General features: G+C 35.7%; 2 protein-coding genes and 1 pseudogene across 2 annotated transcripts; 1 reads left to right on the top strand and 2 right to left on the bottom strand.

The window, feature by feature from the left end:
- Nucleotides 1–12,049: 12,049 nt before the first annotated feature.
- LOC131145709 (rust resistance kinase Lr10-like) lies at nt 12,050–13,255 on the bottom strand (annotated as a pseudogene).
- Nucleotides 13,256–26,094: 12,839 nt separating this feature from the next.
- Nucleotides 26,095–26,970, bottom strand: LOC131145708 (LEAF RUST 10 DISEASE-RESISTANCE LOCUS RECEPTOR-LIKE PROTEIN KINASE-like 1.2). Its single transcript, XM_058094905.1, has one exon. The coding sequence runs from the start codon at nt 26,968–26,970 to the stop codon at nt 26,095–26,097; it is 876 nt and encodes a 291-aa protein (XP_057950888.1).
- A 790-nt stretch (nt 26,971–27,760) lies between these two features.
- On the top strand, nt 27,761–32,896 carry LOC131146415 (uncharacterized). The gene is made up of 3 exons (XM_058096012.1): nt 27,761–28,049; nt 28,441–28,545; nt 32,550–32,896. The coding sequence occupies exons 1-3, from the start codon at nt 27,786–27,788 to the stop codon at nt 32,628–32,630; spliced, it is 450 nt and encodes a 149-aa protein (XP_057951995.1). The 5' UTR covers nt 27,761–27,785; the 3' UTR covers nt 32,631–32,896.
- Nucleotides 32,897–72,089: the final 39,193 nt, after the last annotated feature.

Genomic DNA, 72,089 nt, shown 5'->3' with positions numbered 1-72,089 from the left:
CCAATTCTATATCTTGGCCCACTCAACAATTAAACACACACACATCTCCTTTACATAGCATTTAAAGGGCGGGGGGGGGGGGGGTTGGGGTGTAATTCAAACAAGGTGGGTAGGGTTGGTGGCTACATTTCAACCATGGTAGGCAAGGTTAGTGGAGGGCTGCTGGTCTCTTCTGCAAAATCAACATAAGCTGCTGGGGTTGGTGGCTTTCATCTCCACCTATGGCGCACAGCTAAACAGAGGTGTCTTTGTATCATTATGTAATTGCACGGTTTATTTAGCTAGTTGTTAGAATACTTTTTGGTTGTTACAATCTATTTTTTGCTTTTTCCCTATATAAATAAACAGCATCATGTACAGTTCCTATACACATAAAATTAATACAGTTCAGAGCCCTTTTCTGCAGTAGCTTCTTTCCCTTTTCTTTCTCTGTTATTCTTACATGGTATCAGAGCCATGTTCAGCATAAGAACCTTTTCTTTTAATGGCTACTGAAGCTCCCAACTCATCCAAATCTCCTTTTCTGGATTTCTCCAACCCAACCAACCTTTACCGACTTAAGCATGGAGATAATCTGTCTCTTCCCTTAGTCCCTGACCTTCTCACTTCCGATAACTACACTACTTGGTTGAGAGCCATATATAGAGCTCTTCGTTCCAAAAATAAGCTTGGTTTCACCTTAGATCCTTTTTTGACGCATGGGAGTGATGCAATGACCTCGTGGTTTCCTGGTTGCATAACTCCATAAATCCATCTCTCAAATCTAGCATTGCTTTGGCAGATGATGCTGCTCAGGTTTGGAAAGAACTCCAAAAACGATTCACTTAATCAAATGATCATTGCATTTTTCAACTCAAAAAGGCATTAACAGGTCTCACCTAGGACAATGACTCTGTTTCTGTTTATTTTTGCAATTTGAAGACTCTATGGGATGAGCTTCTTCTATATGATCCCCTTACCTCACTGTAGCTATGGCAAGTTGGCCATTCTTCTTGATTGATATCAAAGGGATTGTGTAATCGAATTTCTTATGGTCCTTAATGATTCATTCAATGCCACCCATGATCAGATTATGATATTGGATCCATCAACTCCCATAAACAAAGTTTGTTCTATGGTTTAACAACGGGAACTGCAGCATCTCATGATACATAATCTCCCTTCTACTGAATCCATGGCACTTGTTGTTAACCAATCTTATTCTTCATATAAACCCTCCCCTAAATCTTCCCAATCATCCAAACGTGACAGACCATTTTGCACCCATTGCAAAATTCAAGGCCACACTCTTGTGTTGCAGTTACGACGTCTTTTCTTCTGTAGAGAATCATGGTAATGTTGATTGATTGTCTTCTTTTTATTAACTCATTCACTTCGGGGAAATACTTGGGCATTAATTCAGAGCATTGCTTAGAAATATTTGATAAACTTTTTGTGCACGCCGGATGTTTGATGCATGGTTTGTATGAGTTGCTGATTGTTTCCTGCCAATATGGTTGATTTTTCTTCTTCTTTTTGTTGGTCCTTCTGCGACGTGATTGATCAGACTAATATCCAATTAATTTATTAAGATTGTGGTTGCCAAAATATAAGATGTGTAGACACCCCATTTTTACCCAGACCCAATATTATTATTATTATTTTTAATATTATTATTATTTTGCCATTATTATTATTATTACTATTATTATTATTTTTTGTTATTATTATTATTATTATTAGTATTTTTATCATCTTTATGTTATTGATTATTATTATTATTATTTATTTTTGTTATTATTATTATTATTATTATTTTGTTATCATTATTATTTTTTATTATTATTAGTATTTTTATTATTATTATTATATTATTATTATTATTATTATTATCATTATTTTATTTTATTATTATGGTATTATTTTTATTATTATTTCTTTAGTATTAGTTTTCTTAGTCTTATTTTTATTTATTATTTAGTATTATTATTATTATTATTATTATTATTATTATTTAGTATTTTAAAAAGATAAAAAAACAAAATAAAAATGGGGCTCTCTAGGGTTTTGGGATTTTTTTTTTTTTTAAAAGGGCCTTATTCACACAGCCAGGGGCGGGCGCAGTACAGGGCAGAGCCAAAAACCAAAAATAAAATCATTTTTTTCTTCGTCTCCCCAGCCTCTCTTCCATCTTTCCTTCATCCTCACCATACCAGTCCCCATACACAACCATAGCCCCGACCATAGCTCCCTCGGATCTGCACACACCAGTTGAGCCCAGCCTTATCTCCGGCCACCACTTTTGGCAGCACTCCACGGCGTCGTTAACTGTCTCTCTTTCTGCTCCATTCCCTGCAACTACTCGAAGCTCCTCCAGGCCAAAACAACAGCACACAGCCACTTCGCTGCCACTGTTGGTTCTCCTCGAAGGTCGCCCTCTCCCACAGCGGCAGTCACACCAAGATCCTCCAACAAACCGGCGAAAACCCCCCGCTCCACAACCACGAACACCATCAACGACCAACCACCTTCACCGCATACAGCAATTCTCCCACAGCAACATCAAAGCCGCGAGCCACCAACAGCCGTGTGACGGCTTCCCTGCTTAGCTCCTAACCGCCACAGCTCTAGCCAATCCGGCATCCTTCCCTGCTACATCCTTCCTGCAACCAAGCCGCCAACAGAACCACCGCACAGCAGCAGCACCGTGGAGATCCGAAGCCACTGCAGCCGTGAAACTCCTACACCAGCAGGCCACCGCCAACAGCAACTCCGGCCAGGCACCACAGCCACAGCCAAGCTCCACGGCCAGCACAGCAACCTCCGCCAGCCTTCTGTCCCTCGCCAGCACAGCAGAACTGCCAGGCCACCTACTCCCGCTTGCTCCGACCAGGCCCACCACTACTCCACGCTTCCCTGTTCAAATCTCCCACGGTAAGTCCCCTGTGTAAGTCCCCTGCTGTATCTGCACACACACACATAAAGCTTAAGTTTTGTTTTTCTTATTATTCTTACATGCTGTGTATACACACACTAACTTTTATCTAGTTAAAATTTCTTATTATGTATTTATATTTTATCACTATACTTGTTAGATATTATCTTTAGTGTTTAATATTTTTGTAATAATATTAAATACTAATTGATTTATTCTTTTTTGGGTGCAAGACTTTTGATCATATTTAAATTTTTATTATTTTTTATGCATATTAAATATTAATTGATTTATTCTTCTTGGGTGCAGGATTTTTGTTCATATTTAAATTTTTACTGTTTTTGTTTATACATATTAAATACTAATTGATTTATTTTTCTTGGGTGCAGGATTTTTGTCCATATTAGATATTTGCTTAATGTTTAAATATTATTATTGAACTTGTGTTATTTAAGTCATATCTCTTTAGGGTATGTTGTAATATTGTTGTTTATTGATATTTTTGTCATGTATATATTTAGGTAATATGGTGATATATTATTTCATATATATTTTATTATTATGGTTTATTAGGTTATAAGATTGTTGTGCATATATGATTTAGGCACATTAGGGGTTATGATATTGTTTCTATTATCATGTATATGTTATACTTTATTATTTTGTATTGTACGTAATATAATGGTCTACCATGTAATATTGTATTATTACCATGTTAACTGTTTAGGATTATATATCGAATTTGATTTGATTTATTACTATAAGTGTAGAAGTTACCAAACTGATTGTTTGCATATTAGTAATAGCTTGAATAGGTTTCCATAAGTTCATTATTTGCTTCCCTTTAATTTGATTTGTTTTATTAATTGATTGCTTATATAAGCGTGTATTGTATCTTTAATGGGGTGTCAATATTAAGGTAAATAAAATATGTATATTACTATTACCATAAATATTGTTATTATTCCTATCATTACTTATTATTATCCTTATCATTTATTACTTACTATTATTATCATATCTATTATTTACTATTATTATTTATTCGTTAATATTACTATTATATTTACTACGTATATTAGTATGGTATTATTATGATACTATTATAGTGTAGCGTCGCAATATTGATATGATATTATTAGTATAAGACTATTATTATAGTAATATGTTTTTATTATTGTCAATATTGTCATCACTTTTAAATAGTACTAATGTTAAATATTTTTAGTATTTTTGTTCCTTATTTATATTATGATATTTATTTTTATTATTTTATAGTATTATTTATTTTTGTGTATGTTTATCCCTATGATTTTAAAGTTAGGGTATTAGCCTTTGGGTTTCACGTACCTTAAGCTCTGAGGGAATATATATGTATATATTACATTTATTTATTTATTTATTTTTCATGTGTATTTATAAACTCATAAAAGGAATAACTTAAAGACTTTTTAAATTAACTTAGGGATAATTTTAAATTAATTAGGTACCGTTCGTAAGAACGGGCGCGTAGGGGGTGTTCGTACCTTCCCCTCGCGTAACCGAACTCCCGACCCCAACTCTGGTAACATAGGCCCACTCTACCCCTAACGGGGTAGTAATCATGTGTTCTAATCACACTAAAAGGTTAGTAGCGACTCCAACATTCCCTATTTTTCCTTAAAAATTAAAATTAATTTTTAATTTTGCCTCCTGGCGCACACGCGCTCCCAGGACGTTGCGACAAGGTATAATGGAAAAGATAATAAATTGGGTTTGATAAATGGTTTCTGTTTTTTAGTTATGGGTCAAGAATCCAGCACCTGTGCCTGTTCATCTTTCTACAATGTAAGGTACACCTGAATCCACGATGAGTGAGCATGGAATTTGAATTTTAGTGCCAAATGGCTCTGTCATTGTGTGATACAGAGAGCATATTAATTCTGTGGTTCAGAATTACCCCAACTTAATGTAGCCAAACTTGATTAATTGATCAAAATAAATACCTTTGAACATCAGTTTGAAGAATTAAAGCAGCATGAACGTGGGATTCCATTTCTTTGTAGAAGATCTATGTGCAAATTACTAGTTCAAATTTATGAACCCTTGAATTCTAACCTCTTAGCGATTAGAGGTAAACACTTGTGGTCAGAAAGCATAAAGTGTGCATGCATTCTGTAGACACTCTATTTTTGTCCTAATCAAATAGAACAAGGGGTTTCTTTTATTATTTTATTATTATTATTATTATTAGTATTTTTATTATCGTTATTATTACTTTCTTATAATTATTTTTATTACTTATTATTATTATCATTAATTTATTATAATTATTTTGGATTATTATTACTATTATTTTTATTATTATTATTATTATTATTATTATTATTATTATTATCTTATTTTGGTTATTATTATTTTTATTATCTTCATCTTTATTAGTAATGTTATCATTATTATTATTATTATTATTACTATTTTTTACTTTTAATATTAGTATTATTACTTCATTTTTATTAGTATAATTATTATTATTATTTTACTGATAGCATCTTTATTATTTTTATTTTTACTATAATTATTATTATTTACTATTAGTAGTATTATTATTATTATTTATTATTATTATTACCTTATTGATGTTATTATTATTATTATCCTTATATTATTACTATACTAATAATAATTATTATTATTTCTATTTTCATTATTACCATAAGAATAAAAGCAAAAAAAAAAAAGAAAAATAAAATCAGAAAAGGAAGTTTTTTTTAGGGTTTTCAATTTTTTTTTTCTATACAGAGGCAGCGGAGCCAAAATAAAAAAAAAAAAAAAAAAACCTAAGCTATCCCCCCTCTCTTCTCCTCTCTTTCTCTTTCGTAGAGAGCCGCCCCCGAGCCTTCCTCTCTGCCTCTCTCTCCCTCAGACTCTTCCTTTCGTTCCCTACTCATCTCCCAAACTCCCTCTGTTCCAGTTCACTTCCTTGCCTCCGTCCAAGCCAGCCCATGGTTGCCCAACTGCGCCCAGCAATAGCATAACCAGAACTCTCCTGCAACCCAGCATCTCAGCCCTCCTCTGTTCTCGTCGTCCCGCTGCTCATCTCCGCCGCTGCACCCATCACGACCGCCTGCAGCAGCAGCAGTGCCGCCCGCCGCTCCCTGCAGGTCCAGCCACACCAGCTCCCCTGTGCACGCCATCGCCGCCTTTCCTCTACTCCTGCCAGCAGCCACCATCGAGCCAAGCCATCATCCCGGCGAGACCCCAGTTGCTGCAATCTCACCCTCTGCTCCGGCTAGTCACTGTCAAGCTCACCCAATAACACCAGCGCCCCCAGTCTCCCAGCCATCATCGTCGTTGCTTCCGGCATCCTTCCCTGCTCTGATTTTCGCCATCCCGTTGTAAGTACCCGGTGAGTTCTTCTGCATGCAAGACACACACACACTGTCTACCTACACTTTTACACACACATTTACATATACAGTGCACATACATAGCATACACAATACACACGCACACGTGTGTTTTATTTTATTTTATCTTCGTTTTATTTATTTATTTAGCTATTTGTTTACCTATTTATCTTTTTGCTTCTTTTTTTATTTTGATTTTTTTTAAATATTTAAAGCTTAAGACTTCATTGTATAGGTATTTATATTAATATATTATTTGTCGTAGTATGTAGTTAATATTCACATGTAGGCTTTTTATTGTATATATGTTAAAATTCTAAATATTGTGTTTATAATTTAATTTTATTGCGGTGATATTTATTTAGATTTCTTGTAATAATTACTGTAAATACTAATTGGTTTTCTCTCATTTTTGTAGGTTTTCTTTTTATTTGTTGGGGCTAGTTTCAATTTTTAAATTTTGAATTGTACATATGTTAAATAGGTAACATTATGGTTGATTGAATATTATTGTTAAAGTTTTAATTTTCTTATTGTCATATATTTATTTAATAAATAGTATATTACTATTGTAGACACCCTATTTTTGCCATAACCAAATAGAACACGGGGTCCCCTCTTAGTATTTTCATTATTATTATTATTACCTTATTATTATTATTATTATTATTTTCCTATATTATTAGTACTTTACTATTATTTTGCTAGTATTTTTATTATCATTATTATTATTATTTTTCATTTTTGTTATTATTACTAGTACTTTTATTATCTTTATTTTATTTTTACTTTACTATCATTATTTTTCATTTATTTTATTGTTTTTGATATATTATTATTATTATTATTATTATTATTATTATTATTATTAGCTTTAGTATCTTATTTTGGCTATTATTATTTTTATTATTTTTTGGTAATGTTATCATTATTATTATTATTATTATTTATTACTTTTAATATTAGTATTATTACTTTATTTTTATTAATATTAATATTATTATTATTATTATTATTATTATTATTTTATCGATAGTATCTTCATTTTTATTTTTTACTATAATTATTTATTATTTACTATTAGTAGTAGTGGTATTATTATTATTATTACCTTATTATCCTTATATTATTACTATAATAATTATTATTATTACTATTTCCATTTTCATTATTACCATAAGAATAAAAGTAAAAAAAAAGAAAAAAGAAAAAGAAAATCAAAAAAGGAAGTTTGTTTTAGGGTTTTGAAATTTTTTTTTTTATATAATGGCAAAGAGGCCAAGCAAAGGGAGGCAGCGGGGGGAGCGCACAACAGCCGGAGGACCAAAGAAAAAGAAAAAAGAAAACCTACCCCTCTTTGTCCCATCTCCATCTCAAGCCTCCACAGTCGCTGCCATAACCAGCAGCTACCACCCAGCCCCTGCAACCACCCTCGCGCCAGCACGGACAGATCACGGCCATCCCTCACGCAGCAGCCGCTCCATCCTCCACAGCCAGACTCGAGCCCTCTTCTCCGGTCTCCTCTGCCCTTGTCATCGCCGGCACGCCTGACAGCTCTGCAGATTCCGGCACCCTGGGCGGCTGCATCACCACCACGACCTCCCTTTCTCTGCATCTCACTTCCAGCAACCTCCAGCTCCCGAGCCACCACTGCTCCGCTGCCTTGCCGCGTGCGCTCCAACAACAACAGAACCGCCAGAGCACCCTAACTCTCCGGCCAACTTCTCCAGTCCCGGCGACACCCACACCAGCCCCCAGGACCTCAGAGCCATCCCACGGTGAGTCCCCTGCCTCCCTATATCTGCGCACACACACACACACACACACACACACACACACACACTATACACGGACATGCACACACTTACACTCACACACACACACACCGAAACACACACCAGCACATATATGTAAAGATGTCTTTTTTTTGTTTATTTACTCATTTATTTATTTAGTTTTATATTATTATTATCACCTTGTTTCATTATTTTTTTTTATTTGTAAATATTAATTGATTTGTTTCCATTATTGAAGGGTTTCTTTGCAGCGGTAAATATTCTATTGCCTTGTATCTAAATGTGGTAATATTTATTGTGTATTTAAGTACATAATATTCCAGTTGTATATCTAGCATTCAGAACTATGGCTGTATTTATTAAAATGTTAATATTCACATGGTAAGGATTATATTGATGGGGCATATAATTTAATGTTTAATATGTATTTTTAGGGTGTGTTCGTTATTCATTGTATTTATTGAGGTAAGGTTTATATTATAAAATTTTATCATGATGGTATTTGTTAATATTCATATTGTAAAATTTATATTGTCTTAATATGTAATATGTATTCTTAGGGTTTGTGTTGCTATCTTGTTGTGGTTCTTATGTGTAAGATATTTTTTATTTTATTCATACTTATATTGTATGTTAACTTTATATTAGATTATTAGTATTTTAGAATTTTGGTCATGTTATATATCATGTTACGATTTTTAGTAGATTAGTTGTAGTACATGTGGTATTTTAGAACTATAGTTGTATGTGCATTTAGTATTCTAGAATATTAGTCATATTAGATATTTAACGACTTAAGATTTATAATTAACATCATACATCTAATTTAATATTTTAGGTAACTTTTAATATAGCATCTTGTGTAATACTATATATTTATTATTATGATATTTTTAGTATGTTAATATATAATGTATTATTTATTATGGTAAGTTTAATATTTTAGGTAATATAATATATTTGGTGTTTTGGTATCATGCTATTTTGGTATATATAGTATTATAGTAATTTATTACATATTATATTATTTGTGGATATTTATTATTATTATCGTGATTATGTGTATTATGGTATGTTTGAGTATTTTTGTTTATAACGTACATGTAGTATTTTAATATTATGATATGCTCATTATCTTAGTCTATATTATATGTTTATATTCTACTATTATTGGTATGTTGGATATTTTAGCTTCTATTATATATGTTGATTAGTACGTATTGTGGTATCCTAATATTCTAATTTTTATTTATTTATTATGTTTAAATTATTATATCTATTATCCAAAACCTCCCAAACTAGTATTTTCATATTTAGGAAAACCCATAAAATTTTTAAAATTTGGGAGCGTATTTTATAAAGTATTTTTGATTTTTAATCCCTATGATTTTATTGCGGGGGGTATTAGCCTTCGGGCTTCACGTACCTTTAAGCTCTGAGGAAATATATATATTTATATATTTATTTATTTATTTATTTTTATGTGTATTTATAAATTCCTAAAAAAGAGTAATTTAAAGACTTATTAGATTAACTTAGGGATAATTTCAAATTAATTAGGTACCGTTCGTAAGAACGGGCGCGTAGGGGGTGCTTGTACCTTCCCCTCGCGTAACCGAACTCTCGAGCCTAATTCTGGTAACATAAACCTATTCTACCCCTAATGGGGTAGTAATCATGTGTTCTAACCACACTAAAAGGTTAGTGGCGACTCCGACATTCCAATTTTTCCTTGAAAATTAAAAAATGATTTTTATTTCGCCGACCCGGGGCACACGCGCTCCCGGGACGTCGCAACAGCTATTTAGGGTTGTAATTATGTTATGTTATTATTTAAGCATGTTTTAAGATTTTTATTAGTTTCCATGTTTAGGGCTCAATTGTTTCCATATGGTTTGTGTACTAATTTTAGAATTGATTTGTTTCCATATTGTATAGTTTACATGTTAATTGTGGGATTGATTTGTTTCTTTACTTTTATTAATTATTTCCATATTGTATATATCATCATTAATCGCATGTTAATATTAAGGCAAATATTGCATTATTTAGGTATGCCTATTATTACTAATATTATTATTGTTATAATTATTATATACATATACATATGTATATTTTTAAATGTGTGTTAATATTGTATGTCCTAGTACGCGGTATTATTAGTGTTATCATTTTTGTACAAGTATATATATAGGTTAAAATAGATAGTATTATTACTATTAGTGTATGTATATATATTTGAATTACGTGTTATCATTACCATATATTAAAGTACATGTTATTTATTATTGTCATACATATATATATATATATATATATATATATATATATACATATGCTAAGGTAGCGTTATTATGACCATGTGATATTATTATTAGTATATAATTATTATATTTTAATTATTTATGTAGTGTCATTGTGGTATCATTGTATGTTATTATTACAGTATAACTTGCAATATTAATATGATATTATTAGTATATGAATATTATTATAGTATTATGTTTTCATTATTGTTACTATTGTTATTGCTTTTTATTATTATTAATATCAAATATTCTTAGTATTTTTGTTTCTCAGGTATATTCAAATTTTGTATTATGTATTATGATATTTACTCTTATTATTTTATTTTACTATTTATTTTCGTGTACGTAAATCCCTATGATTTTAATGCTAGGGTATTAGCTTTCAGGCTTCACGTACCTTTAAGCTCTGAGGGAATATATATGTATATATTATATTTATTTATTTTCCATGTGTATTTATAAATTCATAAAATGAGTAATTTAAAGACTTTTTAAATTAATTTAGGGATAATTCTAAATTAATTAGGTACCGTTAGTAAGAACGGGCGCGTAGGGGGTGCTCGTACGTTCCCCTCGCGTAACCGAACTCCTGACCTCAACTCTGGTAACGTAGAGCCACTCTACCCCTAACGGGGTAATAATCATGTGTTCTAACCACACTAAAAGCTTAGTGGCGACTCCGACATTCCATTATTTTTCCTTGAAAATAAAAATTGATTTTTATTTCGCCGCCCGGGGCACACGCGCTCCCGGGACGTTGCGACACATTGGATAGTTTGTAGTCAAAAATATATTGTTGCTTGACTATACTAATTTAAATGGATGCATGAAAAAAATTTAGACAAGTAGCCATTAGGGGTTCATATTTTAATAGAAATCAACCATAATTAACTTCAACATTGGTTATGTTTGCTATAGTTGTCAATTGTCGTGGATTTACAATGCTTAGAGTGATGTCTCCATGGGATTTAGCTGGGAATATGGAACCAATATATAAAATCATATTGAGCATATTGTCTATGGACAATTAAAGAACTCAAGTGTGAGAGCTTGCAATGTTAAGACATAAATGCGCTAAATTTTTAGATATTGGACTCCATGATAGTGAAGGCTAGCTGAATAAAGTTTCTCAAAATGGATTTATTATGGGTTGGGTAAAAACTAAGAGCAGTGGATCAAGATCAAAACAAATAAAAAATCCTAAGTAGAAAAACTTAGAATGCCTCTAAGACCACACCAAAGGTTTACATTTAAAGGTGCTTGTTGATTTGCATCATTATCACAAAAATAGTGTCAGTTCAGGAATAATACTTGAAAGTACTAAAGTAAAATTATTACTTTTCATTAGCTACAGATAGTTGAAGAATATACAACAAAATAGATTACTCAAACTTTTATGGATGCATATTATCCTTTATTTTAATACTAACAAACAAAAAGTTTGTTCCAAATACATATCCTAATTTAAGATAGTAAGGCACTTTATCCAACTACAAAGTAGAAACATCCTGACATGTTCACACGTTGTTCACTATAGGTGGTGGCTTAATTTTCAGTTGTACCATTTTTATTTAAATCCAAACTGATGGAATCTATAGGATTATCTCATGATATTAGTAACTCAGCTGGCTTTATACAGACTCAACCATTAGTTTTCATCTCTAGTGGAGATAGAAAAGGATTGGGAGGCATTTGCAAGACTTCTAGTGATCCTTCAAGCATCTCAACAACTTTGTGCATTGGAGGGCGATCGCTAGGCTTCATTTGTATGCACCATAGAGCAACAACTAGCATTTTCTTTGTCATTTTCCTCTCTTCCTCTGTAGCATCATCTTCTATGTTTATGTCGTTCCCTTCATGGATTTTTTCATAAGCCCGCAAAGGAAAGTAAACTTGGCTTGAGTGCTCTGCAAATGCATTCAAATTCTTCCTCTTGCTTGCCATTTCTATTAACAACATTTCATAACTATAAACATCAGCTTTATTTGAGATACCTCCAATATTTTTACAGAACAATTCTGGTGCAATGTATCCCATCGTTCCTCTTGCAGCAGTAAGACTTACTATGCTATCATTTGTTGGATACAATTTTGCGAGTCCAAAGTCTGAAATTTTTGGAGTGAGATTCTCGTCGAGAAGAATGTTATGAGGTTTGATATCAAAATGCAAAATCTGCATCTCACATCCTTGGTGTAGATATTCAATCCCACGTGCTATTCCAAGTGCAATTTCATACATTTTATCATAACTCATGGATATATTTCCTCCTTGAAGAAAAATGTGCTTTTCAAGAGACCCATTAGGCATGAAATCGTATACAAGAGCACGCTTAGATCCCTCCACACAAAATCCAACAAGACGCACCACATTGACATGATGAATTCTCCCAATTGTAGCAACTTCATTAATGAAGTCTTGCCCATTATCCTTGGACTTAGTCAATATCTTTATTGCAACATGACTACCACTGCAAAGCCTACCCTTATATATTGAACCATAACCTCCTTCACCTATCTTGTCTTAGAATTTGTTGGTCATCTTCTTAATTTCTGAGTAGGAGTACCTTATTAGCATTAGATTATTTTGACTTTGTAGGAATTCTTCAACATTAGCATACATTGATAAATGCCTCCTCCGAAATTTATAGAGCAAAAACACCAAAACGGAAAGATTTCCGCACAAAATTCGTGCAACAACATATACTCCTGCATTGGAAAACATCCCCATCAGCCCACCCTCCATTGTCCTACCCACCCACCCACAAACAATGTGCATGAAGTCATATACAAGAGCACGCTTAATTATATCAATATCAGTCATGCAAGAGCACGCAATGTCAAATATCATGCTGAAACTTTTTGAACAGGCTGTTGAAATTAATGTGGTAGTGGAGGGCTAGTGAACTTAAAACTTTACATTCATTAAAAAGGTACATGCAAGTACCTCTGTGCTTTCATATTGGAGATTGATTTTGGCCGAGCATATTCGGTGCCTAATGCCTTCCCCCCTTAGCCTCCAAACATAAATTGGAATTTAGAAGTTGCACATAGTTTTCCCATTCCTAAATTAGAAATAGGATGATGGCTCATTTTTTTAAAAAAAATTCTTAGAAATTAAGGATGGTGGCTCATTTTTTTCTAAATGTAAATAAATAAATAATACGAAGTCATTTAATATTTTTGGATGAACATCCACTTCCAGATTAGTGAGCATGGAGATAACTTAAAACTTTAAAATCCTCTTGACAACAACCATGCAAAACATAGCTTTTTGGGAGGGGAAAAAGTTTATACCATGTATAAAATTATATTGAAATTTTTTCAAATCCATCCAAATTCAAATCTAAGGTTCGAAATTCATTCTCCCAAAAACTACCGTAGATTATGGAAGAAGAAAACAATAATTTTTTTTTTTTTAAAAAAAAAAAGGGAAATAGAGTTGGACTGAAAACTCTACTATATTGATAAGGAAATGACCATTATATAGGTTAAAAATAAACGGTTACAAACACAAAAATAGGCACCACTAACATCATGCTAAACAACTCCTAAGCACCACTAACATTATATTAAACAACTCCTAAGCACCACTAACATTATACTAAACAACTCCTAGGCATAACTCCTACAAACTAGGCAGCACTAACATCATGCTAACCAACTCCTACAAACTAGGTAGCACTAACATCATGCTACTAATTTATTCAACAAACCCTCCCTTAAACTGATGTTCCATACATAACATCAGTTTAATAGGACTCAAACTTTGAAGCGCCATCCCTCAGATAAAGTCATTTGAACTGCAAACACTAAGTAGCTCCCTGAGCTTCTGAAATGCTAGAAATTTGAGAGGCTTTGTTTGAATATTAGCAACCTGGTTTTCACTTCTGCAGTAAACCAAATTAATAACTCCATCATTCAAGAGATTCCTCAAGAAATGATACTTCACATCTATATGCTTGCTTCGACCATGTATGTAGTAACAGGGAAAAAAATAAAATTAAAAAAAATATAATAATAAAATAATAAAATAAAATTAATTAATTAAATTAACAAGTAAAATGAATAGTATGATAAGGAAAATATATATATATATATATATATATATATATATGTGTGTGTGTGTGTGTGTGTGTGTATATATATATATATAAGTAAGTTATTATGATATGCATTTAATATAAAGGTTAACGGTATATATATATAGAAGTGGAAAGCTTCTTCTAGAAGCTTACTTGGATTTTTTTTTTTTAAAGTGCTCTCTCTCTCTCTCTCTCTCTCTCTCTCTCTCTCTCTCCTACGACTCTCTCTCTCTTCGATTTCGGGCTAATTTTACGCCGGATCGACAAACCGAAGACACCACGACGCTCCTAGCGAAGTTCTCTACAAGTCTGCCGGAGTGGATCGTCAGGGAAACGAAGTTGGATTTCATCCCAAATCCAAGGTAAGGTTTTATATTCAATATTTGGATTTTTGACAGTTGAAAAAAGTGATATACGCGTAAAAATACTGAACTTTAATACTGAAAATTTTCAGTTCTAAGGTGTTGATCGGGAACGTTGGGAATCATCCCTAAGTTGAGGAAAGACTTTTTAAGTCGAATTTGACTTAGTGGTAGTTATAGAAAATGTTGTACGTACGAAAATACTAAATTTTAATTCTGCAAGTTTTCATTTTCAGGGTGTTGAGTTGAGAACCTTGTGGGTACAGGGAAGATTTTCTCAGGGGCTTTTCAGGAATCAGGTAAGGGAATAAACTAAGTTAGTTTCATTTTGAAAAAAATGTATGTATATATATGTAGCATTTGGTTTCAGGAAAAAATAAATATATTTATATATATGATTTATATTTGGAAAATACTGTTTAAATGATGATATGTTGAATACGTAGAAAATTTGTTTAGTGTGGCATGAGTATAAAAATGTTGTGAAATACTATTTCTTTTTGGGAATGGGGACGATATGGATTTCTATGATGGAAAACCGGAGTACGGGCTAAGATATTTTTATATGTATATGGGATTTGCCGACGTATGGGTCGTGCTATGTGGATGAGATTTGCCAGCGTACAGGCCGTGTTATGTGATTTGCCAGCGTATAGGCTGTGCTATGTGATTTACCAACGTACGAGCCGTGCTATGTGGTTTGCCAGCGTACGGGCTGTGCTATGTGATTTGCCGACGTACGGGCCGAGCTATGATAAAATGTGTAATACCGGTGTATGGGTCGATGATTTTCATGATACACGTATATATGTGAAATGATATGATTGATGTGAAAATAAATGATATGAGATATTTATGTATCACAGTTTTAGTATATGTATATGATATCAGAACCTGATTGGCTTGGTCTAGGCTAGCACTTGCACGGTACCGTTGCTATGTGTCCATGGTCCTCGTGATCATGATATCTGTGTTAGCGCCACTGTACGGAGTGGTGTGAGATTGGATGGTCGATGTGGTTATTTTCAAGAAGTGTGCTATTATCGCCCCTGGTGTACGGACCAGTCTGGGTAGACCTATTGGACCTACAGATTACTGTTTGACTTGGCAGTGGTCGGCCAACCATTGTCAGGTCCCGCCTTCGGGCCACACAACCCAGTCATGTGGGGGTAATACATGACAACAGCCAGCTAACCTACCAAGATTGTTTTATGTTATTATTAGTGTATGAGATGAGATATGTTTATGAGAATGCAGTATATTCTGTTATGTGTTGATATGCATATGTTTTCCCATATTTGATAAACAGTATTGAATATGTTATGTATGATATATGTAGAACACAGAATAATCATGTTGCCACACACTGGTATTAGTTTATTTCCCTTACTGAGACGTGTCTCACCCCTAAATCTGATACATTTTTCAGGAGCCCCTGATAGGAGAGCGGGAAAAGCCCTGCTGATCTAGATTAGTTGTTTGTCCTCTTTGGAAGGGTAAGTTTTTGGTAGGGACAGTTAGGTTTTATGGGGATTGTCCCTAGATTTCATTTTTGAGATGTATATACTGTGAGATAGTAATGGTAGTGACTCTGGTGTAGACACCCCATTTTTACCCAGGCCCAATATATGTGTTACTATTATTATTATTATTATTGTTATTTTATTATTATTGTTATTATTTTATTTATTCTTATTATTATTATTATTAATTTTCACTAATCTTATTATTATTATTATTATTATTATTATTATTATTATTATTATTATTTTCTTTATTATTATTATTATTTTTCATTAGTATTATTAATATTACTTTTTTTTTCTATTTATATTGTTTATTATGATTATTATTATTATTTATTATTTTCATTATTATTGACATTATTTTTAATAATTATTATTATTAGTAGTTTTACCTTTATTATTACTATTATTATTATTATTTTATTTATTTATTTATCTTTGTTATTACTATTATTATTTTATTATTATTATTATTATTACCTTATTATTATTATTATTATTATTATTATTATTATTATTATTATTATTATTATTATTATTATTATTATTATTTTCTTATTACCATAATAGTAGTATATATTATTTCCAAAAAAAAAAGAAAAATACCATAAACCAAAAAGGAAATGTTTTTAGGGTTTTTTTCAAAATTATTTTTATAAGAAGGGGGTCGGCTACACACAAGAGCTGGGGGGGGGGGGGTGCAGCGCACAGCCATAATAAAAAAAAAAAAAGGCTTCTTCTTCTTCTCTCATCCTCACGCTCCAACCCTAGCCTCTCCCATCTCCTTCTCCCCTCTGCTCTCTATCTCTCATGCACAGCCGTAGCAAATCCAGCCACACCCAGCGCCGGTTCCCCCCACCATTCATCTCCAACCCTTCGTAACACACCGACCCACACACCATCGCCGCTCCTCTGCAATTCCGGCGGCCAAGCTTGCAGCAGTTGTCACCGCCACAGCAGCTCTCGTTTCTCTGACAGCAACAACAGTCATCCACCATAGACGCCGGAAGAGTTCCCTTCGTCGTCGTCGCTCAGACGCCGTCGCATCTCGCCACTCGCCGTCGCCTCTCCGTCCGTCACCAACCTCCGGCAATCTCCACCAACAGCCGGACTTCAGCAAGCCAGCGGCCAGCCGCCCACACAACACCAGCAGACAGCCCCTGCAAGCTTCTCTAGCCTCCATCCGAAGCAGCACCGTGACCAGCATTGCCGCAGGAGCAACGACCCAGCAGCCCTTCCCGTCACCGTCACCATCGCTCGTCCCCGTCGCCGTCTCCCGGCTGTACCCCCCTCTGTAAGTCCCTGCACTCAAACACGATGCACACACACACACGCTGAAACACACAGTGAGGTTTTCACCTCCGGCTATACACACTGTACACACACAAACACAGGTGCACGTGTCTTGTAGGTAATTTTATCTTTTATTCTTTTTGTTTCTCATTTATTTATTTATTTGTTTACTTATTTATTTTTTTGTTTCTCTGCTTATTTTGATTTGTTTTAATGTCTAAAGCTTAAGACTTCATAGTATGAGTATGTATATTGATGTATTATTTGTCTGGGTATTTAGTTAATATTCGCATCTAGGTTTTTATTGTATATATGTTAAAACTTTAATATTGTTTCCATGTGTTTCATTTTATTGTGGTGATATTTGTTTAGATTTTTTTTTTGTGGCAGTTATTTCAAATACTAATCGGTTCATTCTCATTATTGTAGGATATGTTTTTTAAAAAATGTGCAGGTAAGAGTTCCATTGTTTAATATTTAAATGTAATAATTTTTGGTTGTTGAATATTATAAAGTGTACCATATTCATGTTATATGTTTAATATTTAAGGTTTATTTATTTATTTATTTTATAGGCCATATTTAAGCAGTATGATTAATATTTAGGGTTTTAGTCTGATTAATATTTAGGGTTTTGGCCGTGTTTATTTGAATAGGTCATATTCATTGTTCTATGTATTTAGGGTTTTCGTTATTATTGCATTCCTTTTATGTTTAATATTTGTATATTTAGGGCCGTGTATTAATTTTGGTGGCCCTACTAAATAGGTACATATTAATTTTAGAAGTAACTTGTTTCCATAAGTTCATTATTTTCTTGCCCTTTTCATTGGTTTCCATATTTTAATCCTAAATTCAACTTGTTTCTTCAATTAATTGTTTACATATGTGTGTATTGTGCATATCCTTAACGGTGTGTTAATATTAAGATAAATATCATATTATTAAAATATGTATATTATTAGTTAATGATATTTAGTATTGTTACTATTAATATTATTATTATCACTATTATTGTCATTTATTATTATTATTATTATTATTATTATTATTATTATTATTATTATTATTATTATTATTATTATTGTATTTATTATTATTACTATTAATATTAGTATTATTATTATTTTTTAACATTATCATTCTTATCATTATTAATAATATTACCACTATTTTTAGTATTTTCTTTATTTGACCTTATACGTACTATGGTATATATTTTTATAAAATATTTTCTTGATTTTCATCCCTATGATTTTAATGCGGGGGTATGAGCCTTCGGGTTTCACGTACCTTAAGCTCTGAGGGAATATATGTATATATTTATTTATTTATTTATTTTTCATAGGTATTTATAAATTCACAAAAAGGAGTAATTTAAAGACTTATTAGATTAACTTAGGGATAATTTCAAATTAATTAGGTACCGTTCGTAAGAACGAGCGCGTAGGGGGTGCTCGTACCTTCCCCTCGCGTAACCGAACTCCCGAGCCTAATTCTGGTAATGTAGACCTATTTTACCCCTAAGGGGGTAGTCATCACGTGTTCTAACCACACTAAAGGTTAGTGGCGACTCCGACATTCCATGTTTTTCCATGAAAATATAAAAATTAATTTTTAGTTCGCGGCCCGGGGCACACGCGCTCCCGGGACGTCGCGACATCTGGTATGTGTTATGCACATTATGATGAGATGTATATGATTTTATACTCTCTGCTGTGTAGGCTTCTGCTGTATGTTTTGTTATATCCCCGGTGCCCACGGGCCCAGGTGGATTGTGACCTGTTGAGCTAGAATATATGATGTGATGATAATTTATTTATATAAAAAAAAAATATGTGAAAAAGGAGCAGGTCGTTACAATGTAGAATAGGATTCTTTGAGAGCTTTATTGCTGAATTGTTGTCACAGTAAATAAAAGTAAGCCCATCTTCTTTAAACTGCAGCTCTTCAAGAATCTTCTTCAACCAAATAGCTTGACAAGCACAAGTTGTTGCTGCAACAAATTCAGCTTTATTGGTTGACAATGTGACGATTGGCTGCTTCTTTGATAACCATGAAACAGCTCCCATTCGCAACATGAAAACATACCCAGATGTGCTTTTACAATCATTAGAATCTCCTGCATAATCTCTATCTATAAAGCCAAACAAATATGAATTTTCTCCCTTTTTGAAGAACAACACAAACTCCTTAGTACCTTGCAAGTACCTGAGAATTCTTTTTGCAACCAAAAGATGAATCTCTGTTGGGCACTCCATGTATCTACTAATGACACTAACAACATGCATTATATCAAGCCTTGTTGCAGTCAAATACATTAAGCTCCCCACAATCTGCTTGTAAAGAGTAGTGTTAACTTTCTTTCCTCCATCATCCCTGTTTAGCTTCAAACCAAACTCAGACGGTGTATTCACAAGATTATAATCCTTCATCTAAAACTAGTCCAAGATTTCTCTCATATACTTCTTTAATTTGGAGAAATAAGAATGCCAGTAGAGGACTGCAACACTTCTATGCCAAGAAAGTAATGCATCAAGTCAAGATCAGACATTTCAAATTCAGCCATCATGGATTTTTTAAAGCTTTCAAACATGGTTGTATTACTTCTAGTATAGATTAGATCATCTACATATAAGCAAACAATGAGCATTTTCCCTCCATCCTCAACTTTCTATACGATTATACCAAACTAGTGGGGCTTGTTTTAATCCATATAGAGCCTTATTTAGTCTATACACTTTATGTTCATTTCCAGATTTCACATAACTAGGACGCTGATCGATAAATATCAGTTCCTTCAAATCTCCATGGAGGAACGCTAACTTCACGTCTAGCTAGAAGATAGGCCATGAGTTCTGAGCAGCTAATGCATTCACCAATTTGATTGTGTCATGCCTTGCAACTGGAGCAAAGACTTCTTTATAATCAACACCGCACTCTTGCTTATAGCCCCTGGCCACCAAGCGTGCCTTGTACGCTTCTAGAAGATCAGATAAATCCCAAGGGTCATTCTTTTCGATGGCTGCAATTTCAGCATCCATAGCCTTCCCCCATTTTGATTCTTTGACAGCATTTTAAAACTCTGTAGGATCACAATCTGAAAATAGAGCAAAATGAGTGATCTAATCTTCAAATTGATCAATTCCAGTTACCTCATAATCTGACATTCATGCTGGCCTCCTTCGAACACGATGAGAACATGATTTAGTTGTTACTTCTGGTGTTGTTGGAGTGACTTCGGGGGCTACAGGAGTTTCATTTTGAGGATTCTCAAATGCATCAGTTGCTGGAGCAAGGTGTTGCCACGGCTGGTTTGCTTCGTCACCATCTTCTCCATCAAAACTAGTTGGAATTGGCTCTCCAACTACATTTTTGCTCCATTCCCAGATTTGATCTTCATCAAAAGCAATGTCTCGACTGATAAGTATTTTCTTATTGTTAGGATTGTAAAGCTTATAAGCTTTTGACTGATCACTAATACCAAGAAAAGTACATTTTTCTCCCTTGTCATCCAGCTTCTTCATATTCTGATTTAGAATATGGGCATATGCAACACACCCAAAAATTCTGAAGTGATCAATAGCTAGTTTCCGTCTGCTCCATGCTTCCTCTAGTGTCTTATTTTGAACAGCAAGTGTGGGACTTCTATTCAATATCTGAATGCTCCAATTAAATGCTTCAAGCCAGAAGCTCTTCGAAATATGGCTCCTTATTAAAATATTTCGCACCATATTTAGAATAGTGCGATTCTTCCTTTCACAAACACCATTTTGTTGGGGTGTATAGGTTGCTATAAGCTGCCTCTTGATTCCATGAGTCTCACAAAAACTTGCAAATTCATGTGAGTTATATTCTCCACCCGATCTGTGCGAAGAATTTTTATGGGACTACCAACTTCTTTTTCAACTAGCGCTTTATAGCTTTTAAAGTCTAGAAAGGCTTCAGACTTCTCCTGTAAAAAATAAACTCAGCTTTTACAACTAAAATCATCAATGAAAGTAAGTATATGTCTCTTACCTCCACTAGAGCATGGAGTTATTGGCCCACAAATGTCGGAATGGACAAGCTCCAGTGCAGCCTTCGCCCTCCACGATTTCTCTTGTGGGAATTGATTACGGTGTTGTTTGCTAACAACACATTCTTCACAAACTTCAGAAGGAGCTGTAATTTGAGGAAGACCTGCATGTCACCATATTCTTTTGTTGTAAAGTCTTCAACCCACCAAAGTTAAGATGCCCATAGAAAAAATGTTATAGCCATTCCTTCTCTCCCAATCTTGCAGAAAATCACGAGTGAGCAGTGTCATGGAGATACAATGGAAACATTTTGTTGGCTATCATATTGACTTTATCAAGCCCAACTTCTCATCTTCAATTCTGCAGACTGCATTTTTGATAGAGATTCCATATCCCTTTTCTTGTAATGAACCAACACGGAGTAAATTTGTTCTCAAATCTGGAACAAAGATGACATTAGAAATAGTTTGAATAAAATTTTTGTTGGTTTGAATTGCTACCTTTCCTTTTCCCATAATAGAGACTGTTGAGCCATCACCAAACTTCACAACATCACGAAAAGCTTCATCCAATTCAGAGAATACAAACTTCTCTCCACTCATATGGTTGTTGCAGCCAGTGTCTAAGTACCACCAGAATTTCTTGTGGGTTTCCTCCTTCACGTGATAAGCCATCAACAAAGACACTTCTTCTTCCTTCTCAAAAAAATTGGACTGCTTTTCCACCATCTCTCCTTAGATTAGTACGACACTCTGACTTGTGGTGGCCAAACTTGTGACACCTGTAGCATTCAACTCTTGATTTGTCTGCTGACTTTGACTTGGAAAGCATTGAATGATTTTTGTTGTTGTCATGGCCTTTTCCTCTCCCTTGAAAATCAGAATCTTCAGATTTATGATTTGAATGTCTACCATCATTGCCACCTCTGCCTTTTCCTCATCCTTGACCCCCTCCTTTTGATGCCGAGGCTTGTAACACTTGCTCCTCCTTGTCTTGCCGATTCATTTTCTACTCATGAACCAACAAAGAACTCTACAATTCATCAATGGACATGCTATCAGTGTCTTTAGATTCCTCAATCGAACAAACAACATAGTTGAATTTTTTTGTCATTGAACGAAGAATCTTCTCAATGATAGTGACATCTGTCATTTGGTCGCCATGGATTCTCATCTTATTTGCGATTGCCATCATCCTCGAGAAGTAATCTGTCACCGATTCTCCAGAATTCAGGTGTAAAGTTTCGAAATCACCTCAAAGTTCTTGTAGCTGTGTCCTTTTTGCCTTTGCTGTCTCCTCATACTTTTTCTTCAGAGTCCTAGATCGGTTTGGAAGTTTCTTTACAAAGAATAGTTTCCAAGATGGAAAGTGGAGGAGGCCAGAAGCTCTTAGTCATTCATTGGTTGCATTTAGCCTTTTAATTTGGCAAATTTTGAGTCTTCAATTCTTAACTAGAGCTACAAGACCCATGTTGTTTGATTTCTCTAATTCAAAAAATTGAAGAATGAAAGCATAGTTCATTGTTTCAAATGGACAAAGTTCATCATCTTTGATTATATGGTTGATTATTTAAAAGGATTCTAGCATGTTTTTAGTATAACAGGTAAAACCTTTGAATGGTAGTGGCATAATGTGTGCTTTTGTTTGGTTTTTTTTTTTTTTTTTGCCATTCTCCTTGTTTCTTTTTATTTGATAGTAACATAACAATCCTAGGTTTTTCCTATAATTATTTTTTTTTTGATAACCCGAGGACTCCAGTCACCATCATGCCACATTGGATACAATGATATGACACCAAACCCGAGGTGTGAAAGTCATCCACCCATTGATACACTCCTGGTAATTCACTAGCGTAAAGCCTCAATGAGGAATCAACCCCGTGACCTTGGGGTCTTCAAAATCACAAATCGTCCTTACCACTTATTTTTCCATAAATATTATGATAAACAATAAATTTTTTGATACTACTAGTTATAAGTGTAACATTAATAATAAAACTTCTAGCTTAATTAGTTGTAGGCTTGCTTTGTGTTTAAGAGTATTCTTAATTGACGTGCATTTAAATTACTGAAAAGTTATACTTACTTCCCCCTCAATGTAACACTTTTATTTACTCACTATTTTGTGCATATTGTATTATGTGTACGGTACAATCATATAAAGTAGTGGGTAAATAAAAATGTGATGTTTGGATGATAAATGTAGTACCGCTATTTTAATTATAAATTTCACTAGTTAATGATTTCAACGAGTTCAGAATCTTACGAATGGTCCAACCTCCAATTATCAAAGCATCTGTTTAAGAAATAGCAAAAGGGAAAAGCTAGAGAGAGAGAGAGAGAGAGAGATCTTAACTACTTACCATGTCGGAAACCAGAGGTAGGATATAGATCTGGATAAGTTGGGAGACCTACATTGTTCAATTATTATAAGCATAAATATTAACCAACTAGAGTAAGATGTAACAAGCAATACTTTGGCATGATAATAAGATTGCTATCCTATGAACATTTGTAATGTGCTGAGCAGGCATCTGAAAAATTATTAGAACCAACCTTTTGGTGGATTGAGGTCCCTTGGGACTAGGCTACAGAGAGGTTGCACATCTCCTATCAAATACCCCTTCCTTTCTACTTCCTCCAAAATTAGGTTTAAACTAAAAACCTTTGACGTGGAAATCTTGAGGAACGCACATACACACATATTTTATACTATTAGAAAATAAATAAATTTTTTAGTCTGAAATATGAAGTAATTAAAGTGTAATTTCTAAGTTAACTTTGATGATTTTATAATTGTTAATCCTAATTTTGAACCCAGACCAAACCGTACAACTCAGTCTAAAGCAGCCTGACTTCCTGGGGGTTCCACCAAGTTGACTTGGTTGCAAAATATCTTCAAACATGTCAATTAGCAAAGTTTGAACAGGGGACCCATAATTTAATTATTAAATGTACTTTGAAAAATTAACCTCAATGTATAGCGAAGGTAATCAGATTGCGAATTACTTGACTCATCAAAGCGAAAGAAGCAATACGAGAAGATATTTTGTAGGTAATATGCAGTCGAGTAAAATTAGAAGTCTCATTCGTATGGATAAGATGAATATTTCAAGTCTTTGTCTTTAATTGTCCTCATTTAGTTCTCATTTGTTTTCTTCTGGTTTTTGTTTCCAAGTATTTGATATCATTTTGCAGGTAATTTGTATATATTTGTGTTTGGTTTGTTTTGATTACATATTGGCATGTTTAGATTGTTTTAATTGAATAATAGTACGGATTATGATAGACTTGTATTGGTTTTGATATTTTGGATGATTTTAATAGTTTATTTGTAAATCACATGTGTCATGTTTGTAATCACGGAATTGTTCCGCCATAAGTGAGGGTTATTAATAAATTTTGGGATTTTCGTTAAAAAAAAAAAAAAAGAAAAAGAAAAATGTATACTTTGAATTTTATATATTTTAAATAAAAATATTTGTATATGTGAATCATATTATATCCCATGCTAACAGGACTAGTTCCATCATTGACTTGACCCACCTGTCTCAATAGTTCAACGAACCCATTATCGGGTTGGTCAGCAGTTTAAATTTTACAACCATGTTGCAAATTGATGCTATATGGCTGTTAATAATAGTTATGTTTGTAGTAATTAGGCAATGTTTTTGGTAACTCTGCTAAATATGGAGAACGACGCCGACTTTAACATATAAAGTCCTAAAAAAAAGTTAAAAAAAAAAAAAAGAAGAGGTTGCTTGGCAAGTTGTAAGTAAAGAAAATGACATGGGAACTGAGGTGGATTCAATTTTTAAGGGATAAGAACTAAATAACAGTTCATGCCATGAATAGAATCAAATAAAGCACTTCAGGAAGACTCTTTTCCTCATGAATGATTTTTTAATCATATAACAGAGCTGTTCCTTTTTCTTTTTCTTTTTTTTGTTAGGTTATAAGCTTATAGTATCTTTTTTATTTTTTTTCCCCACCCCGAATGGCATTCTAAGCTTATAAAATTGGTTTCAGACGTGCTTTGTGCATGTGCACGTTTTCAATCCAGTAATCTTGGTCACCAATATGCATGCTTCATTTGAGCCTTAAGGGTCACCTATGTATACAATGTATGGTTAAAGTTCATATCCTATTACTTGAAGGAAGAAATTCTTACCAATGACCCATTTTCCAAATAGCAGACCGTCTGAATGAAATAAACAAAACAGCAAAGTGGTGAGCTTACAAATTCTAGAGAGAGAGAGAGAGAGAGAGAGAGAGTACTTACGCCACAGAAAATCATACCAGAGACCTATATTATTGAAGCAATAAACATGATCAGAACTTTCTCAACTGAACTGAATATTTAAGTTGTAGAGGAGTATTTATGGATGAAAACGAAGTAATAAATATCACGCACATTTGAAGGGGCGGCTGGAGGTGATCTTGGGATAAACATAGCACCATTTACAGGTAATGGTATTGTTATCACGGAGGCAGTAGCCACCCGTTGCGAAGCACTTCCGGCCGCAGCGAAAGTTATACCATGAAATCCAAAACCCATAAGCCAGCTTGTCATGGATGGCTGCAAAAGAAATATTTTGCTGATGATTATGATCACTGATTAAATCTCCTGCTGTTGGTGGATTCTGAACCCAGGCCACCATTCGGATGCTGCAAGAGTCCACCACATCTGACATGGTCTTTCGTCCAAAGATAGCATAAGAATGGTTGGGGCAGGAATCTCCAGGGGATGAAGAAGAGGTGATGGAATGAGCATTCTCAGCTGTATTGCCCCTACCGCAGAGGGTAATGTCCACGTAGTACTGGACATAAGTTACCGCAGCTGCACAATCCAGAAAAGTTATGGCTTTGTTCCGTCCATCAGTCTCCAGGACATAGGGATCTCCGTAGCTGAAATTCCCGTCACCCAAAGAATGAGAAGGCAAAGAACAGGAGTTGTCTTTCTGCACGCCTGGATCTACCAGCCGCATTGAGTAGTCTGTGTAGTTGATATCCTCCACGTTGTATTGTCCGGAATACAACTGCACTACTGTGCGATTCTGCTCTTGATCACACCACAGTTCATATCTGCTGTCCCCGCAGTTGGGTGGATCCCCTTTCAATCGGAAGGGATGGCTTATGTTGTGAATCTTCCCACAAGAGGAAGGCGGACAGTATGGGTAATGATGACGGTGATTTCCCCTGGTTCTGCAAATTTCAGGGAGCAGGATGAAGAGGAGGAAGAATACTGCAATCTGCAGTGAGAGGCGGGTCCTCGGAAACATACTAGCTAGTGCCAACAGGAAAGCTAGCTAGGTTTGATCCAAGTGGGAATTTGCTCTACTGCTATGCTTCCTTTCTTCTTGATATATCAGCATTATCTTTTCATTTATAAAGGCAAAATCTAACCGCCCTATCCAAGTACTGTAGTTTGTGTATCAACACCTACTGACCACATACGTACGTATATATGTATGTATGTATGTATGTAAACATGTAACAATGTCATCTAAGAAGAACAACATCTTTACCACGTTCTCTGAAAGGCATCATTTGAATAGATAAGTTGGGTTTCACTTCCTTTCGTCATTAGTCCATTCTCTCAATTTCTGTTTGGTTGGTTTAGATATTTTGATTGTAATTTATTTTATTATTATTTTTTTTGATAGGCCTAATTAGATTTGTTTCTTATTTAACTTTATTTGGATTGGTAGTCTTGTTTCAGTTGGTTGTTGGTGTTGTTTTTGGGAGACTCTTAATACTTTTGTTATCTATAAACTCTCAATATTTGTCTTATAAGCATGATATTCTTGCTAAAAGTGAGAATATATTAAAAAAAGAAAAGCGTGTGTATAGTTGATGTAATGAAAACAAAAATGAAGTTTGCCCACCTCAACTGCTTATCAACTTGTCGGACCATTATCTACTACTTAAATTGTTTTTTTTCTCCCCCTTTAATTGTCATCAAATTGTATATGGACATTCCAATCCTGCTTTAAATTCTTCATCCACAAAATTTACCTATGCCTACAAGAACAGAGAACTTTAAGAAGAAGAAGAAGAAGAAGAAGAAGGAGAGAGAGAGAGAGATCTAGGGAAGATGATTGAATCCTCATCCTTGATCTTCTTTTTTACGATGATCTTATGGGCTCTAAATTATTTGGAATCTGGAGCAAGTCAATTGGTTTATGAGTACTGCAAGGTATCAAAGTGCAGGCACCACCACGGCCCAGCCATCCGGTATCCTTTCCGGCTCCAGCACCTCCAGCCAGAGCACTGCAGCTATCCACAAAGAGGCTTCACTCTATCGTGCACTGACCAGGATGACACGGCACTGGACTTGGCATTGCCTCAGCATGAGCATGTAAGGTTGTTAGTAAAGGGAATTGATTATAAATCTCAGGTCATTCGTGTCTCTGACCCAGATGATTGCCTTCCAAGACTACTTCCCACCCTGCTTCCTTACCTCAATTCATCTGCTTCTACCTTCCAAACCCTCAAAAAGTTCTTACGATACAACTACAGTTTATTCAATTGTACGCAACCATCCCCAGATAGAGACTTGGTGGATAACATGATCATCCCTTGTCTTAGCACCTCCAGCAGCAAAGTTCATGCCATCTTTTCTGATGATTATATGGAGTCTGGACAGCCTATAGCATTTTGCAACAAAATTGGCAGTATCTCACTACCTCAATTTATTCCTAATATAAATTTCAAAAAGCTTGATCTTCAACTCAGCTGGAATAAACCAGATTGCAGAAATTGTGAAGCAAAGGGCGAGAGATGCAGACTCAACAACATCAAAGAACCTCGAGTTGAATGTTATGAAGTCCCTGAATCTCCTCGCAAACTCAAAGGTGCATATACATTACTCTCTAAACATGTATGTTAAAACTTTCCCTCGTTCTTAGTTCTGTGAGAGAATGACTGGAATTGTCATCACCAATTTTCATTTACCTAGCATTAAATGAGTGCTATTTAAACAAACATGATAGTTGTTAGGGCATAGCAATATCGTTCCCAATGTTGAGTGGCAATGCAGTTCTGGAATTTGACCGCCCATTTGCCTATTTTAATTTGCAAGTGCATCCGCCAAGCTAGTGGTTACCGGTGCATATATCTATACACCCTCTTTTCTTCCGTTTGTTCTCTTCCCATAATGCATTGCTTTTAATTGATTGTGCTCAACGTGCAGGTGTAAGCCTAGTATTGTTTCTTCTTGTATTGATATCAATTGGACTCTATCGTTTCTGTAGCACAAATAAAGCAGAAAGAGAACATCAAGCCAAGATTGAGAAGTTTTTGGAGGATTACAGAACTCTTAAGCCCACACGATACTCATATGCTGACATTAAAAGGATCACTAATCAATTTAAGGACAAGTTGGGTCAAGGAGGTTATGGAACAGTGTTCAAGGGAAAGCTTTCCAGTGAAATCTTTGTTGCCGTAAAGATCCTTAACATCACAAAATGAAATGGTGAAGAGTTCCTAAATGAAGTGGGAACCATGGGAAGAATCCATGTCAATGTGGTTCGCCTTGTTGGCTTTTGTGCCGATGGATTTAGAAGAGCTCTTGTATACGAGTTCTTACCACATGAGTCACTAGAGAAGTTCATATTTTCAGGAAACCTTAAAAATTCACTTGGTTGGAATAAGTTTAAAGACATTGCACTTGGCATTAGCAAAGGAATTGAATATTTGCATGAAGGGTGCGACCAAAGAATCCTTCACTTCGATATAAAGCCCCAAAATGTGTTGCTAGACCAAAACTTCAATCCAAAGATCTCTGATTTTGGCTTGGCTAAGCTATGCTCCAAGGAACAAAGTATTATATCTATGACTACTAATAGCCCTAGAGGGACTATGGGCTATATAGCCCCAAAGTTTTCTCTAGGAACTTTGGAATGTCTATAGTTTTGGAATGTTGTTGCTTGATATGGTTGACGGGAGGAGAACTATTAGTGTGTCAGGAGAGAGCAGCAGCCAATGTTACTTCCCAGAATGGATTTACAATCGTTTGGAACGGCAAGAAGCTATAGGAAGTGGGATTGACAATGACTGGGATGCAAATATTGTAAAACAGCTAACAATTGTAGGTCTCTGGTGCATTCAGTGGTATCCAACAAATCGACCGTCAATGAAAGAAGTTGTTCAAATGCTAGAAGGAGAAGGAGAAAGTTTGACCATGTCGTCGAATGCTTTTGCTTCTACAAACACAATGACATGGAACTAGTTCCTATTTGTCAATCAGAGTTAGAAAATTAACCCCATGTGGTCATGTAAAAAAAAAATCAATGTGTATGACCAATATATTGAAGCATTCTATGCACTTGAAAGTATCTCCATTCTTTAGGAGTTACACTTGTTGTGCCGGACAGCCCACTTGTGCCAAACACCAATATTACAACTATTGTTATTAAATATATAATCAAAACTAAATTACACTACAAAAAACAAGGTTATTAGTGATGGTCTCAAACCGTCCCTAATAACCCAAAACCACCACTAATAAGTACGTATTAGTGACGGTTTGATCAGTATTAGTGATAGTTTGAAATTAGTCGCTAGATCTGCGATTACTAAGACTTATTAGTGACGAATACAGAAATTGTCACTAATACTGCACTTTTAGTGACGGTTTTGTGCCGTCACTAAAAGCCTAAAACCATCACTATAAAATTTACATGTTTTCAGCTCAAAATCGTCATTAAAGCTAAGTATTAGTGACGGTTTAATAACCGTCACTAATAGGCCGCTATTAGTGACGGTCACTAAATCATCACTAATACTCCAGGGACAAGCTTTTAGTGACGATTCTCAAACTATCACTAATAATGGCCTATTAAATGTAATGACCCGAATAAAATGGTATTCAAATAATGAAGAGAGGGAAATGGAGACCGGAAACAGAAGGAGGTCGTCGATGACATTGAACTTTGGAAGGACTAAAGGAAATGCGGTCAGTAGGGTTTCGTTGACGAATACAAGGGATTCGTCGACAAAGGCTTTAAAGATTTCGTCGACCAACACAGGGCTTCGTCGATGAGAAAATACCGAGAGGGGTTCTGAGGCATCCTAAATTTCGTTGACGAATACAGGGCCTCGTCGACGAAATTTGTGAAGGACTCATCGACGAAGGTCGGGCTCGTCGACGAAATCCGCTGTTCTATATATATGAAAATCCGGATTTTAAAGCTTCTTTAAGAAGCTAACTTTTTCCCTTTCTCTCCCCTTCGGTCCTCTCTCCTTCTTTCTTCGATTTTGAGTTAGATCTTCACCGGATCGACAATCCGAAGTCACCATGATACTCTTGGCGGAGTTCTCTCCGAATCTGCTAGAGCGGATCGTGGGAGAAAGTTAGTTAGAAATCATCCCCGAGTTGAGGTAAGGCTTTTTAAGCCATATTTGGTCTTGCGCTAGTTATAAGAAATGTTGTGCACATGAAAATACTGAAGTTTAAGCCCTCAAGTGTTAAACTTGAATGCTTTTAGGTAAAAACTTTCAACTCAATATTTGGGTTTTTTTCGTAGTTGAGGAAAATATTGTATTCTTCGAAATATTGAACTTTAATTCTGAGATTTTTCATTTTCAAGGTGTTGAGTTAGAAACCCTGCAGGTGCGGGGCAGTTTTATTGAGGGCTTTCCAGGAATCAGGTAAGGGGATAAACTAAACTAGTACTGTTTTGGAAAATGCTTATATATATATAGTTATCATTTGATTTATGGAAAATGTACATGATTATATTTATATGTCTCATATTTGCAAAATACTGTGAAAATGATCGTATGTTGAATATGTGGAAAATTTACTGTGTGGCATGAGTAAAAATGTTGTGAAATACTGTTTTTCTGGGAATGTAGAGAATATGAATTTTATGATGGAAAACCGGCGTACGGGCCGAGATGTTTTTGTATATATATATATATATATATGTGTGTGTGTGTGTGTGTGTGTGTGTGTGTGTGTGGATATGTTTGCCGGCGTAAGGGCCGTGCTATGTGATTTTCTGGCGTATGGGACGTGCTATGTGATTTGCCGGCGTATGAGCCATGCTATGTGATTCGCCGGCGTTCGGGCCGTGCTATGTGATTTTCCAGCATACGGGCTGTGCTATGTGTAGCTGGCGTACGGGCCGAGTTAGGATAAAATGTGTAATACCGGCGTACGGGCCGATGATTTTCATGATATACGTATATATGTGAAATGACATGATTGATGTGAGAATAAATGATATGAGATATTTATGTACCACGGTTTCAATATATGTATATGATATCAGAACTTGGTTGGCTTAGTCTAGGCCAGTACTTGCACAGTACCGTTGCTATGTGTCCATGGTTCTCGTGATCATGATATCTGTGTTAATGCCGTTGTACGGAGTGGTGTGAGATTGGATGGTCGATGTGGTTATGTTCAAGAAGTGTGCTGTTATCGCCCCTGGTGTACGGACCAGTCTGGGTAGACCCATGAGACCTATAGATTAGACTATTGACTTGGCAGTGGTCGGCCAACCACTGTCAGGTCCCGCCTTCGGGCCACACAACCCAGTCATATGGGGGTAATACATGACAACAGCCAGCTAACCTACCAGGATTGTTTTATGATATTATTATTATGATATAAGATGAGATATGTTATAAAAATGCAGTATGTTCTGCCATGTTGATATATATATATATATATATATATATATATATATATATATATATATATATGTTTTCCCCATATTTGATGAAACAGTACTAAATGTGTCATATATGATATATGTTAGACACGAATTACTCATGTTGCCACACACTAGTATTAGTTTATTTCCCTTATTGAGAGGTGTCTCACCCCTAAATTTCATTGACTTTTCAGGAGCCCCAAATAGGAGAGCAGGAAAAGCCCCGCAGAGTTAGTGTTGTTTATCTGCCCTCTGCGAAGGGTAAGTCTTGGTAGGGACACTTAGATTTTGGTAAGAATTGTCCCTAGATTTATTTTTGGGATGTATATACTGAGAGTTAGTGGTTATAGTACTCTGGTATGTATCGGGCACATTATGATGAGATGTATTTAATTTTATACTTTCTGTTGCGTAGGCTTCTGTTGTATGTTCTGTTCTATTCCTGGTACCCACGGGTCCAGGTGGATGGCGACCTACTGAACTGGATTGTGGGATATGTAGTATTGATTTTATGATATGATGATATTATTTAAAAAAAAAAATGTGTAGAAAATGAGCAGGTCGTGACACTATTAGTGACAGTTATTAAACCGTTACTAATACTTGGGCTTTTAGAGATGATTTGGAGCAAAGAAAATGTAGCTTTTGTAGTGACAGTCTTAGGCCTTTAGTGACGATTTAAAACCCATCACTAATACTTGTTCCTGCTATTATTAGTAACGATTTTTCAAACCATCACTAATACTTTGAAATAATTTTTTTTCTTTTTGAAAATTCTTGTAAAAACTTGTAATTACATTTTAATATACATAAAATAAAACCAAAATTACTAAAACATTCATAAATTATTCAAAATTAAAATACAAATTGTTCAAAATTCAAATAGATACAAATACAAATTCAAATTAAAATATACAAATTAATTATATTCAGATAACAAGAAATACAGGAAAAATCAAAAGTTGCGTGCATCCGACTGTAGTGCCTAGCATCGTCTTAGTGTTGCAACAGGCGCAAACCCTACAAAATGATAATTATACAAAAAATTAGTATACAATGTTTGAACGTATATGTATATACTATAATTAAAAATGATTTGATAACAAAATGATTGGACATTCAGACATAGTTAGAAAAAATGATACAATTATAAATAACTAAGTTCGATCAATCGGAATTCACCCCACTCAGTTCGGACCTCGTATGCTCGAATTGTAATCTATGTGCTTAAAATGAATTAAGTTTACTAAGTTTGTTTATAATCTAACTTTGCTTTAAAGTGGGGAAAAAACTCTCAGGAATGAGTTTTTGGGTACCGTCAGCTCCAACATGACCAGGCCAATGTAACGGACGTGTCAGTACTGACGCCATTCAGTTTGGACCTTGTATGTCCGAATTGGACACCTGAGTGCTTAAAATGATCTAAGTTTACTATGTTTGTAACTTTGCTTATAAGTGGGAAAAAAGCTCCCGATGGCAGATTTGGAGAGAACTTCCCCAGGAGCATCTTGGTGACTTCGGATTGTGGATCCGGCGTAAATTTGGCCCGAAATCGACGAAATAAAGAGGGAGAACCGAAGAGAAGAGAGAGAGATGACAAATTTCTTAATTTGTAAGTAAAATTCGGATTTTCCCATATTTATAGGACAGGGGATTTGGTCGACGAGCCACATCATTCGTTGACGAATCCTTCAGTAATTTCATCGACGAAATTCAGTTGGCCTAAAAACCCCTCTCGGTATTTCTTCGTCAATGAATCCCTGTATTCGTCGATGAATTTGCTTAAGCCTTCGTCGACGAAGCCCTGAGGATCCCTCTTTTTGTTTTTCCTTCCAAAATGCAATGTCGTCGACGAATGCTGAATGCCTCCTTCTGTTTCCAGTTTCCATTTCCCTTCCTTTTTTTATTTAAATCTCATTATTATTCGGGTCATTACAACCACAGTTTATACAAATATACGATTTTCCAACAAAAACAGAGATGATACCCAAGACCCCAATTTTTCCCAAAAATTGTAACTCGAAAATGATGTATTTTCACCCTATAGATTTTCCCAAATAAGTAGCCAAAACATACATACAATCATAAACTACAGGTCTACTGATTTCGATTTCAAAAATAACTGATATAAATAGAATCTCCTTACCTTTAACCCGAAAACCAAAACACGAACTCTACGGCTCCAAAACTACAAATCAAGTTCCCAAAACCTAAACAACAAAGAACAATACTTCCTTACAATCCTATTATCTACATATCTACCGAAACGAAAACAGAATCAGAGCCTTACCTTGGTTTTGGGTTAAAACCCAAAAATCTTCGAAACGAATTTTTGATCCACTATAAACATAGAGATTCTCCTCCTAATCCACATAGTAACATTGGATCGTTGATTCCGGCAAGAGACGGCCCAAAATCTTAGAGAGAGAGAGAGAGAGAGAGAGAGAGAGAGAGAGAGAGAGAGAGAGGGGGGGATTTTGGTTTCTTCTTCATTAAGCAAGTGATTTAGATATTTATAACTTGGTTGACCCGGCCAGACTCATCGACAAGACGATGTCCTTGTCGACGGGCCGCAGAAGAAAGTTCGTCGATGCCAAGGTGGACTCGTCAATGAGCCTGAGATTTTAGGATTTCCAAAATCCCTCGGTTTCTCCCCATCGACAGGTTATTAAATCTCGTCACCGAGCTGCTCAAGAGACTTCGTTGATGAGAAAAGAAGCCTTGTCGATGAGCCCTACTAATTTTTACCTTTTTAATTTTCCTTCTCTTTTCTTATTTATTTAATACAGCTATCTCGACTCGGTTTCTTACAACCTCCCCTCCTTACAAAAATTTTGTCCTCGAAATTTCTAATCTTTCATTTACCAACTCAACAACATACCTAAATGCATCCCGATTCTAGAAATAGCCAGTGGCTACCCACATAGTAGCCTCGTCCCAAATACATACATACCCTCACTTATGGCAGAGGAATACCGTGGTTACATACATACCATCTCAGAAGCTCACAATATTACAAAACTCTCCTAGATTACATACCATCATTACTACAATAATAGAATATTACATACATACCCATACCGATCCTGCTACCAAAGCCATTATTCAAAACAACTGTGGATATTTTCGGCATATTTTCATTTCCAATTCCCAAGAAGCTTCCTCAACCACGTGATTCCGCCACAGCACTTTCACCAATGGTATTTCCTTGGTATGCATCTTCTGAACATTCTGGTCCACAATTTGAACGGGTATCTCCTTATACGCCAAAGCATCCTCAATCTCTAAGGATTCGTAAAAAATCACATATGATGGATCCGATCTGTACCTTCTCAACATGGATACGTGGAAAACATTCTGGATCCAAGAGAGCGTTAGAGGTAATGCAATCCTATAGGCTACTGGACCCACTCGTTCAAATATCTCGAATGACCCAATATACCTCGGGCTCATCTTGCCCTTCTTTTCGAATCTCATCACCCCTTTCATTGGAGCGATTCTCAAAAATATCATACCCCCTACCTCGAATTCCAACTCACAACGGCGAACATTCGTGTAACTCTTCTGTCGAATTTAAGCCAATTTAATCTTATCCCTGATCAAACCAACCTTCTTAGAAGCCCCAATACCTGTCGTTCACCGATCTCATCCCAATACAGAGGAGACCGACACCTCCGACCATACAATGCCATCATGATACTAGCCTTAAAGTTGTTGTTATAGGAAAACTCCACCAATGGTAGAAACTGAATCCAACTGCCACCGAAGTCTAATACGCAATCCTGTAACATATCCTCCAAGATATGTATCGTCCTCTCTAATTGTCCCTCAATCTGGGGGTGGAATGTTGTACTGAAAGTAAGCTTCATCCCTAGTGCTTCTTGTAAGCTCTTCTAGAATCAAGAAGTGAACCTCGGGTCTCGATCTGAAATAATGGACATCGGTACGCCGTGCATTCTAACTATCTCATGCACGTACAAATCGGCTAACCTACTCAAAGAGTAGTTAACCCTCATCGGTATAAAGTGAGCATATTTGGTTAGCCTGTAAATGATCACCAAGATAGCATTCTACACGTGAAGCACTGGTGGCATCCGGTGACAAAGTCCATGGAAATATGCTTCCATTTCCACTCTGGAATACTCAAAGGCTGCAATGGCCTTGCCGACCTCTGATGTTCAGCTTTCACCTGCTGACATGTCAGACATTGCTCCACAAATCGGGCAATCTCCCGTTTCATGCCACTTCACCAGAAGGATTCGCGCAAATCCCGATACATCTTTGTACTACCCCAGATGTACCATATACAAAAAACAATTCGCCTCTTCCAGGATCTTCCTCTTTATACCCTCGTCGTTTGGAACGCACAACTTGGTCCCAAACCTCAATACACCTCCCTTGGAGATGTTAAAATCTGCAGCATCCTTGCTGCACTTTCTCCACGATCTCAACTAACTCCATATCACTAGCCTACGTAGCTTTGACCCTCTCAAATAACGTCGGCTGGATCACCAGCTAGCGATGAAAGCCTGATGATTACCATCCACCAACTCCATGCCAAGACTCTCCAGATCCTATATAATATGATGCTGACCTAACCACTGCAGATACTGACACGTGCTTTGACTTTTGACTCAACACATCAGCTACCACATTAGCCTTCCCCGAGTGATAACTAATAGTGCAATCGTAGTTCTTGATTAGTTCAAGCCACCTTCTCTGCCTCATGTTCAACTCCTTTTGTGTGAAAAAGTATTTGAGGCTCTTGTGATCCGTGAAGATCTCACATTGTTCACCGTATAAGTAGTGTCTCCAAATGTTCAACGCATATAGTACTGCCGCCAACTCCAGCTCATGTGTGGGGTAAGTCTTCTCGAACTCCTTGAGTTGCCTAGAAGCATAAACAATTACTTTCCCCTGTTGCATCAGCACATACCCCAAACTTTTTAGCAACGCTTCGCTGTAAATCATAAAACCACTGTCCCCAGATGGGATGGTTAAAACTGGAGCAATGACCAATCGGTGTTTCAACTCTTGGAAACTCTGCTCACACTCGTCGCTCCATTCAAATCTCATTCCCTTCCTCGTCAACTGTGTCAAAGGGCCAGATAACTTAGAGAATCCCTCCACTAACCGCCGGTAATACCCAGCCAGTCCTAGGAAACTCTGAAGATCCTGCACACTCGTCAGTTTCACCTAGTCAACCATTGCTTCTATCTTTCCTGGATCAACTCAGATACCACCTCCCGACACGACATGGCCAAGAAATGTGACCCGCTTAAACTAAAACTCACATTTCTTCAACTTGGCATACGACTTATTTTCCATTAGTACCTGAAGTACCAACCTCAGATGGTTTTCATGTTCTTCCGAACTCTTAGAATATACCAAAATATCTTCGATAAACACCACTACAAACTAATCTAGGTATTCATGGAAAACCATGTTCATTAGGTCCATAAATAATGCCAGGGCGTTAGTCAACCCAAAAGGCATGACTAGAAACTCGTAGTGACTGTATCTGGTTTGTAAAGCATTCTTTGCAACATGCTCTGTTCTAACTCTCACCTGATGATACCCTAACCGTCAATCGATCTTTGAAAAAACCTGCGTTCCCTGCAATTGGTCAAACAGATCATCTATACAAGGCAACGGGTATCGGTTCTTCACTATTACCTTGTTGATCTCATGGTAATCAATGCACATTCGCATCAACCCGTCCTTCTTCTTCACAAACAATATTGGAGCTCCCCAGGGTGAAACACTCGGTTTGATAAAGCCTTTATCCAGTAGTTCCTGCAATTGCTTCTTCAACTCTCTAAGTTCAACTGGAGCCATCCAGTATGGAGTTTTAAAAATCGGTGCCTTGTCTGGTAGCAATTCAATAGTGAATTCCACCTCACAATTAGGAGGTAAACCGAGTAAGTCTTTCGGGAATACATCTGAAAATTCGTTAACCACTCGAATATCTTCAAGTTTCAAATCATCCCGCGGTGGTTCCTTCACACAAGATAGGTACCCCTGACAACTGTCCAAAAGTAACCTTCTCGCCTATATAGCTGATAAAATTTGTGGCATGGAACACGCACACGATCCCACGAACTCATACTTCTGCTCCCCAAGAGGTATGAACACTACTACCTTCCTACGACAATCAATCACCGCATAACTAGAGAATAACCAATCCATCCCTAGTATGATGTCAAATCCACACATGTCGTACACTATTAGGTTCATCGGTACCAGCCTTCCCTAAAAAACCACTGGGTAGTTTCCTAACATCTTACTACAGATCGTCACACTGCCAGTCGTTGTAGCCACAGACAACCACTCATCCATCACTTGGGTTTCAACCCCACACAGTTTCACAAAACTTGTAGATATAAAAGAATGGGTTGCTCCCGAATCAAATAAAACAATAGATCTATTTGAAAGCAATAACATGGTACTTGTCACCACATTTCTAGCATTCTCAGCATCAGCTGGAGTAAGCGAGTACACCCTTGTCGGGCCGTGTTTGCCTGATAGTTTCCCCGAGGCACCTGATTACTTCCTCGGTTCTGACTCAGTGCAGGCATATTGCTCCTCTGTGTCTAACAGTTTCGGAATATGTAGCCCGATTTGCCACAGTTGTAGCAGTTACCTCAGAACGGCTGGCATTCACCATCATGCCATTTACGGCACTTGGTGCATTGCGCGAGAGATGGATCCCCCTAAGGACCCTACCGTTCGGTGTTCTAGCGACAACCCCAAACCATAGTTCTTCTTCTTCCATGGTCCCTGCCGAGAACAAGCCTGAGAACTAGAAGCTACAGGCCTCTTCTTTTGTTCTTGTACTACCTGGCCCCTCTAGAGGTCAGCCTCAACTATGGTGGCTTTATCCACCATAACAAAGAACTTTCGAATCTGCAGCATACCCATAAGCCTGCGGATGTCCTTCCTCGGACCCTTCTCAAACCTCCGAGTCTTCTCATACTCGTTCAAGACCAAACACGGTGCGAAACAAGATAGCTCAATATATCGAGAAGCATATCTCTACCATCAAGGTTCCCTAAGTCAGGTTCAAGAACTCATCGGCCTTCGCATCACGAGTGAAAGCCGGGAAGTATCTCTTCAAAAATACCTTCTTGAAGTGGCTTTAAGTCATACTAGATGGACTAGCTTTCTGCTTCTCAAGAAGACTCACAGCCGTCCACCATCTTTCAGCTTCTCCTGCCAGCTGAAAAGTAGAATAGAGAACCTTCTGCTAGTCAGTGCAGTGCAGAACTTCCAATATCTTCTCAGTCTTCTACACCTAGTTTTCAGCTACTATCAAATCGAGTCCTCCAGTAAACGTCGGAGGGTGCATATAGGTGAACCTCTCTTTGGTACAACCCGTAGCAGTAGGAGAATGCTCAAGTCTCCTAACACTTCACTCGATGTCCTGCATGATCAGCCTTGTCAAACCATGAGTCATAGAAGGAGACCCATCACTTGCAGTCCCCTCAAAACCACTATCCAAGTTGTTATCCTTGGACTCCATTTTGAAAAAAAAAAGAAGAAGAAGATAGGAATCAGTTAGAATTCCTATATCATACACAGTTAACACAATCATTGAAAGCTAATCATGTTAACTACAACTCTCACGGGTTCAGGTCTATCGTACCACACTAACATGAAACCATAAATGATTTGTCGTGATTTTCCTAAAATCGTCATTCTAGGAAAAACACAAAACACCGCCAATGAGTCCCCGTCTAGCTACAAGACAACCCTTGACCTACTTTACCCATTTCCTATATCCTATACTCTGGTATGTACACATATTCACGCCTAACCAAGTCTACAAGACCTAACAACCTGGTTAGCTTTGATACCAAGTTGTCACGCCCCGAACCCGTGGATGGGTCTCAGGCGTGAATTTAGTAACCTAACCTGTCTCTGTATCAATTAAAAAACACATGATACTATACTGAGAGGGTTCAACCTCGGGGGGGTGCACGTATACCATATGCACATTCACATACACATACATACACAGTGGAAATGTTCTTTCTAATACATACAACGTACCATACCAGAGTCTATACATAGCCAGAGTCTACGCTCCAACATACAGTACGTATCTCGGGTGTCTATAAAACCCAACAATGACAACTCGATTACAAGATTTGTACTTATACAAGTACTATACACATTTAACCGACAACCATGCTCCCGTTACACTAGGACACTAGTGACAACTACTCGAAGGACCTGAAAAAAATATTTGTATAATTGGGGTAAGACACCTCTCAGTAAGGAAGAAATGGGTTATATCGATGTGTGGCATACAAGTGTTATTTCAATATAAAACATAACACGATACAGTTCAAGTATTTTCACAATCCAGTTCCAATACATACGATACAAAACATACGGTCAGTGTCATCACACTCTTCGACCAAAACCGGCCGCATTACACAGAGCACCCGATAACCTAGCATTAGCCGAAGCCCCACAACAATATCGTTGCTAATACGGTGTCAACTCACACCCATCGGTGACCAACTGAAAAAAATAGATGATATTTCACACCCTCGGATATAAAGCCGGACACTCTCGCCTATGGTATTTAGCCGAGACATGGCATTTGCCCACGGTAATTAGCCGAGACGTAGCAAATTTCACAAAACCTGGAACAATTTTGGAACTCATGTTTCTATACCTCTCAGCTTACGGTAATTAGTCATCACGTTTGTTTTCACACACTTGGAACATTTTACATACAACAGTTCATTCCACACTTATTTGGGTATACAACAAAACATATCGTTTTCAATTCGAGAATACAGTTTGATAAAAATACAGGTACGGTGATCTATATACCACAATTTATACAAATATACGATTTTCCAACATAAATAAAGATGATACCCGAGACCCCAATTTTTCCCAAAAACTGTAACCCGAAAATCATGTATTTTCACCCGATAGATTTTCCCAAATAAGTAGCCAAAACATACATACAATTGTAAACTACAGGTTTACCGATTTCGATTTCAAAAATATTTGATATAAACAGAATCCCTTTACCTTTAACCCAAAAACCAAAACACGAACTTTACGGCTCCAAAACTACGAATTGAGTTCCCAAAACCTAACCAACAAAGAACAATACTTCCTTACAATCATATTCTCTACATATATACCAAAACGAAAATGGATTCAGAGCCTTACCTCGGTTTTGGGTCAAAACCTGAAAATCTTCGAAACGAAATTCCAATCTGTTATAAACATACAGATTCTCCTCCTGATCCACATAGCAACGTTGGATCATTGATTCCGGCAACAGATGACTCGAAATCCTAGAGAGAGAGAGAGAGAGAGAGAGAGAGAGAGGATTTTGGTTTCTTCTTTATTAAGCAAGTGATTTAGATATTTATAACTTGGTTGACCCGACCAGACTCATCGACGAGATGGCGTCCTCGTTGACGAGTCGTAGAAGGAAGTTCGTCGACACCAAGGTCGTCTTGTCGACGAGCTGCAAAAGAAAATTCGTCGATGCCAAGGTGGACTCGTCAACGAGCCTGAGATTTCAGGATTTCCCAAAATCCCTCGGTATCTCCTCGTCGACAGGCTACTGAATCTCGTCGCCGCTACACAAGAGACTTTGTCGAAAAAAAAAAGAAGCCTTGTCGATGAGCCTTGCTGATTTTTACCTTTTGAATTTTCCTTCTCTTTTCTTATTTATTTAATACACCTATCTCGGGTCGGGTTCTTACAGCTTAGTCAACATTTTGACTTTTTAGCCACAGAGTGTTCAGTCGACCAAACTAGTTATTACCAGAAGGGTTCGGTCGACCAGGCCTATTCAAAAACATAATTTTGACCTTAAATTTTATTTCTATTTTTATAAATGTGACATTTTAGCCAAAGAGATTTTTCATTTATATGCATGGGTCCTAAGGTCAATCAAAGGTCTCTCTTAAGCTTATGTAGCCATCATGCGTGTAATGAATTAAATTATTACAGAACATATTACAAACCTAAAAATTATAAGCTAAATGCAATTTCAATAAAATGTCTTCTTCTCAATATTTTGCTCTTCACTTCATGGAGTACGCCAGGTGTATGTGCATTAAGATCCGTCTTGGCCCCCATTTTTCCTGTCTCTTATGTTTGATCTCAAATATGGACCTCTTCATATGCTAAACACACACATAAATTCATTGTATTTCGTAGGCATCAAAATAGAGATCAGACTCAAATAGTCAACAATACGGATGCAGTAACTTCTGTTGCCCTAACTCTTTCATGGTTCAATAGTAAGATGATTGTAGGGTCATGTTAGAATGCGAAAGTAATATTTATCCATTGTCATCTTATAGGAAAAAAGAAGAATATTTTTAAATAGGAAGGTTTTGGTTTTTTGGAAGGATTTTATTTTTTTTTTAAAAACCATCAGGATTGATAAATTGATGATTTAGAAAGAAAAAACAAATGTTATTGAGAGGGAAGCACTCAATTTTATCAAAAATGTTGAGACTAAATTACTAATGAATCAATAATTTTTTTTGTCCAATTGCTTAAAACACATAAAATACACAAGTAGGAATTTCAATATTCCGTAGATTAAGTAAGATCTAATGAATTTATAAATAATTAGGCCTTTACCTCAACTCTTTTTGTAGTTAGTTGATATCTTCTAGAGGCATATAATGATGAACATAGCAAAGTAGCTCAAGCCAAGTATGCATTGTCAATTTGAAAATGTCAATTTATAGATATAAGGTACAAATAGAATCAGCCAAAGTTAGGGAAGAAAACAAAAGGGTATCTACCATGATATTGCCTTTAGCCTTTTAGGAATAGTTTATTTATTTATTTATTTAAAAAAGGAAGTATTTAATTTTTTTATGTTTGGTTATTAAGTAAAGCAAATAAAAAATATATATATCAAATTAATTTTGAGAAAATTTTTTATTTTCACATTCTTAACATCTTTTTTCTCAATTTTTAATCATATTAGCACAACTTTTCATTATTAATGATATAAGATATAGAAAGACAATAGAAGGAAAAACAAATTTTCTTTTCTTTTCTTTTCTTTTTCCGAGTAAAATCATTGATTGAAACTAGCCCAATTGTTAATCTTCCCATTGTGCGCATTGGCGTTAATTTTAATTATTTTCGATACTTCAAATAAAATGATACGATTTGCAATTTGCAAGTAAAAATCATGCAGTTTTAACATATCCTAAAATGAAAATGATGGTCAATGAATAAAAATTTTAGTTTACATGTAATCGATTTTAATATTTTTAAAATTTTTATTATTTTAATATTATTCAATGTAGTGAGAAAATAAGAGCCTAATCAGTTGAGAAAATTAGTTTTCAGTTTTTCATTTTTAGTTTTTCAAAAAATTATAAAAATTTTAACTTTATTTCTTAGTTTTTTCAAGATTGGTATTAAAAACGAAGAAGGTAAAGGATAAGTTTTGTTGCAAAATAATTTATTTTGATATGAATAAATTTAAATACAATTTGATGTTATATTTTGTCTAAATGCACTCAAATACAAATTCAAAAATCCATATTCCATTCTCCCAAATGTAAGGTAATAAATCAAAAAACCTAGAAAATTATAACTATAACTTTTCTATATTTTTATATAAATTTATAAAACTAGGAGTTAACGTCATATTATTTTAAAAATTAGAAATAAAAAATAAAACCATTTAGAAAAGGCAAATGGTGCCAACACTCTTTCTCGTCTTTTTCTTTTTTCTATACAACAACAACAACAAAACCAAGCCTTAGTCCCACTAAGTGGGGTCGGCTATATGAATCTTTTTCCGCCAATTTATGCGATCATGGACCATTTCTTTTGATAGATTCAAAAATATTAAATCCTTACTCACTATCTCCTCTCAAGTTATTTTAAGTCTACCCTAACCCCTTCTACTGCCCCCCACAGTAACTAAGTCACTCTTCCTCATAGGTGCATTATAAGGCCTACATTGCAAGTGTCCATACCATCTGAGTCGTCTCTCCCTTATCTTATCTTCTATAGGAGCTACACCTAACTTACCACGAATATGTTCATTCCTTAATTTATCTTTCAATGTTATACCACTCATCCATCTAAGCACCTTCATCTCGGCAACTTTTACTTTTTGGATATTATGTTTCTTCGTCGCCCAACATTCTGATCCATATAGCATAACTGGTCTTATAGCTGTTCTATAAAACTTCCCTTTCAATTTTAAGGGTATTCTACGATCACATAGAACACTTGAAGCACTTTTCCACTTTACCCAACCTAATTTAACTCTATGCATTACATCATCTTCAATTTCTCCTTCAACTTGCATAATAGATCCAAGGTATCGAAATCTACAAGTGTTATTTATTTCTTCATCATCAAGTTTAACTTTGTCTCCAATATTCCTCCTATCTTTACTAAAATTACATTTCATATATTCTGTTTTATTTCTACTTATCTTAAAGCCTCTAGATTCCAAAGTTTCTCTCCATAATTCTAACTCAGCCTCTACTCCATCCCTAGTTTCGTCAATTAATACAATATCATCTGCAAACAACATACACCATGGAACCTCCTTTTGAATACTCTTAGTTAATTGGTCCATCACTAAAGCAAAAAGATAAGGACTCAAAGCAGATCCTTGATGTACACCTATGGTAATTGGAAATTCTCTAGTTTCTCCATCTATAGTCTTTACACTAGTCATTACTCCATCGTACATATCCTTAATGACATCAGTATACCTACAACATACACCTTTTTTTTCTAAAACCCACCATAGAACTTCCCTAGGTATCCTATCATATGCTTTTCAAGGTCAATAAATATCATATGCAAGTCCCTCTTCTTTTCCCTAAACTTTTCCATTAATCTTCTTAAAAGATAAATAGCTTCTGTGGTAGATCTCCCAAGCATAAAACCAAATTGATTTTCTGAAATCTTCGTTTCTAACCTTAATCTTTGTTCAACTACTCTTTCCCATAGTTTCATCGTATGACTCATAAGTTTAATTCCACGATAGTTATTACAATTTTGAATATCTTTTTTATTTTTGTATATAGGTATTAAAGTACTTTTTCTCCATTCATCTGGCATTTTCTTAGTTTTTACAATTGTATTAAATAAATTAGTTAACCATATAATTCCGTTATCACCCAAGCATTTCCAAACTTTAATTGGGATGTTATCTGGTCCCATAGCTTTCCCATTTGTCATCTTTTTTGGTGCAAACTTAACTTCGTTAACTCTAATTTTGCAAATAAATCTTATATTTTTAGTCTTTTCCTCATTTGACAATTCTAAATTTAAGTCTTCTATTTGGTTTTCATTAAACAACTTACTAAAGTAACTTCCCTATCTTTCTTTAATATCTTCGTCCTTAACCAAGACAATATCATCCTGACTTTTTATACATTTTACATTTTCTAAGTCCTTGTTCTTCCTTTTTCTAGCTTTAGCAAGTTTAAATATATCTCTTTCCCCTTCTTTTGTACCTAATTTATCATACAAACTATTAAATGATCTATGTTTAGCTTCACTAACGGCCTTTTTTGCATCTTTTCTTGCCTCCTTATATTTTTCGAAGTTATCTCTGTTTCTACATTTTTGCCACGTTTTATACCAAATTCTTTTTGTCTTTATGATTTTTTGTACATCTTTATCCCACCACCAACTTTCTTTGCTATTTGAGAATCTTCCTCTTGATTCGCCTGAAATCTCTTTTACTATCTTTTTAATAGAGTTAGCTAATCTATTCCAAAGAGTATTTGAATCTATCCTATCCTCTAAGGTCCAATCCCCATCTTTGATCATTTTATCTTTAAATTTTATTATATTTTCTCCTTTTAGGTTCCACCATCTAGTTCTCCTACACTGGTTTATTTTATTATTTTTCTTTCATTTTTTAATGCATATATCTAATACTAAGACTCTATGTTGTGTGGTTAGACTTTCACCTGGAATAACTTTACAATCCTTACATGATAAACGATCTACCCTCCTAGTTAAAAAAAAATCTATTTAACTTCTATTTTGTCCGCAAAGTCTAAGATCATCTCCCCAGACTCATTTTTGTCTCCATATCCATATCCTCTATGTATCCTTTCATAATTTTTATTATCTCTTCCAACGTGTCCATTCAGATCTCCTCCTATAAATATCTTCGCAGTCTCTAGTATGCCTTGTATAATACTATCCATATATTCCCAAAATTGTCTCTTAAGATTTTCTGCTAAGCCAACTCTTTTTCTTTTTTTCTATCTTTAACAAATTTTGTAAATCCAAAAAACTAGCTAACTCTCGCACCACTTTGGATGCTATAGTGCGGCACAAAACCTGACGAATGAAAGTCGTCCGCCTATTGACGTAGCCCTGATAATTCACACATTATTATCTCTTAAATCAAATTTTAAACTCATGACATAATTGTTTAAACAAAAGTTTATGTAGAGGAAAATTAGAAAAACAAAACTAGAAGGGAACTCATTTACCTTACAGCTCATTTGATTCGACGGAATAACTATTTATTGAAATAAAATAAAATATGGTCTAACTTTTGAGAGTTGAGAGAACAGTTATTCCTTATATATTTCTAGTTATTTTATTTAATATGCAATAAGAAAGTAATAGACATTTTATGATGAAATTTGAAAATAATTATTTCTTATCTATTAATCAACCTATTAAAATTAATCTATTTTTGACAAAATACATTCCACAAATCAAGTGTGACCTTATATTTTTTATCTATACTAAATATTATTAAAAAATTAAAAAAAAATCTGATTTGGCTAAAATTTTGTCCATTTCATGCCTTCTCGCATTTTACGACTTATTCTTTTTTCGCCAAGGATAGATTTCTTTTAATATTTTTTTAATTTTTAATTGGATCCAAAATCCTAATTACGAAAATATTTTTACTCTACATTCGAAAACTTAAAATCTAAATTTATATAAATTTAAATAAAATATAACACAGAATTATATTAAATCTCACTTAAATTTTATAAATCAAAATTGAAAACATAAAATTCACATTTTAGGTATTAAAAAATTTCATAGATGAGCGGGCGGTCCACATCCGCTGGGTTTTACGAGGACGGGAAATTCATAGTTGGTTTTGAAACGGCGATGATTTTTTAATGCTGGAGCAGAGAGAGCGTTGAACGGCCGGCTACCAGAAGTAAATGCAGTTCTGTGTAATTGGGTTAAATGTGAGCACTGTGCGGAAACTTTTGAACGCTGCGGTTCATTCCCAAATCACAATCAAGTGGACGTGGGTGTCATTGAGAAGGGTGACAAGTCGACCAAAATCTGAAAAGAGAAGGTTATGTTAATTAAAATTGTGACCGTTGTACTCGGTGGTCGTGCCTATTCATGGCATTACAATTCTTTTTTATTTAATTTAAATTTTATTTATTTATTTATTTTTATTTTTTTTTGAATATCACCGGGTGCCCACAACCGTCAACGACTTCCGTTTAAAATTGTGACCGTTGTACTCGGTGATCGTGCCTATTCATGGCATTACAATTCTTTTTTATTTAATTCAGATTTTATTTATTTATTTATTTATTTTTGACTCGTGTTATAAGTGTTGACATCTCATTTTTTAGGTGTTCGGAACTTATATAATACAAATGGGTTAAAATTTATTAATACAAGAAAATATAGAGAAAATGAAAATGCAGGAAAAATTGAAGTTTTACATTAAAAATTTTAAAAAAAACATAAAAGGAAAATGAAGTAGAAAATCCAATAGGGTGGTATTTTTAAACTTGCAAGCATAAGAGGAAAAAAAAAAATTAGACATGTGAAAATTTTCATAAGTAACATGTGGGTGAAATTATGGTTTAATGTAAGTATAAATTAATCAATTCAATTTAATTTTGATTGATTAGTTAAATTCTGGTTGATCAAATCAGAATTGATCGAATTGATCCCCCAAGCCTATAAATCAGGGGATTTAGAAAGGTAAGAGATAAAAATTGAGATCAAGAGAGAGAAAAGAAAAGAATTATTTGTTGAGAATTTTGAGAAGGAATTGTGAGAATCATAAAGAAGAACCAGAGAGCTTGAGGTTCAAAAGAAAAGCAAAGGAACGAAAAGGTATTGAATTTTAGAAGTTTTGTAGAAAAGGATTCTAGAGGTTCGGGCAAAAGGAGGAGAAGATTGCAAAGTGAAGAATTCAAGAACAGAGGTAGGTACTTGTTAATTTTGTGCTTAATTTTTAATTTAATTTCTGACAATGTTGAATTTTGATTTTATAATTAGGGTCTAAATTCAAACAGAATATGAATCAATAATTTTCTCAAAATATACCAAACATAATTCAGAAATTTGACCCCCACTTTAGAATATTTAGACCCGAGTGTTGACCTAGATTCGACCCGAACGTTGACCCTGATCGATTACCCTAGATCCTAATATCCATATTCGATTACCTTAGATCCAAATACTCATACACGAATACTCCTAGATCCAACCCAAAAGACCTTGGTCAACTTGACCCAGGTCCAATCCAATAATCTGGGTCCGACCCAGTCAATTAACTCCCCCAACCCAATAGCTCACAACCTATTTAGGCCTAACCAAAATTGATTAAATCCAATTCCCCAAACTGAGCTTAGTCCGGCCCAATTAATGCAACCCAATTGTTCCTAGCCTTCGACCTAAAACCAAATTAAGCCTATAATTAGTCCAAGCTCATAATCCCAATTAATTGAACCTAGCCCAAAACTAAACCTAACCCAGGTTAGATTAACTTGAGCCCTATCTTGTTTGTCTTACAAGAAAACTTGAAAAAAATTTCCCAAGAAAATCCAAGCAAACCAAAAGTGAAAAGAGAAAGAAAAAAAATATATAGAAAAAGGAATCATAGAACTTATCCTTAGGGTGTTTAACCCGAACTCAAATTTGAAAGCAAAGAGTCCAAAGCTTTTTGCTCATGCTTTCTTTCAATCAAAACCTTCAAAATGAGAAAAGAAAGTATAAAAATAGAGAGAAGAAAGTTAGATTGGAAGAAAGGGAAAGAAAATACATAGAGAAGAAAGAAAGATCGACGGAAAAAAGAAAGAGAGTGTGAGGTACAGAGAGAGAGGTTCATGCAAAAAGAAGAAAAAGAGAGAAAACATAGAGAAAGAGAGAGAGAGGAGAGAAATCGAGGATGCAGAGAGAGATTTATGCGAGAGAAGTGGAGCGAGGGGGAGAAAAGGGAGAAAGAGAGAGAAAAAACAGAAGTTGAGGGAAAGAAGAAAAGAAAAGAGAGAGTGAAAAAAAATTAGGGTTTTTATACATACAAATGGACACATATCATCATATGGATGACGATACATGGCATGCTTAGGACCATGTGTTTGAGAGCAATGTAACACAATCATAACCGTCCAATTTATGTTTTCTCTAGACGGTCGGATTGCTACCACGTCAGTGATTCGTGTCAAAACTCTCGGGATCAATTAGGACTTGCCATGTGGCAGGTGATGCCATGCTGACATCACTCTACTGCATCAAATTTTATTTTTAAAAAATTAATAAAAAAATATAATAAGCAGTGCCACATTTCGCCACCGCTAGCTGACACATGGTCACTCTTCCTATAGTGTCCGAAATTTTATGCTTTGATACCAACTGTCGTGATCCGAAAATTTGCTTTGATACCACAATTGTCACACCCTGAAAATATACAAGTGTCTTTGATATCATAATTGTAACGACTCAAACCCAGTGGGGTCCAGGGGTGACTCTCCATAAATTAATTCAATGCATGCAGCAGAAATAACTTAAACCTCAAATACCATACTAGAGGTACTAAAACCATCACAGTTACATCGTTTGCATAGGTACATCCAGATAACCTTATTACATCTTCAGGAAAAGAAAACATATATAAATAACTCAGTATCACACAATACTTACACTAAACTATAATAACTAACACCCCACCCCAAAGCTTGCTAGGCTTGATTTCCTATATGCCCTAAAATGTGAAATATTTATTGGGTGAGTCACTTCTCAATAATACAGAATAGATTATTACCAGTGTGTGTGACAAAAATGAGTTTTTATGTAAGCAAAATACATCCATCAATTTAACTTTAAATAAAAATGGCATTTGTAAAATGTAACTCACACCTGTATAGTAAAAAAAATATACTTATTTCCTTCAGATAATAACTCCGGCTCAATAATAGCCCCAATTACATAAATCTATAAATATGTATAAAAGAACCTCTCATTTTGGATTAACAACATATTTAACCCTCATGACGGGTTGTGCGGTCCGAAGACTGTACTTAACCTTGGTTGGCCTACTAAGACAAAATCAAAATAACTTGTCTATAAGTCCGATTTGCCTACCGCTTCCCGGTTCGGACTCCAGGAGGGTACACAACCTTTGTTTGGTCAAATCGACTTTTCGTCCACCAACACTCTCAGAACAGTGTGGCTGCACTTATTCTCATTTGTAGCTATGGTACCAAGCATCCACTAGTCCATCAAGGTTCTTAGAACATATAATGAAATTTACATTATATAACATATAGCTTGATCTCAATTCTCAACATATAATTCGCAATAATCTCTCCCCATCATTCTCAACAATAAATTTCTCAACATTCAATTTCTCAACACATAATTCATAATAGTTTTCCAAAATTTTCTAACCATCCACATGACCTATATTAAACTATCAAATTCACAATATCCGCATTATTCCCAACAATTTCTGAAATTAGTATAATATCACAACTTTTGCCATATAATACCATAAAAATATGAACAGGTTTAAATATGCAATATAATAAATTATTCTCATGCCATACAATTTGAATGTTATATCATAATCTAGTAAACTAACTAGAGAAAGTATGTCATAATATACTCGATATAATTTGCTAAAAATAAGGGTATGATCATCTCTACGGTTTTAATTTAACTTAGAAATATATATAATAGGGAACAGGAGATGATCACCCTACACAATTTCATTTTTCCTAAATACATATATAATTAATCCAAAATCATAAATTTCATACGCTTGATTCATTTAGAAAATCCAATATAATATTTCTGTGTCCAAATACTCAAGTTGTAACGACCTAACCCTTTATACGGACCCAGGTTGCCAACCTACGTGCATAATAACCTGTACCTAATAGAAATACATGAATAAGCCGCCCTAAACAGGGACATATGGGTGTAAATCATACAAAACTGGGATATAAATGTTGTAGAAAAACATAAATATCCATAGGGATTTATACTAGGTCTATACCAGAGTCTACCAACTGTATTCTTACATTCACAAACATCCAACTTAATACATAAATCAGTGTTTACAACCTCCAAAAACATACTTGTAACTAAGTCTATTACATAATCGAATACTTACACAACTAAACCAAAAACCACCCTCCCAGTCGCTCTAGCAACTAGAACCGACGTCTTGAAGGACCTGAAAATAGAGGTTGTATGTAACGACCCAAAAAAAAATTATTAATTAAAAAAATTTATTATTATTAATTAATTAATTATTATTAAGAAAATTAATTAAATTAAGAAATTTGAGGATTTTGGATATATATATATATATATATATATATATATATAAAAGTATATATAAAAGTTTAAAGTATGGATAAAGGAAAGAAAAAAAAAAGAAAAGGAAAACTTAAAGGCTAAGTTTCTGGAGAAGCAGGAAGAGGAGAAGAAAGAAGAAGAAAAAAAGATTCATGCACAGAACAGGAAGGGAAAGAAAAAAAAAAAAAAAATTCTCTTAGCTCACGTTCTCCACTCCTCTTCTTTCTATGATTTCGTGGCGGATTCTCGCCCAATTGAAAATCCGAAAATACCACCAAACTCCATTCTCCGCAACAGACATATCTACTGAAGTGGATTTGTCATAGGAGTAACGTGGGCATATCTCCTGGGATAAGCCAAATTCTCATTATTGTCACAATTTTTCCTAAATTTTAAGTCAAATGGGCGATCGGACACCATGAGAATCTAGGAATGATTCTCTACAAATTTAGCAGAGCGGATTTCTCGTGGGATTGCTATAGGAATAGCCTCAAAACTAGGATAAATTGGTTATTTAGAAATTAATTGATATTTAATTATTATAAATTAGGAAATTTTAAAATAATATTTTATTGGGGTTGATATGATTGAATCAGGGTTTGGGTGAGCGCCGTGGGTATAAGTTTGGGAGCCCTGCAGGTGTGGTTCAGGGAATCAGGTAAAGGGGAATAAAATTATATAAGTATTTTTTTTTAAGGTAAACCGGTTATTTACGAGTGTATGAAATTTATTATTTATCTATATTATTTTTACAACCGTCTAAGTACTGGAAAATGATGATTTTGTTTAAGATTTATATTTGGGATAATTGCATAGGATATTAAATTCGTGTGACATGGGAACAATTTTTCCTAATAAATTGAATATGAAATACTGTGATATTTGAGTTTGCATATGGGGATGTTTGGAATGATTATGACATGATGAATGAATTGCTATGTTGGACTCATGTGTGGAAATGTATTGATCTGTTGGATTACTGTGTGAAAATGTGGATATGTTAGATTCTTGTGTGGAAATGCATTGATGCGTCTGTGTGAACTAACTGGGTTGGTTATTCCTATGTATCTCAATATAACGTTGACATGAGGAGGTTGTTATATTGCCTAGATGTAAATCATGATGTGACGTTGGCAGGTCGAGGAGTTCGTCATATTGTCATTTATATGGGGTAGGACATTGGCAGGTTGAGGATCTTGTTCTATTGATGTACGACGGGTAGGTCATAGGGATTGGATACAGGTGAATAGTGGTGCCTGTGTGGGCCACGTGTTGCGGAAGCTGGAGTGGTGCTTATGTGGGCCACGTTATATCCTGTGTGGATAATGGTGCCTGTGTGGGCCATGTTATGTACCCTGTGTGGGTAGTGGTGCCTGTGTGGGCCACGTGTAGATAAGAAGTACGTAGGTGCCTGTGTGGGCCACGTATTGACATGTACGCAGTTGCCCAGTGCGGGCCACGTGCTGAGGACATTGGAAGATGAAGTATAAGATGCATGATTCCTATGTGAATGTGTTGTGCGCATGTGGATTTTATTATAGCATAACAATAATGGTATAGCATATTATGAATGCATGTGTGTGCATGCGGTGAGGTAAACATACCACCGAGGGCTTGTTGAGAAAGGCGAGTGTTCTGCTAGGTAGTTTCTTGGTATCAGTGCAAAGGGATGCTACTTGTATGGACGGGTAGACATCTCGATCCTTGGAAACCTTTGCCTTTAAAATAATGAAGATGTGTATACTGGCGGTGAGGTAATTCTTCACCTAAGGGCTCACTAAGTAAGGTGAGTGCTTTGGTAGGTAGTTTTTTAGTACCAGAGTATAGGGAAGCTACTTATATGGGCGGGTAATCTTCCTTATCCTTGGGGGACTTTCGCCTGCATAAAAATTATGTACTTGTGCATATTATATGAGTGTATGATATTAGACGTCGGGGATGTTATTAATGGTACATTTTCTCAGTTGTTATTGATATTATGTGAGAAATAGTTTATTTTGATATGTAACTATTAAAACTCATTTGTCACACACTGTTATAATTTATTCCACCCTTACTGAGAAGTGTCTCACCCTAGTGGATTAACAATTTTTCAAGTTCTTCTGGAGACTGGGTTTGAAGGCCTAGGTTGGGACTGTTTGTTGTAGTTTCTTTTTGGGGTATTGTGAGATATTGGTATATATACATATATATATTGGTACTGGGTTATGTTTTAAATGCTGGTTTTGGATATGGATATCTGGATGTTGTAATGTTCGTTTTTGGGCTGTTATATAGAACTCTAGTATTTATTTGAGGTTATTTTATTTATGTTCTGCTGCGTACATGTTAATTATGGTATCAAATACAGGTGATTGAAACACGTGGCACCTGGGCCCCACATGGCGGGTTTGGGGCGTCACATTGTATAACGGGGTGAGACACTTCTCAGTAAAGAAGAAAGTATTACAATCAGTGTGTGACCACATGTGAGTATTTCAATTTAAAACTTATATTCATATATATAAAACAAAGGTTTTCAATACTGAAGCACAACACATCTATCTATATAAACAAAACCGTTTTTCCATATTAGCTTTTAAATCATGTATATGAATATAGAACGACCAACAACTTGGTATCACAAATAATGCCTATTTTATACCGTGGCACAGGTTGTGCACTGATATCTCTAACAATGCCCTGTTAGTGTAGGTACTATCATGTATCTCATATATAGTCCGACTACCTCCCCTGGTCCATTATTCACCAGTGATTACAAAGTTCTGCAAGCCAACCATCTCTGTACCCACACCGCTTAGCGTGTGTGGTTGCACTGTACCCACTGGAAATGGAATCCGAGCCTCTTGGTATCGGGACTATAAACCCCTTTACCCCGAAGTATTTCAACTCTAGTTCGATAGTATCTTTCAACTCCTTAGTCGGTAGTATCTTTCAACCCGTTAGGTGGTAGTATCTTTCAACTCCAATAGTCGCAAGCTGTGGTTCCACTTATCATATATACAATTTATAACAAAACATGATAACCTGTGCAATTCCAATATTTTCACAAACTCATATACCCATATCTGGTATAAACCAGCACACACCCTCTCGGTTTACCCTTTTTACATAATTAGCACGGTATATAACCGGCTCCTATTTTTCAACATTTTCTAGTATAATAATTTGGAACTCCGTTCCCATAATCCATATCAATAATATCAAATGTTCACAAGTTCATTTTCATCAACATGTCACACTAATTTAAACAAAAATCCACTATATAGTATATAATACAATAAACACCATTTACATTAAAAAAAAAGGATTCAGGCATCTCCTACATACATAATAATACAAATAAATGTAAAAAACCTGGTGAAATTTAGTAAAATAGCAGTTAGATCAATCATATGAATGTAAACTATCTTTTTAGCTGTTTAGTTTTACAAAATAATTGTTGTAAGCAATTTCCCCTTACCTTAAACCTGAAACTAAAACACGAACGAATCAATCAAAAACAATGATTCGGGGTTCCCAAAACCTAAAACCGAAAAACAATACTTCAATATAACTTCCTATACTACCGATCTACCAAACCGAAATCAAATTCAGACCCTTACTTCGATTTTAGGAAAAATCCCAAAATTCCACAAACGAAGATCCGTTCCACAATAAACGTAGAGATTCTCCTTCTGATCCACGTGGTACACAATCCTAGAGAGAGAGAGAGAGAGAGAGAGAGAGAGAGCGAATAAGAGTTTATAAAATAAAACTTAACTTAGCCTTTAAATAATCAAAATAAATACCTCCTCCAAGATATTTATATATTAAGTATCTCAAAATATCTCCTTTCAAAATATCTTCTCCAAAATATCTCCTCCAAAATATCTCTTTATTTATTTATTATCATTTATTTATTATTCATTATTTATTTATTTATTTATTATTCATTATTTATTTATTTATTATTTATTATTTATTTATTATTTTTGGGTCAGGTTACTACAATCTCCCCTCCTTAGAGGAATTTTGTCCCCGAAATTTACCAACCGATACCAAGCATACTCTATTTTACGTCAGAGACCTACAGAAGAGTCGGCAGCCACCCACAAAGTAGCTCTGCCCCGAATTTATTATCTACCCTCGCTTATGGCGGAGGAATACCGTGGCTACAATGTGATTTTTCGAAAGATTACATACACACACACACACAGAAAACTCTCCAGAAGACCATACCACCTATACTACTATACATAACTACATACCATCAGAAAATAATTGTGGGTACTTCCGGCGTATCTCTGACTCTAACTCCCATGAAGCTTCCTCCACTGCATGGTTACGCCATAATACATTCACTAGCTGTATTTCCCTAGTCCGTAACTACTGATTTAACGACTCGAAGAATAATGATATTTAAATAATAAAAGGAAAGGAAATGGAAACCAGAAATAGAAGGAGGCAGTCGACTTCGTTCGTCGACAACATTGCATTTTGGAAAGGATAAATCCCAGGAATCTTTCAACTCCTCGTTGACGAATATAGGGGTTCGTCGACGAATTTTGTATTGGGCTCGTCAATAAGAAAATACCGAGAGGATGATTTTGGGGCTTCTAAATATCATCGACGAAGGGGAGAGTTCGTCGACGAATTTTGTATTGACCTCGTCGACGAGATGGCGTGGCTCATCGACGAAGGCCTGTGTATAAATATGCTAAAATTGGGTTTTTCTGCATAAAATTCGCGAGAAACCCCTTCTCTCTATAGATTTTCGGTTTCTCCTCCTTCTTTCTTCGATTTCGGGCCAGATTTTCGCTAGTTCGAGGATCTGAAGCCACCACGACACTCCTAGGAAAGTTCTCTACAAATCTGCTGGAGCGGATCGTCGGTGGGGCTAAAGTGGAAACCATCCCAAATCCAAGGTAAGACTTTTTACTCAATATTTGGATTTTTGGCAGTTGTAGGAAGTGTTATATGTTTAGAAATACTGAACTTTTGTTCTAGGGAATGTTGTTTCCAGGGTGTTGAGTTAGGAACCCTACGGGTGTGAGACTGATTTTGTTAGGGGCTTTTCAAGAATCAGGTAAGGGGATAAACTAAGTTAGTCCTTTTTGACGAGATGTATGTATATATATATATATAGCATTTGATTTTTGGAAAATAAACATGTATATATATATATTTGGGAAAACACTATTAAAATGATGATACGTTGAATATGTGAAAAACTTGTTAGTGTGGCATGAGTATAAATGTTATGAAATACTGTTTTCTTGGAAATGTGATTATGATACGGATTTTTATAATGGAAAATTGGCGTATAGGCCAAGATTTTTATATATATTTGCTGGCGTAAGGGCCGTGCTATGTGTATGACTTGCCAGTGTACAGGCTGTGCTATGATTTGCCGGTATACGGGCCGAGCTATGTGTTGAGCTATGGATATGTTTGCCGGCGTACGGGCCGAGCTATGGATGTGATTTGCCAGCGTATGGGTTGTGCTATGATTTGCCGATGTACGAGTCGAGCTATGATAAAATGTGTAATACTGGCGTACGGGTCGATGATTTATCATGATATATGTAAAAATGCAAAATAATATGATTGATCTGATAATTAATGATATAAGATATCCATGTATCACAGTTTCAGTATATGTTATATGATATCAGAACCTGGTTGGCTTAGTCTAGGCTAGCACTTACACGGTACCGTTGCTATGTGTCTATGGTCTTCATGATCATAATATTTGTGTTAACGACGTTGTACGAAGTGGTGTGAGATTGGATGGTCAATGTGGTTTATAAGAAGTGTGTGAGCGCCCCTAGTGTACGGACCAGGTCTGGCAGACCCATCAGACTTACAGATTGTACTTTTGACTTGCCAGTGGTCGGCCAACCACTATCAGGTCTCACCTTCAGGCCACACAACTCAGTCATGTGAGGGTAATACATGACAACAGCCAACTAACCTACCAGGAATGTTTTGTATTATTATTATATGAGATGAAATATATTTATGAGAATGCAGTATGTTCTGCCATGTTTTGATGATATATATGTTTCCCAGATTTGACAAAACAGTTTACTGAATATGTTCTGTATGGTATATGTATAACACGAAATACTCATGTTGCCACACACTAGTATTAGTTTATTTCCCTTACTGAGAAGTGTCTCACCCCAAAATTTTATAAACTTTTTAGGAGCCCCAGATAGGAGAGCAGGAAAAGCCCCACTGATCTAGAGCTGTAGATCTGCCATTCTAGAAGGATAAGTATTTTGATAGGGTCGGATGTATTTAGTGGAATTGGCCCTAAGATATTTTTTTTTGGGTTGAGTGTTGTATATAGGGGGGTACAAAAATTACCAAAAAATCGAAAATCAGACCGAAACTGAGCCGAAACCATAAACGGTTGAGTTTTTTGATTTTCGATTTCGATTTCGGTTGCGATTTTCAAAAATAAAAAGGTTCGATTTCGGTTTCGGTTTCGATTTTATGTTGAAACCGAACCGAAAAAAACTGAAAAACCGATATATATATATATATATATATATATAATATAACTAGTAAAAATATAGCATGCAATATAGCCATATAGCCACTATAGAAAAAAAAATCCTCAATAAATTTTTAAGAACTTTATGAAATATAAAGGTTAGTTTTGTTAAAAGTGTCCAACATATTTTATTTTGTTAAAATTATGAGTCCCTATATTCAACAACTTTATGAAAAATAAAGGTTTTTTTTTTTTGTAAAAAAAAATCGATTTAAAACCAAAAAATCGCAACCGAATCGCCAAATTTTTGATTTTCAATTAAAGCATAATTTTGATTCGGTTTCGATTTTGGTTTGGAAATCCCAAAACCAAAAATTTTGGTTCGATTTTCGGTTCTGGAAAAAATCGAACCGAACCGAACCGTGTACACCCCTAGTTGTATATGTGATTGTAGTAACTCTGGTATTGTGATGTATGGTATAATAAGATGGATATGATCATGTATTTCTTGCTGCTTAGGCTTCTGCTATATGTTCTGATATCCTTGGTACCCACGGATCTAGGTGGATCATGATCTGCTGAGATTTATGCTGTTGATTTTATATTAAAAAGAAAAAAGAAACATGGAAATTAAGCAGGTCGCCACAGCTGAACTTTCCGATCTAATATCAGCACTGGTATCTCCTCATATAATAAAGCATCATTGATCTCTAGAGGTTCATAACTCAGCACGTGCAAAGGATTCGACACATACTTCCTCAGCACCGAGATGTGAAACACGTCATGGACTCTAGATAGTGTTGGAGGTAAAGCCACTCGATAAGCAACCAAACCTATCCTTTCCAGGACTTCAAAAGGCTCGACATATCGAGGACTTAGCTTCCCCTTCTTTCCGAACCTCATCACCCTTTTCATCAGAGCGATCCTTAGAAACACCATATCTCCTACCTCAAATTCCAGATCTCGTCGACAAGTATCAGCATAACTCTTTTGCCGACTCTAAGCTACCTTAATTCTCTCCTTGATCAACTCAACCTTTGCAGAGGCTTGCTGAACCAGTTTCGGACCCAATATCTGCCGCTCACCAACCTGATCCTAAAATAACGGAGATCGACACCGGCGACTATACAATGCCTCATAAGGTGTCATCTCAATGCTAGTCTAGTAACTGTTATTATATGAAAACTTGACAAGCAGTAGATACTGTATCCAACTATCACCAAAGTCTAGTACACAAGCCCGCAACATATCCTTTAACGTCTGAATAGTCCTCTCAAACTGTCCATCCGTCTGAGGGTGGAAAGACGTACTGAACATCAGTTGTGATCCTAAGGCATCCTGTAGTCTTTTCCAGAATTGAGACGTAAAATGCGGATCTCGATCTGAAACTATAGAAATAGGAACATCGTGGAGTCGTACAATCTCCTGCACGTATAACTCTGCCATCCTATTCAGAGAATAGTTGATTCTGATTAGAATGAAATGTGCAGTCTTTGTTTGCCAATCTACCACAACCCATATAGCATTCTGCCCATGCAACGCCGCAGGTAATCTCGTCACAAAATCCATCGAAATGTGCTCCCACTTCCACTCGGGGATGGCAAGTGGCTGAAGTGATCCTGTTGGCCTCTGGTGCTCTGCTTTGACTCGCTGACAAGTCAGACACTGCTATACAAAATGGACAATCTCTTTTTTCATGTTGGACCACTAGAAGGACTCCCTCATATTTTGGTACATTTTCGTACTACCAGGATGTACGGTGTAGAGCGAAAGGTGTGCCTATTCCAGAATGACCCGTTTAATTACGGAATTATTCGGTACACAAAACCTGTGGCGAAATCTCAATATCCCATCACTAGAGACACTAAAATCCAACTTCAACCCACTCTAAACTCCTTCCATAAGCTCAACTAATTCTAGATCCTCCTTCAGCACCACACGGATCCTCTCCTATAAGGTCGGCTGCACCTCTAAGCTGGCAAGAACAACCTGATGATTCCCTTACACCACCTCCCAGCACAACCTTTCCAGGTCTATACAAATCTAATGTTGAACCCCCCACTGCTGATACCGACACATCCACAGACTTTCGATTCAGAGCATCAGCTACCACGTTAGCCTTTCCTAGTTGATAGCTAATAGTGCAGTCGTAGTCTTTTATCAACTCAAGCCACCTGCGTTGTCTCATGTTCGGTTCTTTCTGGGTGAAGAAGTACTACATACTTTTATGATTAGTAAAAATCTCGCACTTTTCACTATACAAGTAATGCCTCCAGATTTTTTATGCAAACACCACCACTGCTAATTCCATATCATGTGTTGGGTAGTTCTTCTCGTACTTTTTAAGTTGATGAGAAGTGTAAGCAATTACTCTATCCTACTATATTAGAACACAGCCAAGACCTTTTTTAGAGGCGTCACTGTAGATAACAAATCCATCATCCCCAGATGGAATGGTCAGGACTGGAGCAGTAACCAGTCGCCATTTCAGCTCTTAGAAATTCAGCTCGCACTCGTCAGTCCAATCGTACCTCACGTTCTTCCTCGTGAGTCTCATCAAAGGACCTGCTAAACTGGAGAACCTTTCTACAAAACGTCTGTAGTAACCTGCAAGGCTTAGAAAACTTTTGACCTCTTGAACATTTTTTGGTCTTGCCCAGTTCACTACATCCTCAATCTTACTTGGGTCCACTGATATACCTTCTTTGGACACGACGTGCCCTAGAAATGCAATCTGTTCCAGCTAGAACTCACACTTCTTTAGTTTAGCATACAACCTCTTATCCCTAAACATTTGCAATACCAACTTCAAATGAACTTCATGCTCTACAGCGCTCCTAGAATACACTAGGATGTCATCAATAAATACCACGGTGAACTGGTCTAAATATTCATGAAAGACCTTTTTCATCAGATCCATAAATGCTGCAGGTGCATTAGTCAAACCAAAAGGCATAACCATAAATTCATAATGACCATACCGGGTTCGAAATGCTATCTTCAAAATGTCCCTCTGCTTTCACCTTCAACTGGTGATACCCAGATCGTCGATCAATTTTAGAGAAGATCTGCATGCCCTGAAGCTGGTCAAACAAATCATCAATCCTAGGTAGTGGATATTTGTACTGTTACCTTGTTAAGTTCTCTGTAATCGATACACATTCTCATCGACCCATCCTTCTTTTTCACAAATAACACCGGTGCTCCCCAAGGAGAAATACTAGGTCGAATGTACCCCTTGTCTAGTAGCTTCTGCAGTTGTTCTTTCAACTCTCTTAATTCAACTAGAGCCATGCGATACAGAGCTTTTGAAATTGGCGCCGTATCTGTAGCTAACTTTATAGAGAATTCCACTTCACGGTCTGGAGGTAATCTTGACAAGTCCTTTGGAAACACGTTAGGGAACTCGTGCACTACTGCAATCGTCTCTAGCTTATGTTCCTTAATCGGCGTGTCTTTCACAAACGCCAAATACCCTTGGCAACCCTTCAGGAGTAACCTCCTAGCTTGAAAAGTTGAAAGGATCCGTGGTGCATAATGCACACACGATCCTAGGAACTTAAATTCCCTCTACTCTGGCGGTCTAAATATCACCTCCCTCCTATGGCAATCGATACTGGCATAACTGGTGAATAGCTAATCCATCCCTAGGATGATATCAAAGCCATACATATCAAATGCCACAAGGTCAACTGGTAGTACCCTTCCTTGAATTTCAATGGGGAAGTCACAGACTATCTTGCTACACCCGACTACTAATCCTGATGGCGTAGCCACTACTAGTTCATTATCTAATAGTTGAACCTCTAATCCACACAGTTTAACAAATTATAGGGAAATAAAAGAATGCATTGCCCCAGAATCAAATAGTATGACAGCTTTATGAGAAAGCATGCAAATGATACCCGTGACTACATCACCAGCATTCTCTGCATCGCCAGGTGTCAGAGAATACACCCTAGCCTGGGCTGTACCCCTTTGTTAACCACCATGTTGCGCCTGAGTATTTCTTCTGTGTGACTGTTGCAAGGTTCCACTGTTTCCTGGCAGGCAACAATCTCTCACCGTATGTCCCTGCCTACCACATTGCATACAAGCCCCCGTAGTCAGCCAACACTAACCAGCGTGCTTCCTACCACAAAAAGAGCAACCATGGGAAGCTACGGTGTTTTGAAATGTACCACCACTATTTCTCTTCTAGTTACTCTGCCTTGCCCCAGACGAAGAACTAGGAGGCGCTGGCCTCTTCTTCAGGACCTGAACCTCCACGTCCTCCAGCAGGCTCTCCTCTGCCACAATGGCTTTGTCAACCAATGTAGCAAAGTCTTGCAACTGCAAGATTGCTGTCTATCTACGGATCTCCTTCCTCAAACCCATCTGAAACTTCTAGGCCTTCCTTGCTTCATCCGATATCATGAATGGAGCGAATCGGGATTGCTCTTGGAATTTGGCAGTGTACTACTGCACCGACAGTGACTCCTGAGACAGGTTCATAAATTCCTCCATCTTCACGTTTCTGACCATGGTCGAAAAGTACTGTTCAAAGAATAGATCTCTGAAATGGCAGGTTCATAAATTCCTCCATCTTTGCATTTCTGACCATGGCCGAAAAGTACCGTTCAAAGAATAGATCTCTGAAATGGGACCACGTCATCGCTACTAGTATCAGTCGATATTCCTCCATCTTCTTCACTGACACCCACCATCTCTCTGCCTCCCCTGACAACTTGAACGTTGCAAAGGTTACTTTCTGCTTCTCCGTGCAGTTTAAAACATCCAAGATTTTCTCGATCTCCTGAATCCAATTTTTAGCAAGAACTGGATCTGCACTTCCTACGAACACCGAAAGCTTCAACTTGGTAAACTGATCAATGGAGCATCCCATATCAGATGTGAGACGGTCCTACCCCCTACTCGTTCGCACCACCTAAGCCATAAGCTACTGTGCAAAATCCCATAATACACTCGTAGAGTCATTGTCAGCCTCATGGCCAGCACCCTCACTACTACTGCCTCCTATGTTGGCATTAATGTTCATGGATTCCATCTTGAAAGGCAAAAAAATGAAAATTCATTCTAAGGGTAAAAGCCTAAATATTGGCTAATACTATTTTACTATAGACTTAGTACCCTAAAATCATATTTTCAATATTGACGTACTCTATTAATTTAACATCATCATTCTAACTCAAATCTTGCCATTCTGCTTGGAAACAACACCATCAATAGATTGCCATGATTTTCTGAACCCTTTGAATGATCCGTAAAAACATAGAAGTCTACCAAGGGAATTCCATCTCCAGGCATACAAAACAAAACCCGAAGTCTTATCCATGTCTTATACGCTGGTATATTCTAGACTACAAAACTAGAAAATTCTTAATAATGAACATATCCCTAACCAGGCAGCATGATTTAAATCACACTTTCGACTGGTTAAGGGCTCTGATACCAACTGTAATGACCTGACCCTTTATACGGACCCAGGTTGCCAACCTACATACATAATAACCTGTACTAGATAGACATACATGAACAACCCGTCCTAAACAGGGACATACAGGTGTAAATCATACAAAACTGGGATATAAATGTCGCGGAAAAACATAAATATCCATCGGGATTTATACTAGGTATATACCAGAGTCTACCAACTGTATTCTTAAATTCACAAACATCCAACATAATACATAAATTAGTGTTTACAACCTCCAAAAAGATGCTTCTAATCAAGTTTATTACATAATCAAATACTTACACAACTAAACCAAAAACCACCCTCCCAATCGCTCTAGCAACTAGAACCAACATCCTAAAGGACCTAAAAATGAAGGTTGTATAATGGGGTGAAACACTTCTCAGTAAGGAAGAAAATATTACAATCAGTGTGTGACCACATGTGAGTATTTCAATTTAAAATATATATTCATATATATAAAACAAAGGTTTTCAATATTGAAGCACAACATATATATCAATATAAATAATACCATTTTTCCATATTAGCTTTTAAATCATGTATATGAATATAGAACGAGCAACAGCTTGGTATCACAAATAATGCTTATTTTACCCCGTGGCACAGGTTGTGCATTGATATGTCTAACAATGCCCTATTAGTGTAGGTACTGTCATGTATCTCATATATAGTCCGACTACCTCCCCTGGTCCATTATTCACCAGTGATTACAAAGTTCTGCAAGCCAACCATCTCTGTACCCACACCGCTTAGCGTGTGTGGTTGCACTGTACCCACTGGAAATGGAATCCGAGCCTCTTGGTATCGGGACTATAAACCCCTTTACCCCGAAGTATTTCAACTCCAGTTCGGTAGTATCTTTCAACCCGTTAGGTGGTAGTATCTTTCAACTCCAATAGCCGCAAGTTGTGGTTCCACTTATCATATATACAATTTATAACAAAACATGATAACCTGTGCAATTCCAATATTTTCACAAACTCATATACCCATATCTAGTATAAACTGGCACACACCCTCTCGGTTTACCCTTTTTGCATAATTAGCACGGTATATAACCGGCACCTATTTTTCAACATTTTCCAGTATAATAATTTGGAACTCCGTTCCCATAATCCATATCAATAATATCAAATGTTCACAAGTTCATTTTCATCAACATGTCACACTAATTTAAACAAAAATCCGCTATATAGTATATAATACAATAAACACCATTTAAATAAAAAAAAAAAAAAGGGATTCAGGCATCTCCTACATACATAATAATACAAATAAAGAAGTTTTGAAACATTTGGAGACCATACGCCAAAACCCGTATTTTTACCAAAACTGTAAAATCACGAACCCGACATTTCAACGTTGTGAAATTTAGTAAAATAGCAGTCAAATTAATCATATGAATGTAAACTATCTTTTTAGCAGTTTAGTTTTACGAAATAACTGTTGTAAGCAATTTCCTCTTGCCTTAAACTTGAAACCAAAACAAGAACGAATCAATCAAAAACAATGATTCGGGGTTCCCAAAACCTAAAACCGAAAAACAATACTTCAATATAACTTCTTATACTACCGATTTACCGAACCGAAATCGAATTCAGACCCTTACTTCGATTTTAGGAAAAATCCCGAAATTCCACAAACAAATATCCGTTCCACAATAAACGTAGAGATTCTCCTTCTGATCCACGTGGTAATGACAGATCGTGGATTCCAGCAACGGATGGCACAAAATCCTAGAGAGAGAGAGAGAGAGAGAGAGAGAGAGAGAGAATGAGAGTTTATAAAATAAAACCTAACTTAGCCTTTAAGTGATCAAAATAAATATTTTCTCCAAAATATTTATATATAAACTCAAAATATCTCCTCTCAAAATATCTTCTCCAAAATATCACCTTTTAAAATATCTTCTCCAACATATCTCCTCCAAAATATCTCTTTATTTATTTATTTATTATCATTTATTATTTATTATTCATTATTTATTTATTTATTATTGATTATTGATTATTTATTTATTATTTTTGGGTCGGGTTACTACACAAGTTTAATCGGCTTAATTCCAAAATAAATTGATATAATCTATTCCCCTTACCTTATCCCCAGAGTGGTGCCTACGACGTCCAAACAACGAAATCTCTCCGGTTAAAATGTTGAGGAGCAGAACTGGGATCCGAGAATGATGTTCGTTTTTCAATTCGTCCGAGAAATAGTAAAGAAATTGAGAGAGAGAGAGAGAGAGAGAGAGAGAGAGAGAGAGAGAGAGAGGGAACTTGTTGTAATTGACTCTTCCGTTTCAGCAGATGACATTACTTTGTATGTCCTCAACAATCTCGGCCCTGAGCACTATGAGATTGCAATGCCTATTCGAGCACGTGAGACTTATCTTACATTTGAGGAGTTTTATGATATGGTGGTTGGCCACGAAAATTACTTACAACATGTTGACGCGTCCAATGTTGTCTTGGTTGCCGCTACAAACTCCACTCAATGCTGCACTTCCGCTTCCACTTTCAACTGCAACCAACATTCCAGCCCTGGTTCCTATGGTTAGTGTCGCTGCAACTCTAGTTGCAATAATCGCAAGGAGCAGTCTGGTAAGCCCTAGATCGTTTGTCATCTGTGTGACAAAGTCAGCCACTCAGCCAAGACTTGTTACTAGACTTTAGGAGTGAAATCTGTTAATTATTCCACTACAAATGCGTCCACTGATTAAAAGTGGGTTTTGGATTCTACTGCTTCTCACAACATCACCTCCGATCTTGCCAATCTCTTTATTCACTCAGAGTATGAGGGCATGGATGAGGTCATCATTGGTGATGGCTCAAGTTTTCGAGTCACTCATGTTGGCTCTATATCTCTTCCCTCTTCCTCGAAGCCTTTTAAATTGACTAATACTTTTTGTGTTCCTAATATTCACAAAAACCTAATCTCTATTCATAATTTTACTCATAGCAATGATGTCTATCTTGAGTTTCACCCATTTTATTTTCTTGCAAAGGATCAGAGCACAAGGGCGATTCTACTTCGCTGTAAATGTCAGGATGATGTCTATTTGTTAGGATCAGATGCTTACCACTCTACTAAAAGCATTTGCTGTTAAGAAGGCAACACTTTATTTCCTTAAACGCTTGGTAGCGCAAAGCCCTGCACTAAGTGGCAGGCGCCCATGAGGGGCTGCACCATTTTTTAGTGGGACTCATCGTATATTTCTGGTGCCAATGGGCTGGAATGCCAAGCACTGTCGAGCTAGGGCCCACTACTACGATCCCTTGCAACAAGGTTAACTATTGACTCCCCATAAAGCCAACAATATCCAATGCCGATGGCGTCTTCTGCTAAAGTGTTTTCTGTTTTAGCACTTGTTGGTGAATGAACAACAGCTAACACTTGGGATAGACGACTTAGGCATCTGTCTAATAAATTAGTTGATTTTGTTAATTGTACCTTTTCTCTACTAGTTGTAGTGTCTAGTGTCTCTTCATCTTCCATTTGTAATGTTTGTCAATGCAGCAAAAGTCACAAGTTGCCTTTTTCTTCCACTTCTCTTGTTAGCACTCATCCACTTGAATATATTTATACTGATGTCTAGAGGCCTAAAAATTCCACTTTGCTTGATGGGTTTCATTTTTATATCCTGTTTGTTGATAACTTCACTAAATATTGTTGGCTGTTTCCCATCTGATGAAAACGTGATGTTTGAAACATTTTTTGTCAATTGAAAGGACTACTTGAAAAACAATTTGGTTTTCACATCAAACATTTATACTCCAATAATGGGGGTGAATTTCAAGCTCTTCGTCATTTTCTCTCCTCTAATTCCATTAGTTGGCTTACCACTGCACCTAATACAATTGAACAAAATGGTACAAGTGAACGCCAGCATCGGCACATTGTCGAAACCGGCCTCACCCTATTGAGTCAAGTAAGTCTTCCTCTTTCTTATTGGTCCTCCACATTTCAGGCAGAGATTTATTTAATAAATCGTATGCCCACTCATATTTTGAAAAATAAAAGTCCTTTCGAATGTTTGTTTGGTCGTCGCCCTGATTACAAAAAGTTACTTATTTTTTGTTATCAATGTTACCCATGGCTCAAACCTTATGCCATCGGTAAACTTCACCCAAAATCTATGCCTTGTCTCTTTCTCGGCTACTTAAGTTCTCAGAGTGCCTATAGGTGTATGGACCTTGTTACCTCTCGCATTTACGTGTCTAGGCATGTGGTTTTTGATGAATGCGTTTTTTCCTTTTCTTCCTCTGCCTATGTTGTTGTGCCTTCTCAGTAGTTTCAAGTGCTATGACAAAGACTTTGCCATTCCAGCGGTGCCATCCATTGGACGGATACCCTCCTCTCCTACCACTGTGACAGATAGTGCCCCTGCAGCTCCGGCTTCATTATCTTCCCCTACACCTTCTTCGCCAGAAGTAATCCCTTTATCGGATCCACCACACCTGCATCTTTGGTCCGGTCCACCCACACTTATGGTATGACTACCCGATCTATGAATAATATTCATAAACCCAAACAACTTTATCTTGCCACTCGACACCCTCTTCCTCAACCTGTTGAGCCAACATGTGCTTCTTAGGCCTTGAAAGATCCCAATTGCCGGCATGCTATGTTTGAAGAGTACACTGCATTGATTAAAGATGTAGATTTGAAGAGTACACGGTAGGGAAAAGAATTGCTCTTGCTACGACGGTGTACTTTATTTGGCACTTTAGGAATAGATGTAGATTTGAAAATCATGTAATCTCCCCTATAGAATTGGTTAATGTGATAAAAAAAATATGTTTATAGGACTGTTTTTGCTAAATTTGATATGTATCTTGTTTGATTGGCTTGTAATGAGGTTTTGGAGTGCTATAGCAAGTATCTAGGATTGGCCATATCTGGTCCCCGATTATGTTCGATTTTGATGTATATTGTTTGGCCTTGGGAATGCCCAGTGTATTTGTAAGTATACTTTTGATCAATATATTTTACCCCATTTTGATATAAAAAAAAAAAAACATGGTACATGGGAGCTAGTTCCACTAAGCTCTATGATCAAACCCTATTGTGTAAAACCTCCAAATATGTACGACGGAATATATATATATATATATATTTGTGTAAAGAATCAAACACACAATGCAACAATCTAAATGGTGAATACAGAACAATTCCACAATCATAGCAAATAAATAAAGTAATAACAATAACAATGGCACTAGAAATTACATGGTTCGGCAATGCCTATATCCACGGGAGCAAACGACAAGGATTCACTATCTTCTTGTCTAAGTTACAAGAACAATACAAGAATTCTCTCAATAATACTCTTAACCACACTTGACTCACCATATACAACATATACTATGTATATATAAGCCTCTTCGAAGGTCCCCCCCCCCCCCCCCAAAAACTCAACCGTATTAACGTCCAAATATTCAAAATTTGAAATCAGCACTAGGCATCCCGAGCCATATCGTTGACGATTTGAGGCAATATGTAAATTGCATGAAATCTGTTGTCTTGCTGTATTGCTGCACCCTGATTTCCTTCATACTTTCCTTTAGTATGTGAGACACAATTCACAACATTTATTTTTCTTGAACTCGAATAATGTAATTAGACTCTTTATAGCCCATTACATTCTATAAAGAGGTTGGGATCATTGAAATGAAGAGTATTACCACATAAACACTCGTTGATAAGATCAACATAGGTGGGACCATTATCATGTGACATAACAATGCACAATTTGAAAAGATCATTCATCAAACTTATTTTAATAATAATATTATCATCTTCACATAGCTTAATAATTTGAATAATTGGTGACGACTCTTTTTTTCCTTCCACATTCTTATTGTCTTTTTCTACACACTTTCTCCTACTTTTTTTTTTTTTTTTTCCTTTCCAACTCTTCTTCTCTTTCTTTGGATTATTTTTCTTAATTTTCCTCTCTCTCTCTCTCTCTCTCTCTCTCTCTCTCTCTCTCTCTCTCTCTCTCTCTCTCATCTTCTTCCCCCTGATCGAGGATGAGTGCGACGCGGGTCTTGTAAAACATGTTTTGAGTAATTTTAAATAATTTTATATTTTGTAAGATAAATTCAGATTGGATGCTATAATAATAAAAATAAACAGTGGCATAAAATTTTGGCCAAAGAATGTGTGCCCATGTGAGTAGGACTCATGATGCATTGCATGGGAAATGAGCTTTAATCAATTTTCAACATTTTTTTTTTCACTTGATCAAAGCAAGGTATGGCCTTGTTACACGCATGCTTCGAGGCAACTTCTGTCCCACAACACCTTTGTAATTTTCTTTTCAAAAGTATAAACTTTCCATGTTGACTTTTGACGAAAAATAGATCTTGGAAAAGTAAAATAATGTATATCAAACTTTAACACACGCCTGTACGTGTAGCCCGACAACACGTGAAGAGATAAACACACGATAAATAATATCTATTATAAAGAACACCATAAATTTTTTTAAATACTACAGAATAAATGCCGACGAGAAGACTAAAACTCAGAACCTACTGAAAATCAGTTCTAATACCATATCAGATTATCACTTTACTTAAAAGTTTAAACTGTTAGGTTGTGAACCTATAATGTATATCAAACTTTAACATTTTTATTCTCAAAAGTTATGAAAAAACAAACTAGGAATGAAAACTTAAAATTAGAAATCAACAACATAATTGGTTAATATTTATATAATTTAAAAAAATTATGTATTTCTGACGTGAATCAAATAACAATTTAAAATATGATTAATATAATAAAAGTATAAAAATAATAGGAATTAAAACATTATAATTAAAATAAACTAATAATTGTTTTACTCAGTTATTATATTGCATAAATCACTTTACACAAAGTAGATGATCATCAAAACATGCATTGCAAAATAATTTTTAATGGATTCTATTATTTTTTTTATTTTATTTTTTGAAAATTTATGAATAGTTTTATTTCATTTATATTTTGAATTCATATGATTATTTGATTTTAATTTTAAATAAAAATTGTGTATAAAAAATGATTTAATCTTCAATAATTAGATCTGAATATTAAGGTATTATTACAATAAGTTGACAAAACATTTAAAAATCATAAATTTTGAATTTTTTTTGGAAGGCAACTGAAAATCGATAATAAAGATAGAAAAATAATAATATAAAATAAACATATTTTCATAATTCAATTTTTCACCGTGTAAGAATTAAAAAAACAAAAAACAAAATATACAAAATAGATTTTAATTTATATATATATATATATATCCTATTTATGGTAAATAAAAATCAAATACTTTTTTTATAAGTAATGTCTTTAAGTCTTTTAGTCACTCAAGTTACTAGACTAAAATAAGGAAGCCGTCACTCTATCTTTTTCCACTTAAATACCAATTTTTAGTATCAATTGAAAAATCGTAATCCCAAATCTTTAACTTTGTGGCATCTACTAGAAAAACTTTGAGTTCAGCAACTAAGACTTGAAACCATGAACATAAATTTGCATAAATTTGAACAAAATGTATTATAAAATTATATAAACTCTATGTTTGACTGTAGACACTTTAAATTTGAACTTGTATGAATTTGAAATACTATCTTAATATCCTTCCACAACACTAAATTATCGACATTAAAAAGATAAAAGGAATGGCGTGAGTTATACAACACTTTTTCATCATTGAATTACACATATAATAAACGGGATTAGACATACACTGTCATGTGTATCCATTACCTAGCATAGAAGAAATAAAAGAAAATAGAAAGTAACATGAAAAGAGCACATGCAAAGCACAAAAGACTTCAAGATAGAGTGGAAAAAGATAGAGTGACGTGGACCGTAAAACGGACGCGTGGATACCCGATGCGTATTCCAGAAAAAGGTGACATATATGCATAGATGCCAAGGCATCATATGCGAACAAGCACCAGCTAAGAAAAGCCAATTCGAAACTCCTTTTCTAATTGCTTTGGAAAGCTTCTCATGTTGCCTTTCCATTCAGAACTGAGATGGCCCAACAGAGTCTAAAAGCCTAAGAAATACTAAAGCGCATAGCTCCAAATCTTGCTTTTTGGCGATTGATTATTATTCCTGAATCCTGACCCAACCAAAAGCAAATCTTTTTGTTGACAGCCCATGCATGAGCTACTGTATCTGTATTCC

Source organism: Malania oleifera, chromosome 13, assembly GCF_029873635.1.
Source record: "Malania oleifera isolate guangnan ecotype guangnan chromosome 13, ASM2987363v1, whole genome shotgun sequence".
NCBI classification, from domain to species: Eukaryota; Viridiplantae; Streptophyta; class Magnoliopsida; order Santalales; family Ximeniaceae; genus Malania; species Malania oleifera.
The sequence above is the reverse complement of the archived record's forward strand: the minus strand, read 5'-3'. Positions and strand labels throughout refer to the sequence as shown.

Coding starts and splice junctions, on each gene's coding strand:
- LOC131145708 (XM_058094905.1), bottom strand. CDS start 26,970: ATGTTTCCGAGGACCCGCCTCTCACTGCAGATTGCAGTATTCTTCCTC.
- LOC131146415 (XM_058096012.1), top strand. CDS start 27,786: ATGATTGAATCCTCATCCTTGATCTTCTTTTTTACGATGATCTTATGG. Junction 28,050..28,440: donor CATTGCCTCAGCATGAGCAT/GTAAGGTTGTTA, acceptor GGAATAAACCAG/ATTGCAGAAATTGTGAAGCA. Junction 28,546..32,549: donor ATCTCCTCGCAAACTCAAAG/GTGCATATACAT, acceptor TTGACTTTTCAG/GAGCCCCAAATAGGAGAGCA.